General features: G+C 47.2%; 2 protein-coding genes across 5 annotated transcripts in view; both read left to right on the top strand.

Moving 5' to 3' along the window:
- Positions 1–11,415: 11,415 nt before the first annotated feature.
- On the top strand, positions 11,416–37,273 carry PM20D1 (peptidase M20 domain containing 1). The gene is given in 17 exon segments (XM_021677338.2): positions 11,416–11,536; positions 11,538–11,664; positions 13,613–13,699; positions 20,780–21,012; positions 21,443–21,528; positions 22,129–22,260; positions 22,561–22,601; positions 22,604–22,682; positions 24,117–24,192; positions 24,669–24,730; positions 24,993–25,071; positions 26,518–26,531; positions 26,533–26,584; positions 33,087–33,255; positions 34,968–34,998; positions 35,000–35,065; positions 37,150–37,273. Coding segments are annotated over 17 exon segments (1,500 nt in total). The 5' UTR covers positions 11,416–11,494.
- Positions 37,274–50,739: 13,466 nt separating this feature from the next.
- Positions 50,740–71,094, top strand: part of SLC41A1 (solute carrier family 41 member 1) — a 24,173-nt gene continuing 3,818 nt past the window's right edge. The window contains exons 1-10 of one of the 4 annotated variants that reach the window (XM_012459320.2): positions 50,740–50,802; positions 53,415–54,439; positions 63,203–63,310; positions 64,415–64,486; positions 65,126–65,270; positions 65,415–65,561; positions 66,160–66,307; positions 67,162–67,241; positions 68,672–68,806; positions 69,128–69,276. In XM_012459320.2, coding sequence (XP_012314743.1) covers positions 54,068–54,439; positions 63,203–63,310; positions 64,415–64,486; positions 65,126–65,270; positions 65,415–65,561; positions 66,160–66,307; positions 67,162–67,241; positions 68,672–68,806; positions 69,128–69,276 — 1,356 coding nt within the window. In that variant the 5' untranslated portion in view covers positions 50,740–50,802; positions 53,415–54,067. Of the gene's footprint in view, positions 50,803–51,299; positions 51,696–52,085; positions 52,255–52,936; positions 52,958–53,414; positions 54,440–63,202; positions 63,311–64,414; positions 64,487–65,125; positions 65,271–65,414; positions 65,562–66,159; positions 66,308–67,161; positions 67,242–68,671; positions 68,807–69,127; positions 69,277–71,094 lie in introns of those variants that run through there. The other 3 variants (XM_012459319.2, XM_012459321.3, XM_012459322.2) reach the window with 3 other exon arrangements.

Raw genomic sequence — 71,094 nt, 5'->3', positions numbered from 1 at the left:
TGAAAATGGAAACTCAACATACGAAAACCTGTGTGATACACCAAAAGCAGTGCTAGGAAGTTTATAGCAGTTAATGCCTACATCAAAAAAAAAAAAAAAAGGAGAAAGAGTTCAAATAAACAATCTAATGACGCTCCTCAAAGAACCAGAAAGACAAAAGCAAACCAAACCTCAAATTAGCAGAAGAAAAGAAATAATATAGATCAGAGCAGAATTAAACAAGAGACTTAAAAAAATACAAAATATTGACACAACGAAAAGCTGCTTCCTTGAAAAGATAAGCAAAATTGACAAAGTCCTAGCAAGACCAACCAAGAAAAGATGGTAGATGACCCAAACAAACAAAATAAAAAATGAAGGAGACATTGCAATTGATGCCACAGAAATACAAAAGATCATTAGAGACTATTATGAACAACCAAATGCTAACAAACTGGAAAATCTAGAGCAAATGGATAAATTTCTAGAAACATACAACCTATGTTTAAATCAGATTCAAACACTGAATCAAGAAGAAATAGAAAACATGAACAGACCAATAACAAGTAATGAGATTGACTCAGTAATGAAAAGTCTTCCAAAAAAGGAAAGTCCAGAACCAGATGGATTCACAGCCAAAATCTGCCGAATATATAAAGAAGAAATAACACCCATTCTCCTCAAACTATTCCAAAAAATTGAAGAGAGGGGAACTCTCCCTAACTCATTCTTTGAAAGCATTATAACCCAGATACCAAAACCAGACAAGGACAAACAGAAAAAGAAAACTACAGGCCAATATCCCTGATAAACATAGGTACAAAATACTCAACAAAATACTAGCAAATCGAATCCAACAGCACATCAAAAAGATAATACACCATGACCAAATGGGATTTATACCAGAGTTGCAAGGATGGTTCAATATACGCAAATCAATACATGAAATATGTCACATCAACAGAATGAAGGACAAAGACCACATTATCATCTCATCAGATGGAGAAAAAACTTTTGATAAAATTTAATATTCCTTTATCACAAAAACTCTCAACAAACTAGGAAAGGAAGTAACATACCTCAAAATAATAAAGGTCATATATGACAAACCCATAGCTAACATCGTACTGAATGCTTATGGATCAGAAGAATTATTGTAATTAAAGTGAACATACTGCCCAAAGCAATCTAAAGATTCTATGTAATCCCTATCAAAATGCCAATGTCATCTTTCACAGAATTAGAAAAACAGTCCCAAAATTTTAAAATCCAGAAAAGAGCCCGAATAATCAAGGCAATCCTGAACAAAAAGAATGAAGCTGGAGATATTACACTACCTAACTTCAAAATATATTACAAGGCTACAGTAACCAAAACAGCATTGGTATAAAAACAGACACATAGACCAATGGAACAGAATAGACAGTCCAGAAATAAATCCACACACTCACAGCCAACAGATTTTCAATAAAAGCTTCAAGAACATACACTGGGGGAAAGATATCCTCTTCAATAAATGGTGCTGGGGAAATTGGGTATCTGTATGCAGAAGAATGAAGCTGGACCCCTTTCTCTCCTCATACACAACAATCTACTAGAGATGGATTAAAACTGTAAACACAAGATCCAAAACTATAAAACTGCTAGAAAAAAAACATAGAGAAAATATTTTAAGACATGAGTCCAGGCAAAGATTTTATGGCTAAGACCTCAAAAGCACAGAAACTATGACAAAAATAGACAAATGGGACTATATTAAACTAAAGAGCTTCTGCACAGCAAAGGAAACAACGGAGTGAAGAGACAACCCACGGAATGGGAGAAAACATTTGCAAACTATTCATCTGACACGGGACTAATAGCCAGAATATACAGGGATGTCAAACAACTCAGCAATAATAAAAAAACAGTCCCATTAAAAAGTAGGGAAAAGACATGAATACATATTTCTCAAAAGAAGATACACAAGTGGGGCATGGTGGCTCACATCCTGTAATCCTAGCATTTTGGGACGCCAAGGCAGGAGGATCACTTGAGGTCACGAGTTTGAGATCAGTTTGAGAAATATAGCAAGACTCTGTCTTCACAAAAATAAACAAAAGTTAGCCAGGCATGGTGGTGTACACCTGTAGCCCCAGCTACTTGAGAGGCTGAGACAGGAGGATCACTTAACCCAGGAGTTCGAGGTTACAGTGAGCTATGATCCTGCCACTGCACTCCAGCCTCAGTTACAGAGACTCTGTCTCAAAATAATAAAATTAAATTAAAACATAAAAAGACATACAAATGACCAGCAGGTATATGAAAAAAAAAAAATTCTCAGCATCACTAAGCATCAGGGAAACGCAAATCAGAGCCACAATGAAATATCATCTTACCCCAGTGAGAATGGCTATTAATACAATTACAAGAAAATAACAGAAGCTGGTGAAGATGTGGAGAAAAGGGAAATCTTATATACTGTTAGTGGGAATGTAAGTTAGCACAACCACTATGGAAAACATTATCAGAATTTTTCAAAAATCTGAAAATAGAAGTACCCTATGATACAGCAATCCCACTACTGGATATTTGTCCAAAGGAAAAGTCTGTATATCGAAGGGATACCTGTGCTTGCACGTTTATGGCAGCACTATTCACAACAGCAAAGAGAGAATCAACCTGTGTCATCAATAGATGAATAGATATAGAAATGTGATATACATGTATGCATATATATAATACACACACACACATATACAAGTTGAATGTGATTTGGTCATAAGAAAGAATGAAATCATGTCATTTGCAGCAACATGGATGGAACTAGAGGTCATTATGTTAAATGAAGTAGCCCAGGCACAGAAAGACGGATACCTCATGTTCTTACTAATATATGGGAGCTTAAAAAAAATTGATCTCCTGGAGATAGAGAATAGAATGATAGATAACAGAGGCTAAGAAGAGTGTGTGGATAGGACGGAGGATAAACGGAGGTTTAATAACTGGTACAAACATATAGTTAGATAGAACAAATAAGCCCCAGTATTCTCTTGCACAGTAGAATGCCTATAGTTGGCAACAATGCATTGTACATTTCAAAGTAGCTAAAAGAGGATTTGAAACATTACCAATACATAGAAATGATAAATACTCAAAGTGATGGATACCCCAAATACCCTGACTTGATCATTACACATTCTATGCATGTAAAAAATACATGTGCACCAAAAATATGTAAAATATTTTGTATCAATAAAAAATAAAATAAAAACTTTTGAAAAGCAAAATTATGGCTAGATAAGAGGAATAAGCACCAGTATTCGATAGCAGGGGTCCCCAAACCCCAGGCCATGGACTGGTGGTACCTGGCCTGTTAGGAACCAGGCCACACAGCAGGAGGTGGGCAGCAGACTAGCAAGTATTACTGCCTGAGCTCAGCCTCCTGTCAGATCAGCAGGGTCATGAGATTCTCATAGGAATGCGAACCCTGTAATGAACTGATCGTGCAAGGGATCTAGGTTGCATGTTCCTTATGAGAATCTAACTGATGATCTAAGGTGGAACAGTTCCATCCCAAAACCATTCCCCCTCCCCCACCCACTTTTGTCTTCCGCCAAACTAGTCCCTGGTGCCAACAAGGTTGGAGACCACTGTTCTATACCACTGTAGGAAGACTATAGTTAACAATAACACATTATATAGTTTCAGATAGCTAGAAGGAGGATGTCGAATGTTCCCAACACAAAAAAATGACAAATGTTTGAGATGATGGATATGCTAATATCCCTGATCTGATCACTATACATTATATGTATCAAAACATCACTTATGTGACCAGGCACGGTGGCTCACGCCTGTAATCCCAGCACTTTGAGAGGCCAAGGCAGGCAGATCACTTGAGGTCAGGAGTTCAAGACCAGCCTGGGCAACATTGTGAAACCCTGTCTCTGCTGAAAATGAAAAATTAGCCAGGTGTGGTGGTGTGTGCCTGTAGTCCCAGCCACACTGGGAGAATGAGGCAGGAGAATAGCTTTAACCTGGGAGGCAGATGTTGCAGTGAGCTGAGATTGTGCCACTGCACTCCAGCCTGGGTGACAGAGGGAGACTCTGTCTCAAAAACAAACAAAAAACAAACAGAAAAGAATGATGGTCTCCAACTCCATCCAGGTTGCTGCTAATGCCATTATTTTGTTTCTTTTTATGACTAAGTAGTATTCCATGGTGTGTGTGTGTGTGTATGTATATATATATAATTTTCTTTATCCACTCATTGCTTGATGAGCATTTAGACTGGTTCCATATTTTTGCAGTTGCGAATTGTGCTGATATAAACGTGTGTGCAAGTGTCTTTTTCATGTAATGACTTATTTTCCTCTGGAGAGACACCTGGGAGTGGGATTGCTAGATCGAATAGTATATCTACTTTTCATTCTTTAAGGAATCTCCATACTGATTTCCATAGTGGTTGTACTAGTTTACATTCCCACCAGCAATGTAAAAGTGTTTCCTTTTCACCACATCCCTGCTGACATCTGTTTGTTTGTTTGTGCTTGGGAATGTCTGCAGAGAGTCCTGTGATGTGATCTATCTTCAGGTCTCTCAGCTGCAGATACTAGAGCCTGTTCTGGTGGAAGTCGCAAGGGAGTCAAGTGGACTCTGAGAGTCCTTGGTTGTAGATATGTTTAGTATGCTGGCTTTCTCAAATGCTGGTTATACTAGCAGAGAGGTTGTCACGTGGACAAACTCAGGGTCTCTGGTAAGCCAGGATATCACAGGCAGTGGAAGTAGCTGTTGTTTTCTCCTTCCTTGGAGCAGGGTTATTCTGTCGTTAGTTACTGTTAATGTTCTGAGCTGGCTGGCCTCCAAGCCAGGAGGTGGCGCTTTCAAGAGAGCACCAGAGCTTTTCACCTGTCTCATGGAATTTGTATCAGCAACTACTTCTTTCAAAGGATCTGTGAATTCTTTTGGTTTTCCTGGTACATTTCTGCAGTAGTTCTTGTAGCAAAAGTCCATGGTGGCAGAGTCTCCACATACTGTTCTGTCCATCCAAGTGGGAGCTGCACTTTAGCCCTGTCTCCTATCCACTATCTTCCCTCCGATCTGTCTATTATCCCCATTTTGTAGATAAGGAAACTAAAGCTCAGAGTTAAAGTTTCCCAACATCACTCAGCTTGTAAGTAAAGAAGCTAAGATTTTTAACTCAGGCAATCTTGCTCCAGGGGTTAAGCTCTTAACTATTATAAAGTTGAGAACTTAGTTGAAGTGAATAAATTGCTAATAAAATATAATTTATAAAAATGAAATAAAAAAATAATAGCCTGAAAAGTCCTATAACAATTAAGTGACATGAATTGCTTAAAATCTTCCCACAGAGAATATAAAATTAGATGACTTTCTTTAGAGTTACTAGAAAATATAGAGTAGCTTTTTGGTCCAGTTTTACACACGGTCTTCCGAAAAGTGCAAAAAAATGGTGGGGTGAGGAAGAGCACTCCTTTAGTGGTTTAAATTTGGTAGAAATTTCATCTCTCTCTCTCTCTCTCTCTCTCTCTCTCTCTCTCTCTCTCTCGCTCTCTCTTTCTCTCTCTCTCTTTCTCTCTCTCTCTCTCTCTGTTAAAGTAGCCCAGAGGCCAGGCACAGTGGCTAACACCTGTAATCCCAGCACTTTGGGAGGCCAAGGCAGGAGGATCACCTGAGGTCAGTAGTTCAAGACCAGCCTGGCCAACATGGTGAAACTCCATCTCTACTAAAAATACAAAAATTAGCTGGGCTTAGTGGCGGGCACCTGTATTCCCGGCTACCCAGGTTATTATCTCAAACCCTCAAAGTTCTTCCCTTTCTCTAAGCCAGTTCCCATCTGTAAGCTGGATTTATGGTATGGGGGCTGAGGTTTCAGGAACAGACCCTAGCAGATCCTTTGAGATGCATTTCATTGATCCCTCACTGCCTACACCTCCCCTTAAGCCTTCTTCCAAAACTTCTCACAATGAAACAATTGTTCCTTCTCCATTTAATGACAAGGCTAAGGTCGCTATTGTAGAAGTTAAAGACTTTAAAACAAACTAGCAATCAAGACAGGATATCAAGATGCAAATGCCTGGTTGGAATGGATCAAATATTCCATGTGCATGTTAAACAAAAGCAATTGTTATGGTGTATGCATGGCATCCTCTTTCCACTAGAATGGTCCTCCAGCTGACCAGGAATGGGCTGTAGGGTAGCTCTTTTCCAAGGCTCTACAGTCTGGGGTAACAAGTCATGCCAAGCTTTCTCTCTGCTATATCCTGAAGTTCAACACCCTGTGGGTCAGCCCCCAAAGACCATCCAGCTTCCATCTCCGGATATTAAGTTCACTTCGTGTCTCTCACAACAAGGAGGAAAGTTAGCATCCTGAAGGGATGCAGTGAGTTAAGACTTTTCAAGAGCTTACTAATTAATCAGCCCTTGTTCATCCCCAAGTGATATGCGGTGATATTGTGGCGGACTTTTACTGGACACTGTGCCAAGTAACTGGAGCAGCACTTGTGCTCCAGTCCAATTGGCTATCCCTTTTACCCTGGCATTTCATCAACCAGAGGAGGGAAAAATACAACATCATAAAGTAAGAGAAGCCCATTATGGGTCTTTCAACTCTCACATCTATTTAGATACAAGTGGAGTCCCTCAAGGAGTACCAGATAAATTTAAAACCCAAGATCAAATAGCTAGAGGATTTGAGTCAATATTTTAGTGGGTGACAATTAATAAAAACATAGATTGGATACCTTACGTTTATTACAATCAACAGCAGTTTATTAACTACACTGAAGATGCTGTTAAAGGAATAACAGCAATTAGGGGCTGCTAGCCAGATGGCTTGGGAAAACAGAATAGCCTTAGACATGATATTAGCAGAAAAAGGAGGAGTTTGCGTCATGATCAAAACTCAATGTTGTACCTCCATCCCAAATAATACGGCCCCTAATGGAAGTATAACAAGGGTACTGCGAGGTCTAACTGCTCTATCCAATGAGTTAGCCAACAACTCAGGGATAAACGACCTCTTCGCAGGGCAGCTATAAAAATGGTTCAGTAAAGAAAGGAATCATATCCTCAATTCTTACTTCTCTCGCAGCCGTAATGAGTGTACTCATCCTTGTCGGGTGTTGTATCATACCATGCATCCGTGGGTTGTGCGAGAGACTCATAGAATCAACACTTACCAAAACCTCCCTTAACTATCCTCCACCTTATTCAGAGAAGTTTCTTATTTTACCAAATCAAGCAGAACAATGAAACCAAGATGTGTTTAGGAAGTTTGAAGAGAAAGAGTTGTAAGGAAAATTCAAGAGGAGGGAATTGTTGGATACAAAGAGTTCTAAATTTCTCTTCAAAGAATCAGTATGTCAATATGTTCAGTTCTTTGTCCTCCATTTTGAAGTTTAACTTCCTTGTAGTTTCAGTTAACAACCTTCTCCACCAGTTCTAATTAGTAGTTCACATCTGTTCCCCCAGTCCCCTGCTCTGTCCTGACTCATCCCAGTCACCTGCTCCAGTCACTTGCCCCAGCCACCTGCTCCAGTCATCTGCTTTGACCTAGGTCACCCCGGCTACCTGCTCTGACCTGCACATAACCGTCCTTCCAGCCAAACTACCCACCCCGCCACTCTGGCTCATACCCCTGTTCTCTTTAAAATAGCAAATCAGAATTAGTCTAGACTATGCACTCTAACCCTAGCCAATAGGGGAATGACACAGCAGTAGGGGTGACCTCCATCAGGAATAAGTACCACTTCCCCTCCCTTGTCCAGGTGTGTGCTCACCATTGCCCCATTCATGAGGTGCACACTTCTATAGAAGTAAACTTCCTTGCTGAGAGGATTTATCTTTGAGTGCTATTTTTTTTTTTTTTTTTTTTTTTGCAGCGATGAAATTTTACGTACAACAGGAAGCCATGGCAAAAGAATCACTTAAGCCCAGTAGTTCAAGGTTGTAGTGACCTATGATGGTACCACTGCACTTCAGTGTGGGTGACAGAGAAAGACTATGTCTCTAAAAACTTTTTTAAATAAGAAAATAAAAATATAACATATAAAAATATATTTATGACCTTGGACTAAATTTATTAAAATTGATTAAGGAAGAAAACATCATTAATTATAAAAAAATAAATTCAACTATATTAAAATTAAGACTTCAGCTCATCAAAAGGCCATAAAAAAGTAAAAACACAAGACACAAATTGTAAGGTTTGTTCTTGCCGAGCTTAAAGGAAGAAACTGAGGCCAACACAAGAAGATCCAATATGAAGAGTTTATTCAGGCTCCCGGGTGAGGTTCTGCGGTCCGACAGGAGGGGCCGGAGAAGTCACACGGACTCCTCTCAGACGTGGAGTTTTATAGGGAGTGAAGGAGTTCGATTGGTTGTGGGAGAGCAGGACTACTATTGGGTAAGGTTACAAGCCTTTGTTTGCATACAGGACTTGGCTATTGGTTAGAATTACTCAGCTGCTATTGGCTAGAAAGACTTGGCTACTATTGGCTAGAATCACAAGACCCCGCTTGCATACTGGGTTCTTTAAGGGAAAGCCAGGCTGTGCGAGAAAGGGAGAAGGGAACATGCCCGAGTATGTCCGAGCTTTCAGAAAAAAGGCCGGGGGTGGGGGTGCGTCCAAGCTCCCGGCAAGGCAACTGGCCTTACACAAATGAAGAGAAATAATTGTAATTTAAATATAACTGGCAAAATATTAGTCTCCACAACATATAGAAACCCTTAAAATTCGATGAGAAGACAGCTCAAAACCAAAATGGGCAACAGATATGAATAGTCCTTTTACTAGAGAAATGTGAATGGCAAATGAGCATATTTAAAGATGTTTAGGCCTGGCATAGTGGTTCATGCCTGTCATCCCAGCACTTTGGGAGACCAAGACAGGAAGATCACTTGAGGCCAGGAGTTCAAGACCAGTCTGGAAAAAAATATAAAAATTAGCTGAAGCTAGTGGCGTGCACCTGTATTCTTAGCTACTCAGGAGGCTGAGGCAAGGGGATTGCTTGAGCTCAGGAGTTAAAGGCTGCAGTGAGCTATGCTCCTGTCACTGAACTCCAGCCTGGGTGAAAGAGCAAGACTCTATCTCAAATAAATAAATAAATAAAAATATGCTTAAACTTCATAACAAACTAGGAAATACAAAATAATATCACAATGACATATTTTCCAGCCACTAAATGGGCAAAATGAAGATGTTGGAAATGCCAAGAGCTAGTGAGAAAGTGAAGCAACAGGAACTTATATACTATGCACTGCTTGCTGATGGGAGTTTAAACTGTTCCAATCACTTTGGGAAATAATTCAGCCTTCTCTTGTAAAGTATAACATATAGTACCATACAGCATTATGTATATTCCAGAGAATCTCTTCTACCTGTGGCCCAGAAGACATGTACAATAAATTTGTATATATCCACAGAATGCAACTGTATGTGTAGTAAATGTGAATAGACTGTAGCAAGACGTAACAGCATGCATAAATCCCATCAAACAACGTTGGGTAAAAACAGCAAATTGCAGAAGACTACACACAACATGATATCATTTTTATAAAATATACACACACACTATACATATATGTGTATCATACATATGTGGTAGAACTATTTAACACACACAACACGGTCATACAATTACCTTGGGCAGGGAGTTGGAAAATAAAGGAAAAAGAACACATGTGCCTTCAATGCTATTGATAATTTAGAATGATTGGCTAGGTCTGGGAATAGTGTGGGAATTAGACAGATTGTAGGAATTGGAGCAGTGACGGGGAAAAAATGTGGTTTGGTAAGTTAGGTTCAAACTCCAAATCACGGGTGGTCATGTTACTATTTGCTTTACATGCACATTGTAGATACTCTTAGTTATCAAATATTATGTGATAATAGAATTTAAAGACTATTTAAGGAGCAGGAAGTGTTTATGACATAATGCTAAAGGAAAAGAGCAGAACATAGAACTTTGTATGTAGTATATTCATCTGTTTCATTTTAAAACAGGCACACATCTCATTTATGGGTATTTGTGTGCAGAGAAAAAAGATTGGATAACACCAAAATATTATGAGCAAATGTCTCTGGATATTGGGATAGCATGTGATTTTTTTTCTTTATACTTTTCTGAATGTTCCAAATATTTCACAAGGGCATAAGTATATGTTAATATTACAACCATAAAAATTGTGCTGTGTGTGGTGGCTCATGTCTGTAATCCTAGCACTTTGGGAGGCTTAAATGGGAGGGTTGCTTGAGTCCAGGAGTTCAAGAGCAGCCTGGGTGCTCTTTAAAAATTTTACAGTTTGATAGAGATTAAGCTACTTTTTACTAAAAATTTTGTCAATGTTCATGTTTAAATTTCAACTCTATTTTTAACATTCGAAATCTTAAACTAAGTGCTGCTTCCAGAACTGTTCATTGTTATTCTTTATACCCTTATATATATGTGACGTATTTAATGATATTGTTTTAAAGTTGCTATTAAAAGTAACTACATGGTTGGAGTTTTTTTTTTTTTTAAGCAAGATTAGTGGAATGGTTAGAGCAAAGCACTCTTTGTCTAAGCAAACACCAGGAGTGTGAATCTGTAGCTTTAGTCACAGGTAGCAATATGGCCTTACTGGCTGTATAGCACTTACTGAATTTTTCTTGACAATTCTAAAATTCGAGAGTGGTGCCAGATAAAATTGCATCAGGAAATCTGGAAGGAATGGTTTCTTCTGACTTCAAGAAAACTAATTTTATATTTCTGTGACATAAGACAGGTTTTCTTTTTTTCAAGAATTATCCTCCACTCTGAATAACTATAAAATTTCAGTTTGTCGAATATATCAAAATAGTACATCAAAATTCTCTTAAATATTTTATAGTCATCTTTCTAAAAATCCTTGTCTTACTGTACTTGCCTAGAGTGGCAAAAAATGTAGTGTTAGCATTAATATAAAAAGCACTTTCAACGAAATTTCTAAACAGGAGCCAATCCTCTGAGTTGATATTTCAAAGCAGTATCTATAAACAGAGTAATTTGTTCCAATTTCAAATGAAATCAAGCTGGGAACCTAGAGAAATGCCCCTCCAGGATCTGGAGAATGGTAGTCAGGTCCTAAGCTTCGGAAAAAACGAGGAGCGGAGTACCGTCTTACAAGCTTCGTGCATTTTATCTTGCTTTTCCCCCTTTATTTGATATGTTGTCATGTGGGAAGAGATTTATGGGTGTCTCACGAGAGATCAAGTGCGGACCAGACCCGACTCTAGCCTGGAGCCCGACCTCACCTCTGCTCTACAGCTGCTCGTCACAGCACGAAAAACCACAACCCCCGACAGGCCTTAGGGGGCTGGGGCGGGGCCATTCCGTCTATTGGTTGTTCCGCAGTCCCAGCGAAGCGATGACTGGCCAGATCTAAGGATGACGGCTAGAGGGGATCGAGCAGAGCCGGGGCCAAAAGGGCCAGTCGGGGGGTTTAGGTCAGAACTCCAGCGGCAGCCTGGCAGCAGGAGCTCGAGAGAAGCATGGCTCAGAAGCATGTTTGCGTGCTGGCCCTGGCGGCTGTGGCTGCTCCTACTTTTCGCCACAGACTGCAGATCGATGGGCCTGAGGAGCCAGGAGCATCAGAGGGCGTCGCGAATCCCTTCTCAGTTCAGCAAAGAGGAGCGCGTCGCGATGAAAGAGACACTGAAAGGTGAACCCGGCTCCCTTTCACCCACCTGTGCTCAGATGTGCGTCTCTCCCTCCCCAGGTCAACCCGTGACTCCCCGCTTCCACCTCAAAGGGTCGGCTACTGCGGCTGGAGCCCTGCCACGCACCCCAGCCCGGGCCCCAACACCCTTCCCAGCACATGTGCCCAGGCTTGGGGACGCCACACTTCCCCATACCTGGCTCCTGAAACTCTGGTGTGCCCTGCCTAACCTGGAAGCTCCAGTTTCACCCCTCTTAGCGTGACCACCGTCCACTCTCTCCCCTGCTTGCCTGGAGTATTACACCAGCTTTCATTTGTACAGCACTTTTAACTCGTGAAAGTTTGCATGCCTGTTCAATTACTGCGGTATGGTAAAATAAGACTAAATGATCTTATTCTTATCCACAGAGGCAAGAAATTGAGGCCTAGGTCAGCTAAATGACCTTCCCCAGGGCCCCACAGCAAAGAATGGGCACTGGGTGACAGCATCTAGTGCCTGTTGGACTCGCTGGGATCAGATGGCACTAAAGAAAGGGAGTGGAGTGTTCCTGGGGTGTGGGATCTTCCTAATTCTCAATCATAATTGAAGAACATGTCTCCTGCAGACCTCTAATCCAGACCAAAAACTCATTCCCCTTTTGAGTCGGCATTTTCCAGGAAAGTTTCTGTTGAGTGCTAGATCCTATGGGATGAAATCCTTCTTTACCATTCAGCTTAGCTCCAGTCTTTTGCCTTTCATTGAGTAATGGATTAAGAGAAACTGTCTGCATAAACACAGGCAGATGCTGGGACCAAAAGCTAACCTCAATGGTTGGTTATAGATTGTGCATGTGCTAGAGTGACAGGTCTGGGAGGCAGAGCAGGGCTTTCCCAAAGCATAGTATAAATAGTCCTCTAAAAGGCATTAGGCAGCCACTCAAAGTCTCCGCACAGAAGAGAACAAAAATTACGTAAGAACCTAGAATAGGGACCTCATAGCAACACAGCTTAGAACTCTGAGCAGGAGACAGAACACCTGAGCTCAGATTGTGGGTCTGCCCTTGAGTAGGCACTTGAATCTTTCTGAACCTCATCTTCCCCATCTATCTGGTGGCTGTGCTGTTGCAGGGTTGATCCTTAGCAAAACTGATGGCGTTTGCCTTTTAGAGACCCTTCCTGGATGTCAAGCTGCCTCAGGTGAATTTGTTCTCTCTGTGTTCTTCTTGGAGAGTGGTCTAATTCAATATTCTCATGACTCGTGCTTTCCCTCCCAGTGCTGTTTGTCCTTGATCATGGAACTCTTTAAAGCCTGAAAGACTCAAAGGGATGAGCCTAGAGAAGGTTCAGGATCTGAGACAACTGAGTAAGGAGGATGAGATTATTTTAGGACTGAGGAAGTTGTTTGGGGGCACTTGACTCTTTAAATCCACCCCTTCCCAGGCATTATATGCCCAAAAAGCTGGCCTTGATTGAGAGACTAGTGAGACTCTGCATGAGGAATAAGCCTTTACACACAAAAACACACAAGCCTCATTGATGTAGGGACCCAGGACAGTGGGTGCCTTGAGAATGATGAAGCTTGGATTCATCAGAAGAAGTGGTGATTTCAGAGGTAGAGTGAGGCCTTAAGAAGAAATTTATAGTAGCTTTCCCTCAAGACCAGGGTCCAAAATCCATTTCCCCCCAATCTTAGACCGTATTTGCCTTTAAGAACCACATCAGCCTAAACAAACCCTAAGACATAGGTTTAAATCTCTAGTCTATGTGTTGCTTGGGCAGCTCACCTAACCTCTCTAAGCTTTTTCCTTCATCTTTGAATTAGGGGAAAAAATAGTGCCTACCTCACATCAGTGTTTTGCCCTCTGCAATACGATAATGAATACAAAAGAAATTTTCATGCACAGAGGACTGTAGAAAAAAAAATGATTAATTTGTTTTTAATCTTTCATCTCTGATTATTTGACTCTGACAGGTGCCATCCAGATTCCACCAGTGTCTTTTGGCCCTGAGGAGTCCAATACTACAGCCCTGGCTGAGTTTGGAGGATACATTTATAAAGGTCAGCTGCAAATCAGGAGCAAGGGGCGGGCGGTAGAAATAGCAATAGAGATACAATTCTTTCACAAAGTAATAAAGAAGTTTATTTTGTGACTTCTCAGAGGTTAGTCTAATTTCCATGGGCAGCGTACAGACTGTAGATTTGGTCTTGGAAAAACTAAGCCACATATATAGGGCAAAGATCGAGAGTTCATCCAGCCATTGCGTTAGAGTACAAACTCTCTCAATCTTTTCCCTACATATGTGTCATTCAATAAATATTAAATCATCAAAAGGTAGAACTAGGGTTTCCTTCTACCTGTGCGACTGCGCAGACCTATGCTCCGTGTTCCTCCCACCCTTACCTCCTTACACACCCCCACACACCTGTACACATACACTCCACCTACTCAGGCCTACTCCAGATTCGTTACTAACACATTTCTCGGCCTCTGGGCAGTCAACAACTTTGAGCTATAACATCTGTCCCTTTCCCTCATCCCCACCACCTACAGAGTACAGAGCTATAGAAGGATGGGTCAGAGGAAAAAAGGATTCTTGGAACTCCTCCCTCCCCTTATTAAAATCGCATAAAGAGTAATGAGATTACGTTCCTAAATCTAATTAAAAACAACCCCTCCAAAGTTATCGGAGGTGGGAGAAGCTGGCCTAGGAGCAGCAAGTAACCCCCTCTCTAACACCCTGGGACAAATATCTCTGGGATTAGCCATGCATGGTGGCAAGCACCTGTAGTCCTACTTACAGGAGGCTGAGGTGGGAGAATCGCTTGAGTCCAGGAGTTCAAGGCTACAGGGAACTATGAATGTGCCACTGTGCTCGAGCATAAGTGAGAGAGCAAGTCTCTGTCTCTGAAAAAAGAGAAAGGAAGGCAAAAACAGAAATGAATGGCTCAGGGATTAGTGCCCAGTAGCCGAGCTAAGGCCAGCCTGAAAAGGCTGGAAGTCTTTATTAAATAGGAGATAAATATAGGAAAATACGCTGGGCATGGTGGCTCATGCCTGTAATCTCAGCCCTTTGGGAGGCCAAAGCAGGCAGATCACATGGTCAAGAGATCAAGACCTCCTGGCCAACATGATGAAACACCATCTCTACTAAAAATACAAAAATTAGCTGGGCATGGTGGTGCACACCTGTAGTCTCAGCTACTTGGGAGGCTGAGGCAGGAGAATCATGTGAACCCAGGTGGTGGAGGTTGCAGTGAGCTGAGATCACACCACTGCACTCCAGCCTGGTGACAGAGATAGACTCTACCTCAAAAAAAATCAAATAAAATAAAATAAATGTCTAGTGACAGTAAAGTAGATAAGCTAGGTAACAAGATAAAACCATATTCTTCTTCAGTTTTTGGGTAACCACAGAAGTATATGTGAATTCTTCCAACAAAGCCAGAGACAGATAAAATTTATTTCTCCTATGCAGCTAAAGTCACTTGAATAATTGACCCTAGGAACATCTACACCTGCACACAGAAGTATGACCTTGTGTTAAAAAGAATAATCTTTATGTTCACATAGCACATGCACTAGATGTATTATTTTTTAAGAAGAAAAATGTCTCTGAATTTTAAAATATAATTGTAAGGCTGGCTGCTTCCCGGAGAGTTCGGACACGCCTCCTCCCCTCACGGGGAGTTCAGACACACCCCCTCCCCTCGCGTGGAGTTTGGACACGCCTCCTCCCCTCGCGAGGAGTTCGGACACGCCCCCCTCCCCTCGCGGGGATTTCGGACATGCCTCCTCCCCTCGCGGGGAGTTCAGACACGCCCCCTCCCCTCGCGTGGAGTTTGGACACGCCTCCTCCCCTCACGAGGAGTTTGGATACGCCCCCCTCCCCTCACGGGGATTTCGGACACGCCTCCTCCCCTCGCCGGGAGTTCGGGCACGCCTCCTTCCCTTGCTGGGAGCTCGGACTCTCCTCCCCCACCTCCCCGGGAGCCCGGGAAAAAAAGCCCCATCAGGACCTACGTGATACATTTTGTCCCATCCAGGCTCCACTCCCTGCCTACTATTTTGTCCTATCTGGGCCCCACTCCCCTCCATCCGGGTCCCACTCACCTCCATTTTGTTTCATCTGGGCCCCACTCCCCTCCATTTTGTCCCACTCACCTTGGGCACAGCCAATCAGATGCCTCCACTCCCTATAAAACCCCGTGCCTGAGAGGAGTCGGCGCGACTTCTCCGGCCCGCAGAACCTCTTCCGGGAGCCTGAATAAATTCCCTTGCGTTGGATTATTTTCGTGCTGGCCTCAGTTTCTTCATTTTATCCTCGGTGAGAACAGACCTTACAGATGGTGCCGAAACCCGGGAAGGAGTTGTAAGACCCCCCTCCTGGGGGAAACTGGCTCCTCCACGCAGAGCCGGACCGGGAAGCTGCGGTTTGTTTCACCACAAGGTAAGACTTCTGTTACCCACTACCCCACCTGCTGCTTTCAGGGAGTCCCTGTCAGAAAACCGCTGTGCAGCGTCAGGGATTCCCACCGCCACGGGGTCCGTGAATCCCGGCTTCCCTGCTGCGGGGTCCGTGACCCCCCAGCTTCCCTCCCCACGGGTCCGTGACCCCGGCAGGCCTCCCGCCGCGAGTCTGTGGCTCCGGCTTCCCTCCCTTCCTTCCCCACGGGTCCGTGACCCTAGGAGGCCTCCCGCCGTGAGTCCGTGACTCCGGCTTCCTTCCCCACGAGTCCGTGACTCTAGTTTAGAACCTGAGTGTAAGAGGAGACGTCCCTACACTCTTGTTCTCTCCCCGTGAGGGGTATTTTAGGGTCAGGAATTTGAGGGAGACGTCCCCACTTTCCTGAAGCCTCACCAGCACCCGAGGTGTGGGTACTCAGAAGCCCTGTTTAAGCAGCCCTGCCTCATGGCAGAGCCAAACCCCCGGCTCATACCAAATTTGTTGTTGTGAATTAGCCCATTTGGCATAAAAGCCTCCCGTTTTTTAAAAACTGTATTTTTGGCTTCTTTCTTTTTCTGTCTCTCTTTCAGTTTTCTCTTTCTCCCTCTCAAAATGGTGGCTGTACTACGCCCTTAAGATGGCGGCCGCTTCTCGCTCTTAGCTTTCTCTTCCACCTAAGATGGCGGCGGCTTTCTATTAACTCTTTCTATTAATTCTTCTTTCTCCTGCTTTCTATTAACTCTACTTTTTCCTGCTTTCTATTTATTCTACTTTCTCCCGCTTTCTACTTTTAACTCTACCATCTCTCGCTTTCTATTTTAACTCTATTTTTCTCCTTTTCTTCCTAATTCCTGAGTGAGTGAGTGAATTGATGTGTAGTCCCACGGCCTAACAGCTATGGGGCTTGTGTGGGCCTCAACCCCGCAGTTCCACGGGGACGTGGTCGGGAAGGCATCAGACTGGTCTCCCATCTGGGGGGCACCCATCCTTTGTCTGTCAGTTTTCCATGTAATACTGTCCTAATTTTCAAATAGCGTCAGCCCTGTCTCTTTCCATTCTCTCTCTCTCTTAATACTCATTGCTGCCTAAAAATTCCCACAGCCACCTCCTTCAGGAAAGAATACTTCTACCTGTGGTGCCTGTGGTAAGTGTAATACCTGTTCCCATCCCTTCCTCGCCTCTGACTGCCCCATAAAAGCCAACTATGGGGAACCGGAACTCCCGCATAGACCCTAAGTCGCCATTAGGATGCGTGGTCCAAAACCTACCCAAACTAGGGCTTTCTATAAAAAAGAAAAGGCTGGTCTTCCTTTCCACTGTAGCCTGGCCACAGTATCCTCTAGAAAACGAGTCCAAGTGGCCTCCGGAGGGCACATTCAACTTTAACATCCTAACAGACTTGGATAATTATTGCAGAAACAACAGAAAATGGCCAGAAAGTCCATATGTGCTGGCTTTCTGGTATCTGGCGTGCCAAGCCAAAGCAACCTCCTCTTCGCCCTTAGCCCCTCCACCCTCCTCCTCTTCCTTTTCCGACCCCGATGCACCTGAGGAGCTTTGCTCTCCATCGGCCCAACCCAATAATCCTCCACTGCCTGATGACAGACCTCAACCCCCTTCAGCTCTTCCACCTCCTGGCCCGCCACCTCCTGATTCCAACCTAGCCTCTCCTGTTAGTGCACACACCCGCTCGTGCAGTGCTCCTAACGACGAGGCCTCCATCCTTTGCCCCCTCCACGAGGTGGCCGAAGCGGAGAGTATTGTCTGAGTGCATTTCCCTTCTTTCTCTCCAATCTATCCATCCTCACCCCCAAATGAGTGGGACCGGGTTTTTACAGCAGCCCGAGCTCTTGTAGCAGCCCTGAGGCCGGCAGCCCACCGAACATCTGGTGAGGGAGGTCCATCGAAACCCTTCCGAAACGTTTTAAGGGCCCCGCCCGGGCCCTGTTATAGATGTGGTCAAGAAGGACATTGGGCCCTGGAGTGCCCCTGTCCTCGACCACCCCCTGGACTTTGCCCAAATTGCAAACCAACTGGACACTGGAAGGTTGATTGCCCGTCCCGGACCAAAGGCCCACTCCCTGCACCTCTATGTGGGGAGCTGGCCGGTCTGCAGGAGGCAGTCCCTTCACCTGAATTTCTTGGCCTTCTGGATGACTGATGCAGCCCGGACTCGAGGACCCCCATCACCCTTGCCGAGCCCAGGGTAACGCTGCAGGTAGTGGGTAAGTCCATTTCCTTCTTAGTGGATACGGGGGCTACCTATTCTGTATTACCTTCCTACTCAGGGCCTAGCATACCTTCCCAGGTCTTGGTCATGGAAGTTGATGGAAGGCTTTCCTATCCCAATCAAACCCCTCCCCTAACCTTTCTCCTCGAGGGACACCCCTTCTCTCACTCCTTTTTCTACCTCCTAACCTTTGTAGATACCTTTTCAGGTTGGATTGAAGCCTTCCCTACCTCTCGTGAAACAGCAGACACAGTAGCCTCTATTCTTATTCAAGAGATCATCCCCCGCTTCGGCCTACCTGCCACCATCCAGTCAGACAATGGTCCAGCATTCATAGCCCAGGTAGTCCAGCTGGTCGTCAAGTCTCTCAACATCTCCTGGAAACTACACATCCTCTACCACCCTCAGTCATCGGGTAAGGTCGAACGGGCCCACGGCATCCTCAAAGACCATTTGGCCAAACTGACCATTGAGGTAAAACTTTCTTGGCCTACTCTCCTACCTCTTGCTCTAGCCCGGATCTGAGCCACCCCACGGGAACCAACAGGCCTTAGTCCCTTTGAGTTGCTGTATGGCCGACCCTTCCTGGTCTCCCATAATTTCCCAGTGCAACCACCTCCCCTAGCCACCTACCTTCCCTATCTGTCTCTCCTCCGCCACTTAGGGAGCATGCAGATCGTGCTCTCCCTGTTGTTCCAGGGCCTGGAGACTCGCACCCAGCAGCACCCCTTCAGCCAGGTGACAGTGTTCTCCTCCGGGACCTCCAGCCAGGATCTCTGCAGCCCAGGTGGTCAGGACCGCACATCGTTATCCTGACCACTCCCATGGCTGCCAAGCTCCTGGGTCACACCCAGTGGTATCATGTGTCCCGCCTTAAACCGGCACTGCAAAATAACCAGTGGAAATCCAAATCCCTGGGCCCCACTCGCCTTCGCCTCACCCGCTGCCCCTGCCCGTCAACTCCTAATCCTTCAAATTCTCCTCGTAACATTTCTTCTAATATCTCCCCTTAAAGCCAGCCCCTACTATGCCTGGCGATTCTACTTGCAGGAATCCTGGAAACAAGGCCCCACCACTAGAACCCAATACAGCGCTACCAGCTCGTATGCGAGAAGTTGGACATGTCCGACTCTTCAGTCGAGGTGCCAGCTGACTGACCTCTCCCCCTTACTTCGCCCCTATTCAGCAGGAAGTAGTCAGAAAGAGCGGCGCCCTCTATCTATCATCAAAAGGTCGGAATGTAAGGCTGGCTGCGTCGCGGAGAGTTTGGACACACCTCCTCCCCTCGCGGGGAGTTCAGACACACCCCCTCCCCTCGCAGGGAGTTCGGGCACGCCTCCTTCCCTTGCCAGGAGCTCGGACACACCCCCTCCCCACCCCCCCGGGAGCCCAGGAAAAAAAGCCCCATCAGGACCTACCTGATACATTTTGTCCTATCCAGGCTCCACTCCCTGCCTACTATTTTGTCCTATCCGGGCCCCACTCCCCTCCATTTTGTTTCATCCGGGTCCCACTCACCTCCATTTTGTCCCACTCACCTTGGGCACAGCCAATCAGACGCCTCCACTGCCTATAAAACCCCGTGCCTGAGAGGAGTCCACGTGACTTCTCCGGCCCCTCCTGTCAGACCGCAGAACCTCGTCCAGGAACCTGAATAAATTCCCTTGCATTGGATTATTTTCGTGCTGGCCTCAGTTTCTTCATTTTATCCTCGGCGAGAACAGACCTTAAAATAATATTTAAATATAATTTGGTTAACAAGGCCTACTAATTTAACATAATAATTTAATTTGGTTAATGAAGCCTACTATAGTTAAAATTTACTGCATACCTCATTTTCATAGCTCTTTAACACATTCTTGTGATAGTATGTTATAGGTCAGACCAAGCCTGAGCTTGAGATATCGACCATCTTAATAGTGAGTCTTTTTTTTTTTTTTGAGTTGGAGTTTCACTCTTGTCGCCCAGGCTGGAGTGCAATAGTACAATCTTGGCTCACTGCAACCTCTGCCTCCCGGGTTCAAGCGATTCTCCTGTCTCAGCCTCCCAAGTAGCTGGGATTACAGGTGTGTGCCACCACACCTGGCTAATTTGTATATTTTTAGGAGAGATGGGGTTTCGCTATGTTGGCCAGGTCAATCTCGAACTCCTGACCTCAGGTGATCCACCCATCTCAGCTTCCCAAAGTGCTGGGATTGCAGGCATTAGCCACCGCGCCTGGCCTTAATGGTGAGACTTGATTTGCATGTTATTATGTACTAATAGCACATTGAAATATAGGGAAGACAAATTTCAAAGATTGTCCAGGTAGATCAGGAATCAGACTAGCTTTGTCCTAGAAGGCTTCCTAAAGAAGGATGAATGTTTAAAAAAAAAAAAAAAAGGACAGGAAGCACAACATGGTAGCAAAACATAAGGAAACTGTTAATCCTGGTTTTCTCCCCCTGCCCTTTTCGCCTCTAGTCTTTCCTACAGTGCTCAGCACCAGCTTTAACCAGCATGAAGTCATGGGAGAGTATAGCCACCTGTTCACTGTCCAAGGCTCAGACCCCAGCTTACAGCCCTGCCTGCTGCTGGCTCACTTCGATGTGGTGCCTGCCCCTGCAGAAGGCTGGGAGGTGCCCCCGTACTCTGGGTTGGAGTGTGATGGCTTCGTCAATGGTTGGGGCACACTGGATGACAAGAACTCTGTGATGGTCTGAGATGCAACGTTCCCTCTGCCTTAGGGCCCTAAAGATCAATTCAGGATGGGGGTGCTTGGCTGACCCTGGGAGGTGGGAGATAATGGTAGAAAGAACCTTGGCTCCAGGAGACCTGGGTTCCAGCCATCAGTTTGTCACTTCCCTTCTCTGGGCCTTGATTTCTCAACTATAAATAGGGATTGGAGTAGATGGTCCCCAGGGACCCTTTCAGTCCTGACGCTGATATGTTTATGCTCTTCTCCCTGCGATAAGGTTGTTTCTCCACATTAGGCCTCCTGTACCATCTGAGTCTGTTCTCCTTCAAGAGAATCTATCAGATCCTCATTGCACCAGCCCTGATGCAGGCAACTAAATGTCACTGATATCCTGATACTCCCACCTAAATAATGTCTTTCTGCTCTTCCATTGTACTTCTGAACCCCAGGCATTCCTGCAGGACTTGGAGCTCCTGCTGATCAGGAATTACATCCTTTGAAGATCTTTCTTCATTTCCCTGGGCCATGATGAGGAGGTAGAGCCTCCTTACCCTATACTTATCTCTGTTCTCTGTTGGGGAGAGGGGAGTGGGTGCTTAACCCTAGTCCAGTTTGCCCACAGCTGCAGGGTCTCTGTAATATGGTAGTTTGCCAACTTCTCTGTGTGTCTGCATGCCAGGACTATCTAAGGACCTTGACCAAAATTCAGATTCCTGGGCCCTGTGCCATGCATCTGGATTTTCAACAAACTCTCATAATAGCTTCATAATATCTGAGGGAGGCAGAGGTCCATCACCCATGCCCTGAGAAACATAGGTGTGATGGAAAAAGAACTGACCAGGGAGAGCAAATGACTACGTTTTATTTCCAGTGATGCTATGTACTTAGACCCTGGGCAAGTCATTTCATTCTTTTGGCTCAAGTTTTTCATTTGTGATATAAGGGAGGGTGGGCTCTTCCAGCTCTGACATTCCAGGATTCTGTGAGGCAGGATTGCCTAGGACCCTGCCCCACAGGAAAGAGACTAGGTAGAAAGTTTCTGGGGCCCCTAGCTAGGCTGAATGGTTCCGCATTAGCTATGTCTGGAGGTCTGTCTCTGGCTGAGAAGGACTGCAGCTCTGGGTTCAATGTCTGCGTCTTCAGGGGTTGGGGCTCAGAAGATCTCAGCCCTGCTACAGTCAAGGGGCATCCAGCTAACCTTCATTGTGGATGAGGGGAGCTTCATCTTTGATGGTTTCATTCCCGACCTCAAGAATCCCTTTGCCATGTGAGTAAAGCACCCCATCCCTGACCTTGAAAGGAATTCTCTCCCCATTTGAGATGACCCCAGCCTGGTATCTGTGACCCCAGCTGAGACAGCTCTTTGTTTACACCTCTCGCGTTAATTGCCTGGATCTTTAACTTCTCCTAGGCTTCCCCTTCTGTTCTTCCTCTAGCATAAAATTTTTAAAGCAGCATGAAGCTACCTCCTTGCCCACTAGACTATTGCGTAGATGGACCTGTGGGCCTATGGGAGAATTCAGAGATGCCAGAAGTCAGGAGGGTGGTTTCTGATCTTCTTCTACAGGATTGCAAACTCAGAGAACGGTTCCATGAACCTCATGCTGCAATAAACATGACTCCAGGCCACTCTTCAGCTCTTCCAAAGGAGATGACAATTGGCGACATCCTCGCAGCTGCTGTCAGCCAGTAAGCAAGTCCTGGCCCTCCTCCTTACAGCAGGCCAGAAGCTGGACTTGAGATGGAAGACCTGGAACTTTCCCACTTTAAATCTGAGGACACTAAGCTTCCTGCCCTAAAGTTGGGTTGGGAAGCTATGCTTTTAAAAACACTAGAGGAAGAACAGAAGGGGAAACCTAGGACAGATTAAAGATGCAGGAGATTAACACGAGGTGTAAACAAAGAGTTATCTCAGCATGGCTCACAGATACCAGGCTGCAGGTCATCTCAAACGCAGTGAAAATTCCTTCCAAGGTGGGTGGGGATCGGGGGGAGACCACAGGAGAGACAGAGCCACCAGTAGCCTGCAAGGGCTGGAGTCAGAAGAGGATCTATCAGTATATCCATACGGAAAGCAAGGACCAACAGGCAGAAGCTACGTCAGGTGACTGGAGTAGTCCAGAGTGCAAACATTTACAAATCACAAGTTGGCACCGGGCGCAGTGGCTCACGCCTGTAATCCCAGCACATTGGGAGGCCGAGGCAGGTGTGGATCACCTGAGGTCAGGAGTTTGAGACCAGCCTGGCCAACATAGTGAAACCCCATCTCTATGTCTCTACTAAAAATACAAAATTAGCCGGACATAGTGGCACATGCCTGTAATCCCAGCTACTCAGGAGGCTGAGACAGGAGAATTGCTTGAACCCTGGAGGTGGAGATTGCAGTGAGCCCAGAGTGTGCCATTGCACTCCAGCCTGGGCAACAAGAGCAAAACTCCATCTCAAAAAAAAAATAAAAATAGAAAAATTAGCCAAGCATGGTGGCACTTGCCTATAGTCCCAGCTAGTCAGGAGGCTGAGGCAGAAGAATCGCTTGAACCTGGGAGGCAGAGGTTGCAGTGAGCCAAGACAGCGCCACTGCACTCCAGCCTGGGCAATAGAGTGAGACTCTGTCTCAAAAAAAAAAAAAAGAAAGAAAGAAAGAAAGAAATCAGAAGTTGGCAATGACTGGTAGAGCTGTTCATATTCTCTACCTGTCCTGGCAGGAGGACAAAAAAAAACAAGAGCTGCTGGCTATGCGTGAGGACAGCAGGATCTGCAACAGCAGAGCTCACCCCTGGCTGGTTTTCCTTAGCAAAGTGGGAAGGAGTGCTATATTCATTCAAATTGTCAGGAGACTGACAACTCTGTATGGGATGTGCTATGAGAGTGGACACACAAGATTCTGGAGAGCAGCAGAGGGAGGAAAGAGGGACCCTAATGCGGACTTAGTAGACAGGGAAAGCTCCTGCTCGTGTTTTGAGATCTTCAGAATGTTGAGTTGGTGGAGGTGGTAGGGAAGGGAATGGGAGACCGCTTGTCCAGGAGTGTTGAAAGTTCCTTCTATCTCCCTCCTCCTCCTCTTCAGACCACTGCTCTTTGGCTGGGGTTCACTAAGTCTTGGGGACTCTGTTTCTCTTCCAGACTGGAGCAAACACCACTGCCTAACATGTTTGGAAGCTGGACGTTGACGGTGACATTGGAGCAACTGGCATATGAGGTATGGGAAGAAGTATTACATACTCCTGGTCAGCTAGGAACAAAGAGTGACAGAAAAGTAACCCTCAGAGTAAGAAAAGGACCCCAGTACTGGCCAGTGCCCTGCCTGTTCTCACCTTTTCCCAGCCAGTGGCTGAGCCCACAGAGGAATCTGGCTAGTTCTCTAGGACTGTTAGTGTGTTTCTGAGACCCTAAGACCTGATACACCCTTTGGGAGCTGGTTCCCACTTATCCCTGAGGCTGCTGAGCAATTGTTCTAACCAATCAGATAAGCCTAGCCAGGCAGTAATTGCCTCCCCATTCCTGACCCTCTAGCAGGGATTGAGCTAACTGAACTTAGAAACCCTCCTGATCCCTAAGGGCCCCTGAGGCAATTCTGAAGTAGAGAGAGACCCAGGTCTCAGAGACTCAGGCTAAAGTAAGGTGACCCTGTGGTGCTGACCCCTCTGACATCTTGCTGACCTTGCTCTTTCCCAGCTTCCCTTCCCTGCCAATATAATCTTGAGCAACCTGTGGCTATTTAAACCCCTTGTAAGCAGGTAAAGTATTATCTTTCTTTCCTTCACATCCCTTACCTCAAACCTACCCACCCCCTAGTCCCCTCTCTTTGGCTTAACTGGGCCTTACTAATCATCCCTCAACCACCAGACACTGCATCTCTAAGTGTGTATATTTAAGACATCTCTAAGATGTCTCTCAGTCTTAAAGATCTCCAAGGTTCAGGAAAGTGGGTAATGTTTCTGCTCTTTCCTTCAGCCCATTTGTTCTTTCTAACATCTGACCTTGGTCCTTTTGTTTTAGGTATTTGGAGAGAAATTACATAACCAATGCAATGGTTGGGACTACCACGGCACTCTCCATGTTCAATGCAGGGGTCAAGGTAACATCCCTGGTTCTATCTAGTAGATAGTGGCTCTATCTACTGGCTCCTCCCTCCTTCTCTGTGTGTCAGCTGCATCCAAGCCTAGCCACGCCATGACATGGGCCTTTCTGAAATCTTGAAGGGAGTTAGACCATTCCTGTAACTTCCAGTACCACCAGCACAACTCCAGGGGGCACCATTCACCTAGAATACATTGTGATCTTGAAGTGCTCTGGTAATCTGGTATATAAGTGAATGATGCCTCTGAATTAATTCCTGGCATAACTTACTGGAGTGTCCAGCGTGTCAGCTGTAGTGTTCATCAGAATAATAGCACTGTGTCCTTACATTTGAATGGCGTTTTCATTCCCCCAGGATACTTTGTTACTGCATTTGAGCCTTCTAAGAGCCCTATGAGTATTGCCCCAATGACCAGTTGAGAAAACAGAGGCACAAAGAGGTTGCAACAGCTAATTTGCAACAGCCCAGTTCTCCTGTCTCTGACCTGGCGCTTTTTTGCACCATACAAGTTCAAAGAAAGCTATGCACTTAGGGAGTCTCCTGACCTCCAAAGAACAATCCCTCCATAGCCTAATTCTGTTCTCCAATTAGTCGGATTCCTCCTGGTCAGGCAAAAAAGTGAGATTTTACAACTGGACCTGGGAAATCACCAATCCCTGCTAGAGGGTCAAGAATGGGGAGGCAATTACTCCTGGCTGGGCTTATCTCATTGGTTAGAACAATTGCTCAGCAGCATCAAGGATAAGTGGGAACCAGCTCTCAAAGGTCTTAGGGTCCCAGAAATACACGAACAGCCCTAGAGAACAAGACAGATCCCTCTGTCTTGGCTCAGCCGCTGGCTGGGAATAGGTGAGAACAGACAGAGTGCTGGCCAGCACTAGGGTCTTTTCCCTACTCTGAAGGTTACTTTTCTGTCACTCTTTTGTTCCTATGTGACCAGGAGTATGTGAGGAGTATATGTTTGTCTCATCCCCCTCAAGGATCAAACCTGATGTGAGCTCCATGCTGCCACATGATGAGGCCAACAGAGCCTCTGGCTGCCCCGTCTTGAGTAAGCACTAACATTAACAGCTGCAGAAATGTCCTGGGTGTGCTGGGAAAGAAAGTGCACACAGAAGGCTTCTAATGGCACAGCATGGGGCCAAAGCAGAGATATCTGGGTGATCAGAGAAAGTAGTCTTGCTCTGAACTTCTCTGTGACCCCCTCCAGGACCAAGAAGCACGAAGGTCTCGCTTAAAGCAGAGACACCCCTTCAGCTCTGAATATCACTACATGTCACTTAGCTGAGAGAAGACAAGAGGCAGATTAGAAAAGCTAAGCCTTGGGTCCTTAAGTCAAATCAGCCAGCTCTGCCTGAGCTGAGGAAATTAGCATTTCCTGATCAGGGATCAGATGCAGATTCGAGGTTGCTTCAAGCCAGGGTTTTATGGTTCTCTCTCCAGGTGAACGTCATCCCCGCCACGGGCCACAATCAACTTCTGGATTCACCCTGCACAGACAGTCCGAGGGGTAGGTACCGTATATTCCAGACAACTCTTTCAGCATCAGAGAGTTGCAGCCCTCAGGGCCCAGGTTTAGCTGCAGTCCTAGGGCTGGTCCAGTGTCCTATTTGTTTAACCAACATTTTTCAAAGACACGGGTACTTCACTAGGACTGGAGATCTCTGATTTGGGAGAATGTGGGGTCTGAAGTGGAAGATGAATGCGAATAATGATAGCAATATCTGTAGTAAGACATTATATATATATGTAGTAGGCTTGCTATGTATTTGGCGCCTTTCTAAGGTACACAGGTTTTAATCTTCACAACCAACTACCCTAAATCTGCATTTAACTGGTGAAAATTGAGGTGCAGAGTACCAGAGCAATCAAATAGCATACCCAAGATTATACATCTAGCAGTCTAGCTCCAGAGTTTGTGCTTTTAGCCGCAACCCTAGACTATGATTATAAAAATTAGAGGTGAACAAATTGCCACAGGATCACTGCAAAGAAGGAAATTCATGCTACCTCTTAGGGTCAAAAAAGTCTTTTCTGTGGCTGGGCATGGTGGCTCACGCCTGTAATCCTAGCACTTGGGAGGCTGAGGCAGGCGGATTGCCTAAGCTCAGGAGTTCGAGACCACACAAGAGATGGTGAAATCCCGTCTCTACTAAAAATACAAAAAATTAGCCAGGCGTGGTGGTGCGCGCCTGTAATCCCAGCTACTCGAGAGGCTGAGACAGGAGAATCGCTTGAACCTGGGAGGTGGAGGTTGCAGTGAGCCGAGATCGCATTATTGAACTCCAGCCTGGGCAACAGAGTGTGACTTCATCTCAAAAAAAAAAAAAAAAAAAAAGTCTTTTCTGACTACTACAATTTTGAACTGGGCCTTAGAGGACAAACAGAACTTGGCTAGAAGCAAGACATTCATTGTGACTAAGGAGTAGGATACATTGGGGAAAGGCAATAGGAGATGAAAATTGATGGGAAATGGAGTTGTAGTTTAAGGATTTAGACCTTGTATGCCATGCTGAGGAGTTTGGGCCCTAATCTGTGAAATCTGTGACAGGCGAGAACTTCCAGAGGTTTTCAAACAAATACTGAGATTTGCTTTTAGAGAAGTAATGCTAGCAGCAATGCAGAAGGAGCTGGAGGAGGAGACAGGAAGCTATTGCAGCCTCTTAGGGAGTGCATATGAAGGTCTGAACTGAGGCCATTGCCATGGGGTGGAGAAGAGGGCTTCTCCCACCAGAGCTGGGAGAGAGGTGGGTTCAATAGGATGTGGTGTGTCTGTGGGTGTGGAGTGAGAGAAAAGCAGGCTGGCTCCAAGGTTGTTAACCTGGGTAGTTGATCAAGTAGTTAATGCCTTTGACTAAGCTGGGAATTCAGAAATAAGAACAAGTTCAAGAAGAAATAATAGTTTAGAAGTGTGAGAAGCTTATATGAAATAGGCAATTATAAATACCTCAGGTGTGGAGAGAGATGAACTAGAGATACAGGCTGGAGTGTCACTAACATAAGGGGAAGCTCTAGAGTCAATAAAAGCCCATGAGAAGGATGTGCAGAGAGTCAGGAGGGAGGGGAGTGGAGGCCAGAGCCTTGCAATGGTCTGCTACGAACATCAATGTACAAATGAATGTATCATTGCAAACCACGATGAGTGCTGTGACGAAGAGCAGCCTGGTGCTTGTTAGATAATATAACAAGATTATACATCTCGCAGTCTAGTTCCAGAGTTTGTGCTTTTAGCTACAACCCTAGTTTATGATTACAAGAATTAGCGGTGAAGCTGAAGGGTGAGTAGAAGTTACACAGAATGTCTGACATCCGCAGTAGATGTCAGCTTATTTAAACATCAGGCTGGGCTAAACGGAATTAAAAAGGTAAACCCGATGCTTTAAAAAAAACATCCAAAAGGCAACCCAGTGACTGTCAGATGAGTAAGACCTTCCAGAATACGGTTAGGGGCAGTTCTGTGGCACAGATCGTCGAGGGTCAATAGCACTTGGACTTCTGTGGTCCTTTCTCCTAAGTTCTTCCCCAGGGAGGACTTTATTTGTCCTCATGCAAGGTGAGAGGCACACTCCTCATTGTAGAGCAGGGAGCAGGTTGACATCCTGCCCAGAGCCACCCAGCACTGAGGGGGCCTAGGAGGGGGGCGAGTTAGGACCAATGTGAGCCCTGCATTCTCCTGCTTTTCATCAGGTGCCAACCTTTGTGCTCTCCCTGGGGGCTCATGAGGTCAGGAAATCACTGAATTCCCCTCATTGAGCTTCTTTCCACCAGTTTTTTTCCGCCTCATTCTGACTCCATGCCCTTTCCAAGGGCTGTTTTCCACCCAGCTGGGGCTTTCATCTCCCCAGGTCCTGGCACTCTTCCCTCCTCTCTATTCCCCTGCCACAGTGGCCTTCCTTCCGGTCTCTCTGATGAAACCCCGGGAACCCCTAGGCCCATCCTGCCCACATACCGCTGTGAGGAATGGAAAGCCTCCATATTCAAAAAGCTTGTAGGACTCATTTGTCCTGGTTACTCCTCTCCCTTGGGCCCCAGTTCCATGCATCCGGAACACTCCCCGCTGCACTCCCTGTGCACAGAGCCTCAGGCTGGATCCCACAGGAACACAGGCCGCCCCCAGAGTTCTCCTCCTCCATATTCAACTTCAGATGCAGATAGATCTCCAGCACCTATCTGTGAGGAATGAGAACCTTCAGAAATGGAAGAGGCTACCATGCTAAAGGAAGGTGTGTCCTGAATGGGCCTGAAGGAGTAGAAAGAAGGCCAGTGGGAGATGTTTAATGGAGTCTCCACTTGAGGGAAAGTTTTGGAATATGCTATCTTGGACTGTAATTGTGCTCCTCATCACTAAAAGGGCTCAATAAGAATGTTGAAGAGAAGGTTCTTTCCTTTCTTCCTTCATTTATTCATTCAAGCATCTGCTGGTAGCTACTGCGGACTAGATAGTCTCTTAAGCATTTGTGAGAATGGCGAATAAGACAGACAGGATTCCCATTCTGATGGTGCTTACAGTCTAGTGACGAGACAGAGTAAGCAAGGTGATTTTTTAAAGTGGTAAATACCACAAAGAAAATAATAGGATGCTGTGTCACAGAGTAATTGTGGGGTAGGGGTAAAGCAGCGAGCTCCTTTAAATGCGATGGTCAGTGAAGCCCTCTCTGAGGAGGAGCAAAGACCTGGCAATTGCATCCAGGCAGCAAGAGCACGAAGTAGGGAGCAGTACAGACGTCCTCTAACTTTGACAGGTAAGAATCTGCTGCGTGTTTGTGATGCATCTAGTACTATATTACTTCCTGTGGAGCTTATTCTATAATCTCAGTGCTTTGGGAGCCTGAAGCCAGAGGATTGCTTGAGGCCAGGAGTTCAAGACCAGCCTGGACAACACAGCAAGACCCTGTCTCTACAAATAAAAAGAAAAATTCACCAGGCACACTCCTGTACTCCCAGCTACTCACAGGAAGCTAAGCCAGGAGGATCTCTTGATTCCAGGAGTTGGAAGTCACAATGAGCTGTGATCACACAACTGCATTCAAGCCTGGGTGACAGAGCAAGTCCCTGTCTCAAAAAAGAAGGAGGTGGTTAGATATTACGCGACACCGTATCTGAGTTCATTATAAGGAAGGCATTTATAACGGAATTGCTCAAAAATTGAATGGTATATAGCATGCAGTGACGAGCTTTCTACCACTGGTAATATTCCAGCAGATGGGAAGACAACCTGTTGTGAGTTTTCTAGTAAGCAGCCTTACAGCAGGCCAGAAGCTGGACTTGCTAACTCTAAAGACCTTAACTGTTTTTAAGTATCCATTGTCCTTGCCTTTAGCAGGTGTACCATTCACTTACAGGAAAATATCTCTACACATGAAACAGAACCTAATGTTGTGGGAATGCACTGTAAGAACTATAGGAGATCAGAGAAGTGAGAGATTCATGTGCTCTGAAGTCACCTTTGAGGTCTCACCATTGACAAGTCCCTCTTCCTAGTCCCATTCTTGTACCTCTGATTCTTGCCCAAGAATTCTATTCTAAACAAGCAAATAACAGCTAACATTTTTTGAGCGCTTACCATGTACCAGGCACTGCCCTAAGCACATTACACATATTAACTCTAGTAAAGGTCACCACCACTTATGAGGTAGGTGCTGCCATCATCTAAATGTTAACAGATGGGCAGCCTGAGGCACAGAGAAGTTAAGGAGCTTGTCCAAAGTCACACAATGGTGAGTGACTGTCCAAGGCACAAAGTTGGTTGTCACATCTCAATTTTTGTGCCTGCCCCTCTCCTTGCCTCTTCTTTGTCAGTTTCATATCCTTCCTTGAAACTCAAGCTAAACATTCATACCACTAAGGAGTCCATCTCAGATGAACACCTCCTCTCACGTTCTAGTCCACACCACCTCAAACCGTATGTACTTAGGAAGCAGTAAAGCGTTGTTCCTGTAAAGTCAGACAGACACCCAACCTGACAATACTAACTGTATAACCCACGGTGCTTGTTAAACAAAGCAACGCCGATTCTTATTTTTATTGGTTCACATCTTTTGAATTTTATGTGTCCAAGATTTATTGCATGCCTTTTATGTGCTTGCTACTGGAAATGCGGAAATGAGATAGACATAGTCTGTGCCCTTGAGTCAGGGCCTGGCCGCGCAGCTAGTGGGAAACCTGAGCTCTTGCAGCCTCTTACTGAGGGGCTCCAATCTGCATGCCTTCTTCAATTTCTGGAGACAGGACCTCTAAGGAATTTGGGGTAGTGGGCACAGTCCCAACCCGCCTCATGGAGGCTGACTTCAGAAACTTGCCAACGGGCTGAGAATATGTCAAGACTGTGCATTAATTCTTGTATTAGAATATTTGTATTATAAGTGCTAGAGTGAAAACGTGCTCTGAGAAGTGAGAATACACTTTGATGAACCCCTTCGCCCATTCAACAGCAGGGTATTTGTTTTGATTCAAATGATGGTTTCTAACCCAGAAATGGGAACCTTCACTTCCTCTCCAGACTCAGCTCCTAACGTTCTTCTGGCATATAAGAGGTACCCTTGGGGCCGGACATGGTGACTCATGCCTGTAATCCTAGCATTTTGGGAGACTGAGGCTGGCAGATCACCTGAGGTCGGGAGTTTCAAGACCAGCCTGACTAACATGACAAAACCCCGTCTCTACTAAAAATACAAAAATTAGCCGCACATGGTGGCACATGTTTATAGTCCCGGCTACTTGGGAGGCTGAGGCAGGAGAATTGCTTAAACCCAGGAGGCAGAGATTGCAATGAGCCGAGATGGCACCACTGCACTCCAGCCTGGGCCACAGAGCGAGACTCTGTCTCCAAAAAAAATAAAAAAGGTACTCTTGGCCAGGCATGATGGCTTACGCCTAGAATCCCAACACTGGAAGGCCAAGGCAGGCAGATCACTTGAGGTCAGGAGTTTGAGACCAGCCTGACCAACATGGTGAAACCCCGTCTCTACTAAAAATACAAAAATTAGCCAGGCATGGTGGCACATGCCTGTAATCCCAGCTACTCAGGAGGCTGAGGCAGGAGAATCACTTGAACCTGGGAGGCAGAGGTTGCAGTGAGCTGAGATCACGCCATTGCACTCCAGCCTGGGCAACAGAGTAAGATCTTGTCTCAAAAAAAAAAAAAAAAAAAGTTATTCTTAAGATAATGTCCCTCATTCAGGTGATCTGCAGCTATGGGACAACCTTTTTCTAGAGCAGACGCAGTTTTAAAACAACTACTGAACAAATGGGTTGGGACTAGTGCTGAGGCTTTGGAGAAGGGGAGGTCCCTCTAAGCCAGTCTCCTGGTCCATTCCTACATGGCTGTATGTGACCTAATCCTCAGGGTTTGGTCTACTTCCTGACTGGGGCCAGGAATTTTTCTGTATTCACTCTAGTCATTTCAGACTTAATTTTCTAGAAGTTTCCTCAGGTGCCTTCCTGAGGAAAGGAGGCAAAGAGAGAAAACTTGAATACCAGTATCACAACTTCTTTTTGTCTGTGTTGAGCTCATCTTCCTGGCTCCAGTACAGTTGGTTACAATCAGGAAGCTGGAATGCCCAGAGAGGGGAAAGAAAAGTGTGTCACCCTTTTTTCACCTGTCTGAGACTCTCTGAAGAAATCAGGTCATCACATCTATCCCCCAGCCTCGAGATGATTGACATTCGGCTGTCTCTTCAACACTCATCCAGCCTGTGGCTCACTATCTAAGGGGAAAGATGCATAACTTCCTGATTTTCCAATTCCCCACCTGATTCATGACTGTAAGACGAGTCTCCCGATGCATTTAACGTAAATCTATCAAGCTGTAGATTGCTTTCCAGGAAGACCCAGCTTTTACATCACCTATAGCCAGTCAGCTGAAATTGAAGTCCCAGTGCTTAAAACAATGAGTCCTCTCTGTAAACCCCCGGGCTCTGCCTTGCTGGAGAGAAATCAGGATATTTAAGTTAATATTGTACTTGTATACCAAATCAATGAGAAATCAAACCCTCTTTGTTTCTACCCTGGAGGTCCTAGAACTCACCAAGAAGATCGTGGCTGATGACAGAGTCCAGTTCCATGTGTTGAGTGCCTTTGACCCCCTCCCTATCAGCCCTTATGATGACAAGGCCTTGGGCTACCAGCTGCTCCGCCAGACCATACAGTCTGTCTTCCCGGAATTCAATACTATCACCCCAGGTAATGACTTCATCAGCTGTGGCTGGAGGGAGGAGGGGGCTGGAACTGTTTCCTATCCAGTGTCTACTTCTCCACCCCCACCCCAGATGTTCAGCCTGGAAACAGCTGGCTGCTTCCCCTCCTGATGGGACTGGAACTGTATTTTCCCCTCAGAGTGGAAGTGAGAACGCAAACAGGAAAGATCAGAAACAATAAATTAGGTCAGTCAAGCCTGGGTCCTTGCTTAACCTAGGCCAGCCACTCTGGCATAGAGGGGAGGATTGGCTTAGACTACTGCCTCCTCTCTAGGGACCACAGAAGGGGCCCAGATCTTCCCAGTGTCTGGTTCTGATCCATTCTAGGATAACAATTCAGCAGCAGAGCTCAGAATCCTCAGCTCAGAAAAGCCTCCCAGCCCATACCCTTTGCCTTAACCTAATTTATGCCTCACAGACCAGACCAATCCCAGCACCACCCCTCTGTACCCCTTCTGCAGCCTTCTAGCACACCATCCAAATCTATGCTTTGCACACAGTGGTTCTCTAATCTAAGAAGCCTCCAGGGAACTATTAAAATACAGATTACCTGGACCCACAGCAAAGATTTGGGTTAACCAAATCTGCAAGGGACCCTGGAATTTGCCTTTTTCACAAATATTCTCAGGTGATTTTAACACAAGGTGATGACTGACCACAGTTTTGAGAATCTCTGGTAAATGATTGTTGCTCTAATATTAAGATATTGCTCAATAATAATGATATTGCTCAATTATTAATGCTCTAATATTAAGGCCTGTTTTCTTTTCTCTTGGTTTAATCAGAGATTCCTCCAAACGTCCAGGAACCCAGCCCTCACAGTCCCAGATTCTCCTCTCTTGGCCCTCAAAGGCTACCTACACTACTCTTTCTCTTCTGGAGCACTTACTGTAACCCACCAATGGGCCAGGCTTTTACAGAAAAAAGATAGGCAGAAATCAACCACAAAGCAAGGAACTGTGAAGGGCCTGGATGCCCATTCGAAACCAGGAGTGGAAAATGGAACAAACGACAAATCACCATCTCAAATAACCCCACAAACTGGAACTGATGCTCCAGGTGTCTTTTCCCAAAGAACACAGCTATGGGCACAAGTCCCAGCCCCTGCTAGGTCACCTGCTACCACCTCAGGAGGTGGGAAACTGGAAAGAGAGTATCCTGCCTCTTTCCAGACCTGAGGTTTGACTCTAGGAAGACAGAGTCACCCTTCAGAGAAAGAGAATAGCAGGATTTTTTTTTCCAATTCAAGAGGATTGCATTTTATAATAGTAAAGTTCTCCTGAGGGTATTTCTGACCGAGGGGATTTATTTAGAGTGATACAGAATAAAGGTCAAGTAATAAGGAAGTGCTATCTAGATTCTGGTTTCTTAAATAGCAAATGGTCATGGCCTTGGGTATGAAATGAACATATTGGCCTCCCTGCTCGCCATGGGGAGAGGACACTTCCAAGGGCATTGGTAAGCTATCCTTTGAATGGTCCACCCAAGGGATGACTCACCAATGCCCTTGGAGATTCCATGTTCCTGGCTGAAATAAATGGTGCTTTTCATAAGGATAGCTATAGGCTTTCAAGAGAGCCCGAGCCTTGCTCTGTAAAGACCCAGTAGTCCTAATTTTCCAGCCAGGCCACCAAGCTACCACTTGCTTGGTTTGGTTGCTCATGTAAAGCCCCTTTCCTGTTGATCTTCCCTCTCTAGGTACCTGTATCGGCAACACAGACAGCCGACACTACAAACCTCACCACTGGCATCTACAGGTTCAGTGCCATCCACCTGCAGTCTGAAGTCTTCCGAAGGTGAGTGGAACAGGTTTGAGCAGCAGGTGGGAAAGGAGAAATACACTTGACATGTCCCTTTCCCACCCCATGCTCCCGACAGTTCACAGGATCAGGGGAAAGCCGGGATTTGGCAAAGCAAAATGGAAACATTGTAGCACCTAATGCATCTACCATCCTCATCGCCAGAGTCTTGCCACCCCCTAGAATTTATGGAAATTGGCCCCTCTTTTACAAAGACGGAGATAATTGGGTGATTGGGGAGAACCTGGTGGAATCGGTACCCTTGGGTGCTAATCCCAGCTCTTCCTCTCTTTGGGAGAGGGCTTATGCTCTGGACCCCATTTTCTTCACTTACACGAGGTCAAAGGTGGGTGCGTGCTTTGACTTCTCAGAAGAAAGCACTGTGGAAATCCAAGACATGACCACCAATTTTAACTGCTCCGTGTGAATTACTATTTTTGTGGGTTCTTCAGCAAATTTTTAATCCTGGGGCATGGGAGGATGATTTCCATTTGCCTCTCTGCTGCTTACCACATCCAGACCTGATTTCCCCATCCTAAGTGCTCTGTAGACACAGCAAAACTGTTTGAATAGGAACTTAAGAACAGCTTTCATGATTTTGTTTTTAAGTGGGAGGTAGTAGGTACCCTGTGTTTCCTTTCATCTTTGAGATGACATGTATAGTTTGGTCCTTGTTTGTTTTGTTTCACTGTGGGGAGGCAGGTTGGTGGATGTGAGGTCTGATAGTAAAGTTCCCTAGGTGCCACAGAAAAATGGGTAGGTACCCTGGACAGTTGCCTTCTCTACCCTCTCTTAACCCTAGAAAGTGGGATAGTAGGGAACTGGCTTAGAGATAAGTCTAGCTAGGCACTCTGTCCTAAGAGAAAGAGAATTGGAAAGATAGTTCTTGGCCGAGTGTGGTGACCCACACATATAATCCCAATACTTTGGAAGGCCCAGGCAAGAGGATCGCTTGAGCTTAGAAGTTTGAGACCAGCCTGGGCAACATGACAAGACTCCATCTCTTCAAGAAAAAAAATTTAGAAATAAAAAAAAAAAAAATAGCCAGACACCTGTGGTCCCAGCTACTCAGGAGCTGAGTGGGGAGGAACAGTTGAACCAGAAGGTTGAGGCTGTGTGGGTAACACCCGCCATGGGCACCAAGGAAGGAGAGCTGTGCAGACCCCAGGCACAATTAGTGCCTGAAGTATAACTTACTGCTTACTTATATTTAACATATATATATATATATATAATCATACTTAGTTCCATATAATCTTTCTATATAATCATACAGGTATTGTAGTCGGAGCTGTACCAACACATTTAGTGCTGATTTATATAATCCTTCTATATAACCATATAGTAGTTAGTAGTAGAAGGAATGCCTAGAGCAGTCACAGAACAGAAGCAGTACATGGGAAAACAGCCAGACCAGGACAAGAACCAAAGACCCAGGCGGTGGCATCCCTGCCTGAAAGGGCTACGCTGTATGGCAGGCTTGGAGCAAGAGCCTCTCCTCCTGATAAAGGAGTTGTAGTACCTTGCATCCAGTTCCTGTGGAAAGTAGGCCTCAGGCCTGAGATCCTGGAAATAACCGAGGGAGAAGAACCCCTCTGGTGTCACTAATCACAGCAAGTATACACCCTGTCAGTCTTTTCTCGCTTCTGTGCTAGCTCAAATCATCCTCCCATAAATATCTTAAGAGAAGAGCACAAGTCTGTCAGCTCCCACTGCAAGGCTGCAGTGAGCTGTGATTGCACCACTGCACTCTAGCCTGGGCTACAGAGTGAGAACCTGTCTCAAGAAAAAAAGATAATTCTCCTGGAGGACGAATGATTGAATGGATTTCAGAGCAGGAGATGATTTTGGATTCCCCAGGAGTTTATTCCACACTGTTCTTTGTCACGACCATGGATGGACCCCTGAGAAATGACCAGCATGTCATATGAAACCTCAGATGGCCCCTCCCTTGCCTATTTCCTAGCCCTGGAGGGCGAGTAGCTTCCCGTCGGCGAGGGAAGTAAGGAAAGCGCTTTGCAGTAACACTTGTGCTGTGGCACTTGGCCCTTCCTTCCCCGAATGTGCCTTACTTTCCTCAGCATCCATGGAATCCACGAGAAAATCTCAGTCCAAGCCTATGAGAACCAAGTGAAATTCTTCTTTGAGTTGATCCAAAATGCTGACACAGACAAGGAGCCAGTTTCTCACCAGCACAAACTGTGAGGTCAAGGGGCCCACTGGGATAGGCATGCTCGACCCCGGGCCGGGACTAACCCAAGGGGGTAAACCCAGTGTTGATGAAACTTTTGATCAAAATCGCATTGTAAAACATTGCTCATCTGTCTTGCTCACTCTTAAACTCACCCAAGAGCAAGGCTGGGGGTAAGGTAAAGTCAGCAGAAATCGGGCTTCTCCCTTTCTCCCGACATCCGCATCCCTTGATCCACCAACGTTTGCTGCCCTCTCCTCTATTATCTGTCTTACGCTGCTTGTCTCACTGCTTCGCCCTCCAGGCTTGACTTAACAAATGTAGATTTGAAAAAATCTAACCAGGTGTTGCCTGATAGGAGTCTTTAATTTAGGGCACTCTTGCTGGGATGCTTTCTCCAGGGCTTGTATATTTCTTGCTAGAACTTTCTTTCCCCTTTTATCCTCCTCTCTTCTTGGACTCGTGAGCTGTCTCTTCATCTTTCCTCTCTCCCCTGCATCTCTCCCCCTACTCTCCAATTTATTCTACTTCTGGAGCTGGGCTGACCTAAACCGTGATACTACCATGATTGTCACCACAATTGGTCAAATAAAGTGATTTATGCCTCACCAGCTGATCACTGAGGGGTAGAACTGAGGTGGGGGCTTTGGAGGAACCCCAAACCTTCTGGTTCTGGAGGCCAGAGACTGGAAAAGAAAGCCTCTGTCCTTGGGCTCCTCCCAAGGGCTCCCTGGGCTTTGTTCCTTCCCTGCCCTGTTCCTGCCACCTGCTGCTACTGTCTCACCCCAGGAGGCACTAATCTGTGGAAACATTTCCCTGGCACATCCCATGGGCTGAGCTCCCAAGGGAAGGGCTCTCGGTGGGGCTCAGGACCAGCAGGGCCGTGGCCTTGGCATCATGTCCTGGTTCAGACAGATCAAGGGAAAGTGGAGGGCATTAGGGTGGAAGAGGAGGGGGAGGCTGGTTTGAAGGGCTCTGCCCTGTCTGGTGGGGTATGAGGAGGCACAAGCTAGCCTCCACTGGGGACAGCAGAATTCCTGTCTTTTTTCTCTAGGCTCCAACCCTGAGCATATTTGAATCTGCTCAGTAGCTGCCAGGTGGGGGGCATTGGAAGGCAGCATTTCTTGGCTCAAAGCTGCGAGCTGTGCTTTGTGGATCACAAGAGAGTCTGGCTCGCGGAGGAAACACAAGGGGAGCTGGGACTTGAGAGACACCCTCTTCTTTTCCTCACCAGGCAAGGACCTTCCATGTCCTCCCGGGCTTTGACAGCAGTGGGCCCCTTTTTCCTCTCCTCATAGCCCACTTCGTCCTCAACCCTCATTCTCTCACCTCCCTCCCTGGAGGTGTGCTATTCCCCGGAGCTCCGGCTTCATGAAAAGTGGGGATTATTCCAGCTTTTTCACTACTCCCCTAAGATTCACATTCCTTCCTTTGCCCTCCCTTTTTTGGCCAATTCAGTACTTATTCAGCCTTTGTTAGAGGGTGAGCTGAAGAACAAAAATAATCCTTCACATTTGTACAGAGCTGTACAGAATGCTTTCCTACGTCTTATCTCACCAGAGCCCCACAAGGACCCTGCGAAGAAGGCATTGTGACCCCTTCTTACACGGAAGGAATTGGTTCTCAGAGGTTATACATTCAGCTGCGGCAGTCAGCTCAAACCCACGTCACCTGGCTGCAAACTCACTGTTACTCTGCAATCCGACGTTACCAATAGAATCTACTTCCCATCAGTTATCTTATTTACTCCTAGCAACAACTCTAAGGTGTTATTGTTCATGTTACAGATGAGGCAACTGAGACTCAGGTTAAGTAACTTGCCAGGAGCAGAGTCTATCTGAATCCGAAGCCTGTGCTGAAAGTACTGAAGAGGAAACTGAGACTCAGAGAAGTCACTTGACAGAGTTCTTAAGGGGCAGCCCCAGCACTGAAACGCAGGTCAAAAATCCCCAAGTTGAGTGCTTCTTCAATTGTACTGCGCCGCCTGCCCCAAGAACCTGTGGTGTGTGGCTCACTCATTCTGATCCAGAGAGATGTCGACGACAAAGGCTATTCTACTGTTGGACTTGGTTCTTAGCTCTAGCTCTCTGTGTTCCTCTGGCTGACCTCCCCCTATTCACACCTCTCCTGCTGTCTGCAGCATTTCTTACCAGCCCCACCCCCAGCTTCTGGGTTCAGCTCTTTTCCCTTTTCTCTGAGTTTGGGAACAACCAGGTCTCTAATGATCATGGAGCAACTGGGGGAAGAGTGAACCGCAGACTCTGTCCCCATCTAGTCTCACGACCCTCTTCCAACTGCAGAAAAGAAGCCCCAGAGCGGGTAGGAAGCCCATGAGAGGGAGCTGCTACAAATCCTGGCTCCACAAACACAGATGTTACAGCCCAGTGGCCCCTGAGGGCTTCTGAAGAGAGCAGCTCAAAGTGCCTGGCCTGGCTGGAGCAACAGGAGCCTCCAGACCAGTTGAGGCTTGATGCAGTAGCTCTTGCCTGTGATCCCAGCACTTTGGAAGGTGGAGGCAGGAGGATCACTTGAGAACAGGAGTTTGAGACTAGCCTGGGCAATAGAGTGAGACCATCATCTCAAAAGACAAATAAAAAGACTCTGGGTGGGATGAGGCAACAAATCGGTGACTCCCACTTCGGGCCTCCCAAAGTGCTGGGATTACAGGTGTTAGCCACTGCACCTGGCCTAATTAAATATTTTTGTAAAAACAAACCTACTTGCAATTCTAGTATTCAGTGTCCATCTAAAGTCAATAAAAAGAATCAATATCATGTTTTACATGTTGTATCTGGAAGTACAAATATAAAAATTTAAGAATAATATAAATTATTTAATACTATAAAATGTTCCTTAGCAACCACATGTAATGTTGCAAACAGTACACTAATTCATGGGTACCTCCAGGACCAGAAATTAGAACTCAAAACAGAGCAAGAAAATGGACACTTAGCACTACTGGTAGATAATATGTCATGCAAGAATCTACTACCCAGCCGGGCGCAGTGGTTTAAGCCTATAATCCCAGCACTTTGGGAGGCCGAGGCAGGTGGATCACCTGAGGTCAGGAGTTCAAGACCAGCCTGGCCAAGATGGCGAAACCCCGTCTCTACCAAAAATACAAAAATTAGCTGGGCGTGGTGGCAGGCACCTGTAATCCCAGCTACTCGGGAGGCTGAGGCAGGAGAATCACTTGAACGGGTGATTTCAGTGAGCTGAGATGATGCCACTGCACTCCAGCCTGGGCAACAGAGCAAGACTCCGTCTCAAAAAAAGAGAGTCAACTACAACCATGCTATCTAAGAGAAAGGATTTGACAAGTTAATTTTCTTTTCTCTTAGCTAAGCACTTTGATGGCTCAATTCCTGCCTGTACTCCAAAACCATGGTGGCCTCTAAAGTTCACAGTGAGGCAACCCACAAACCTTCAGGGCATCCAGACACAGTTATCTTTTTTTCTAAAGACATAAAGTGTGTTTACTTAGGTAGCACATATACTAAAATTGGAACAATACAATTTTCCAATTAAAACAACACAATTGCACAAGGATAACACAAATGAAGCTCTCCATATTGTTAGTGTTTACATATTTCAAAACATCGTGTACATAATAAATACATACAGTGTTTATCTATCAACTTAAATAAATAAGACAGAGCAAGATATATAAAGAAGTGATCTCCTGGGTCCTGAGCTGTATTAGACTCAGGAGTGTGTGTTCAGTGTTACTGGTTGTTCTGTGCCAATGCTGATCACAGAGTCCCAAGGGACAGAAACAGCTCTGTGTTTTTAATGGATTTATTTCCTTTGTGGTTATACTATATGATGCCTTCTAAAGCATTAAGTCCAGGGCAGGGGGCTTTCTTGCCTGGGTCTGCAAGATAAGATGTTATTTTATAGACCACATGGTGCCTGGTCTGGAAAATCAAGAAGGCCTCTGTGGTGAAGAAGTCATGATTTAAGCTAAGACTTCAAGGTTGAGTAAGAGTTAGCTAGGCAAAGCACAGAAAGGGAAAAAATATTTGCCAACTTTACATCCAACAAAGGTCTAATATCCAGAGTCTATAAGGAGCTGAAACAATTAAATAAGCAAAAAACAAATAACCCCATTTAAAAATGGGCAAAATACATGAACAGGCACTTCTCAAAAGAAGACAAAGCAGTCAAAAAACTTATGGAAAAATGCTCCACATCACTAATCATCAGAGAAATGCAAATCAAACCACAATGTGATACCATCTCACACCAATCAGAATAGCAGTTATTAAAAAGTCAAAGAGAGAAAAAAAAACAGATGTTGGTGAGGCTGCAGAGAAGGGAACACTTACACACCATTGGTGGGAATGTAAATTAGTTCAGCCACTGTGGAAAGCAGTTTGGAGATTTCTCAAAGAACTTAGAACTACAGTTTGACCCAGCAATCCTATTACTGGATATACATCCAAAAGAAAACATCATTCTGCCAAAAAGACATATGCACTCACATGTTCATCAACAGCGCTATTCACAATAGCAAAGACATAGAATCAACCTAGGTGCCCATCAATGATGGTTTAGGTAAATAGAATGTACATATACACCATGTAACACTATGCAGCCATAAAAAAGAGCAAAATTGTGTCCTTTGCAGCAGTGTGGATGAGGCGGAGGCCATTATCCTAAGCAAATTAACGCAGGTACAGAAAACCAAATAGCACATGTTCTCACTCGTAAGTTTGGGTACTCATGGACATAAAGATGGCAACAGTAGACACAGGGGACTGTTAGAGGGGGAGCAAGGAAAGGGGAACAAGGTTGGAAAACTAACTGTTGAGTTCTACGCTCAGTACCTGGGTAACAGGACCATTTGTACCTGTTTTGTACCATTTGTACCATTTGATGTTCAAACTTCAGCATCACACAGTATACACAGGTAACAAAGCTGCACAGGTACCCCCTGAATCTAAAAAGTTGAAAAACAAAAAGAGATGAAAACGTATCTCCTAAAAAGACTTCCACACATTGCTTATAGAAGCCTTATTTCTAATAGCCCCAAACTGGAAACAACTGAAATGTCCACCAACAGGTGAACGAATAAACAAACAGGGGCATCCATATGATGGAACACTACTCCACAGCAGAAAGGAACAAACTGTTGATACACATAACATGGATGAATCTCAGAATAAGTATGCTGAATGAGAGAAATCAGACAAAAAAGATACATACTACCTGATTCCATTCATATGAAATTCTGGAAATGAAAAACATCTGTAGTGACAGTCAGCAGGTTGCCCAAGGCATGGGTTGAGAGAGAAGGATTAAAAGAAGCAGGAAGGAATGCGGGGGTATATGGATATACTCTTTATCTTGATTGTAGTGACGTTTCGCTAATGTATACGTATGTCAAAACATCAAATTGTACACCTTAAATCTGTGCTGTTTATTGCACATTATATCTCAAAAAAGCTCTTAAATTTAAAAAAATTGAGTTAGTTAGGCAAAGAGTTTGGGGGCAAGGGAGAGAATTGTGTCAAACAAGGGGAATAGAATAAGCAAAGACTACAAGAGCCTGAAATGAGAGCCTGAAACTTTCATGAAATGAAAGGAGTCCAGTTGGGGCCTTATAAATTAGGAGTGGAATTGTGGACTTTGACCTAGGACAATAAGAAAAGGAAGTATAGCTAAGAGGTCCTTCTTTCCTTCTGTTCTTTTGTTCCTTTTCTACTTTCTTTTGGGTTTGTTTGTTTGTTTGTTTGTTTGTTTGTTTTTGAGACGGAGTTTCACTCTTGTTGCCCAAGCTGAAGTGTAATGGTGCAATCTTGGCTCACTGCAACCTCTGCCTCCTGGGTTCAAGCGATTCTCCTGCCTCAGTCCCCCAAGTAGCTGGGATTACAGGCATGCACCACCATCCCTGGCTAATTTTTTGTATTTTTAATGGGGTTTCACCATGTTAGCCAGACTGGTCTCGAACTCCTGACCTCAGGTAATCCACCCACCTCAGCCTCCCAAAGTGCTGGGATTACAGATGTGAGCCACCACGGCCGGCCATTTCTTTTTTATACTTTTACATTATTTACTATATGCCAGGCACTGCTCTAAGTTATATGTGTATATATAATCATTTAATCCTAATAATTACCCTATGAGGTAGGCAAATTAGAATGTTACTTAGGTTAGTCATTTGGGAAACGCAAATCAACATCACAGTGCGATACCACTTCACATCCACTAGGTTGGCCATAATCAAAAAATGGAAAATAATAAATGTCAGTGAGGATGTGGAGGAACTGGAACCCTTGTACCTTGCTGCTGGGGATGTAAAATGTTGCAGCAGCTATGGAAAGCAGTTTAGTGTTTCTTCAAAAAGTTAAACATAGGCTGGGCACGGTGGCGTGTACCTGTCATCCCAGCTACTTGAGAGGCTGAGGCGGGAGGATGGCTTGAGCTCAAGAGTTCAAGTTTAGCCTAGCTTAAAAAAAAAGTTAAACATAGAATTACCATATTACCCGACAATGGTATATGGTCAAAAGAAATTTAAACAAAAGATATTAAAATGAAGCTTGTATATGAATGTTCACAGAGGACTGTTCACAATCAGAAAAAGTGAAAACAACCCATATGTCCATCTGTGGATGAATGGATAGACAAAATGTGTTGCATCCATACAATGGAATATTATTTATGCATAAAAAGGAATGAATTACTGATCTATGCTACAATGTGGATGAACCTTGAAAACATTTTGGTAGAAGAGTATTTGAGGGCAAAAAATAAAACAGCAACAGCAACAAAATTATGTTAAGAACCGATTCACAGAAAGTTATGTATTGTACGGTTCCATTTATATGACATATCTAAAGTAGGGAAATCTATAGAGACAAAAGCTGACTAGCAGTTGACTAGTCAGGGAGGGGAGGGAGGGGAGCAGAGGGGAGAGTGATTACTGACTGCTTAATGGATATAGGATTTCTTTTTGGGGTGTTGAAAATGCCTTAAAACTAGACAGAGGTGATGATTGTCCAACATTGTGAATATAATAAACACCAGTGAATTGTACATTTTAAAATGGTTAAATTTGTGTTATGTGAATTTTACCTCAATAAATAAATAAATCCAAAAAAATTATTTAGGAGGTAGAGTTGACGGATGGCAAGTGGTGATTGATGGGTGGTGGGCAAGGAGGCGGGGAAGTAGACGAAGGAGTCGAGAATGATTCCCAGGTGGCTGACGAACAAATGGGAGGGGAACCCCCTTTTCTGGGATGGAGAAGACATAATACAAAGCATGTATCTGGGAGATAACTTAGCTGCATTTTCGGCATCACAAGTTGGAAGTGCTGAGACATCCAAGTTCAGAGCTCAGAAGAGAAGTCTAAGACAAAGATATTTGGGCATCATCCACAGAGCATCATAAATGGGCACTGTGCAAGTGAATGAGACTCCATATGTAAGGGTCTGATAGAGAAAGAAGACCCAGGTGTGCCAATTACAAAGTCTCAGCAAGCATCACAGAAATTTTAAAATATAAGGCACTTAGAAATTAATATAATTTTTAATATATAAAGTCTCTGTGTTCACGGGCCTTGTTATCAAGCATAAAACAGTAAGTTAATGTCAGAGAAGCCTTCAGCTGTGTAACGTATCATCGAAGCTTACCACTTCATCTTTCACGTCACACATCTCTACACGCATCCAACTGGATGTTGAAGAATCTGCTGTTCCTTGAAAATGCCACATTCTCCCTTGCCTGCCTGCCATTTCACTCTGTTTTCTCTAACTGTAATAATTGTTTCCCTGTTTTCAATTCTTTTAGGCATATACTTAGAAGTGAAATCGCTCAGTGATACGGTAATTCTGCGTTTAGCCTTCTGAGGAAACACTAAACAGTTTCCTATAGCAGCTGCACCGTATTATATTCCCACCAGCAAATGGACAATGCTCCAATTTCTCCGCACCCTCACCAACACTTGTCATTTTCTGTTATTTTCTCTCTCTTTTTTTTTATAGTCAACCTACTGGATATGAAGTGGTATCCCATTGTGGTTTTGATTTGCAATTCTCCAACAACTAACCTAAATAACTTTTTAATCTATTTACCATTCTCCAACGCACTAACCTCATTTTCCACCTGATATATTGCAACAGCCTACCTCCTAGGATAATTATTAGGATTAAATGAGTTCACATATAAACCCACACAGTCAGATTCAATCAAAGCACCTCCATGTCTTTGAAGACCCTGAGCCTTGCCTTTCTGTGACAACATATACCTTTGTCACGGTGTTTCCTCCTGTGGCAAAGATATATTTTTGTTAAAGCTCCCAGGAGATTCTAATATGCAGCCAGGACTGAGAACCACCAGACTGGGGCAATGTTACCCAACCCGGTCAGATCATGGTAGTCACCCGGGGCACTTATTTAAAAGGGTAGGTTTCCTGGCCCAGCACCAGACATTTGGAAACAGAATTTCCAGGAAAGAGGCCTGGAAATCTATATTTCAAAAGAAGTTCCCAACAGGTGATTCCTATGACCAGGCCAATTTAGGAAACCCTGGTCTAGAGGATAATCACAGGGCAGCGGGCAGTAAGCACAGAGGGTAGTTTGAAACTAGATAATCTGGTTGGCAAGATACAGTCTTTTTGCATCCTGGCTCTTGCAAGATAAATTTGCTCATCTTTGGCTTGTGACCCACTGTGGGGATGCTGCCCCTGTTAGCTCCCACCTGCATCTATGTGAGAGACTGTCCATCATTAACCCTTTCCAGGTAGGTATGCCGTCACACTCTGGGAAGTCTAAAATTCCATGTGGGGCCCAGAGAGAGCCTGAGCTGCCCCTTCCAAATGCCTAATCCCTGTTTATGGCTCTTTCTCTTCAGTAAAATCTTAAGAGTCCTACTGTGTGCAGGGAATGTTCCAAATGCTATAGTATCCTAATCCTCTCATCCTCTGCGAAGGCTAATGCAACTCCATCTTGGATGCTAATCCACCATGTTGGCTTCTGATTAACTCCAGTTCTGAGAATGCCTCTACGATTTCTAATCCTTGGTAAGAGCATGTACTTACCATAAATCCTGCTCTTAGGTAAAAACAATTGACCATAAATCCTGCACTTAGGGAGATTCACAATTGTCCTACACTTTCCTTCCCTATAAGGTGTAAGTATGCCTTCCTTATAAGGTATATAAGCCCTGGTCTCACCACTGCCCAAGATATCGACAGCGCTTCTGTTCGCAAGTCCCTATTAAATGCTTCTTTCTAAGAAACTAGATTTGTCAGCATCTTTCTTTGGCCTCTCAGCTTTCTCAGACTTTAGGGGTAGGTTTGCATAGAACTTCTCACCATGAAACGTATGTCGCAGAAAGGGAATTATGTCTCCATTTGGTAGACATAGCCCAAGGTCACATACCTAATAAATGGCTGAGACTTTCATAGATTCAAATCCATGTGATTACAAAGCTGTGGCGTATTCCACTCTGCAGCACTGCCTCTCAAAGATTACTTTTCTATATCCAGTTATAGTTCATCAGACCATTTTGTTTGCTGTCAAGTCTTCCCAGCTATACTCAGTAATCTCAGAGCTGCAGCTCCAAAATACCTAGAACCATTGCCTAAGGGAATCGCAGGGTGGGTATCCAGGGGGCTTTGGGGAAGGGAGCTCAGTTACAGAGAGGCAAAGGGAATGATGACAGTGCTGAGCACAGATGGCCACACTTCCTTATCCCACCCCCATCACTACATCCTCCTAAAACAGAATGAAGCCGGAAGGGGATGTCACCTCAGCTCTGGGCAGCAGGAAAGAAGTTGACCTCTGGGAGGGAGGGAGCGGCGGAGGGGTCACAGTACCGGAGGGGGGGAAAAATGGGAGGGGGCACCCTCCCCCACAGAACAAAAGACAGAAAAGTTTCCAGCCATGTCAGGCTAGTGTTATGACTATGCCATGCTGGTTAGGGGGTCCAGGATCTATGGGGCGCTGGAATTTTATGATGCCTCAAGATGAGTACTCAGGTAGTCTATGGAGAAGCCACTGGTAGACAGTACTTGGCCCAGAAGGAAGGCCATGGGGCTAAGAGGACCTCAGGATAGAGGCTAAATTCACCATATATTAGGACAAGTGCCAAGCAAGACGGAAGAAGGCCGCCCCACAGAGGATCTTCCCACACAGGCCACAGGTCCCTGCCAGTAATCAACAATTCCTTTTGCCACAACCCTCTTTCCCACCCCACACCCAACATATACTCATATTCTAAGTGAAAACACTATGCCTGCTATACAAACGCGATTTCATGACAAGTCACCCAGCCTCTCTCCAACTAGATGGCTGCCCAAGCTCAGTTTACATAAAAATTTAGGGTGCTGCTACCAGCTTCTGGGTAAATGCCACATTATGTTCTGAAGGACATGAGGAGGGGACACTGTGAGTTTGTTAGGGTGCTGCAGGGGAAAATTCTTTCTCCTAAAGTAATAGGAATCAGTGAGAGACTCTTGACCACATCTGGTCAAGGACGCTGGAGAGAAAGACAGCAAGAGAAAAACACTGTAGAATGCAACAGGCCCATAAAAACAGTACATGGAGAAGAGGCTGACTCGGTGGTTTTCCATATTCAGGATGAACATTACAGGCCACAAGGAAGTTGAAGCTGATTTTTTTTTTTTTTTTAAAAAAAGAGTTGCCCAATGGGGGATAGGAATAAGACCCTGCAACCAAAGTTTCAGGGGACCCACTTTGGAGAAAGAAATATGTTTCTAGGTGTGGAAGAGCTCTCTTGGCCAACAAGCTCTAAGACTGGACATGTCTTGAGGCAAGAGAAGGTCCACATGACCTTTAGAGGTTCTTGTCATACAAAGGTGCACAGTGATGTTCAGAGACCCTCACTATCTTTTTGACACCCCCAACTGAGCGTCTTCTTCCAAAGTATCTGGCTGGCCTGCTACTTACTGCTAATTCCTGTCTTTTCATCTGTAACCTCTGTTCCCCACATCTGTGCTCCTCATTTCAAGACTGTAGCTATTTCTGCTCTTTTAGTAGAGAAGGGCCAGGATGTCTTCCTCTTCCCAAGGTCACAGCTGGCTAAGCCAAAGGAAGTCTGCTTCCCCCAGGTCCTCTTGGTGTTTGACTGTAGGGATCAGCACAACATAGAGCTAAGTACCTACATTAGTCTCATCCACCTCATCCATCATTTATTCAACATATTTATTGAGAGTACCCACTAGGTGCCAGGAGCTGGATTTACACTAGTGATCCAAATAGATATAGAGATTATATTCTTGTTTCAGTGGCCCTGATGCTTCAAAAGACACCAAAACCAAGGGCTTTTGTACTTATTTACTCATAGAAATATTTGTAATACCTATAAGCAACAAAGGACTCATATCTGATATTTATAAAGAAATCCTACAAAGTAATATGACAGGGCTCTGCTCAGGGGCTCACACCTGTAATCCCAGCACTTTGTGAGGCCGAGGCAAGCAGATCACTTGAGGTCAGGAGTTAGTGACCAGCCTGGCCAACATGGTGAAACCCTGTCTCCAGGAAAAATTAAAAAATAAAATTTAATTAAAAAAATAAAAAACAAAAGTAATAAGACAGAAGACCTAATAGAAAATGGACACAATACTTGAACAAACATCCAAAGGTCAAGTAATTGTATGGAAAGGTGGTCAACCTCATTGGCTATCAGAACAAAACAAATTTAAACTATAATACCATTATACACCCACCAGAATGGCTAAAATTTTTAATCTTTCTAGAGTGACAATATTGTGTTAATGAGAATATAGAGCAACTGGAACTCGTAAGATGCTGCTGGCAGGAATGTAAATTAATATGAGCACTTTGAAAAATTGTTTAGTTGCACTGACTAAAGCTAAAAATATGCCTATCCTATGACCCAGTAATTCTATTCCCAGGTATATATCTAATATAAATATGAGCATAAGTGTACCAAAGGGCATGAACAAAAGTGTTATCGCAGCCTTTTATTCATAATAACCCCAAAGTAGGAACAACCCAAATGTCCATCAACAGAATAACATAAATTGTGGTATGTTTATTTAATGGCACACCGTACGGCAATGAAAACAAATGAGCTACTGCTACCACAATGTTATGGATGAGTTTCACATAGCATTGAGTGAGAGAAGCCAGACACAAACTAATACCTACTGAATGGTTCCATTTATGTAAAGTTCAAAAGTAAGCAAAACTAACCTGTAGTGTTAGATAAACATTTCTTTTGAGAAGGAGTGTGGTGTAGTCACCAGGATTGGATAGGAGCGAATCTGGGGTGTCAATAATGATCTTATTCTAGATCTGGATGGTGGTCATATGGGGATGTTCGCTGTGTCATCATTTGTTGACCTGTACACTTAGGTTTTGTATTCCTTTCCTAAATGTCTGGTATATTTCAATTAAAAAATAGACACAGGAGAGGGGAACTGTTTTCAAGTAAGAAAAAACGTGGAAGGTAGAAAGGAAATCAAGGTCTCTAAGGTAGCTAAGCTGGTAGCTAAGCTTCGGCAAGATTAAATTGGGCTGTTGGAGGGGCAGGAACTGTTGAATAGAACTGGGCAGAAGTTGACTCCAGCCCAACCGAAGTTTCTCCAGATACATCAGCCTTAATTCCCCATCCAACCCCACACCCTGTATTCACAGACCTCACCTTTCTGGACAAGGCCCAAGGTTTCCCAATCTAGCAGCTACTTCTCCGGGCAGAGAAACCCAGTATTTGAAGCCAAAACTGGGGTCCGAGACCCCGATGTTTTGCTCTACTAGGCCCTGTGAGTCTGCAGGCCCTTGATGCAAATCCCCCAGAGCTGAGCTGGAATTATCCTGGTTTGGGGTGGGTGAGAAGAACAGGGTTGGGTATATGTATTTGCCATCCTTATCAAAAGGAATGACCTGCTCAGCTTGCTGTGTGTGTTCTTGTGTGCATGTGCCCAAAGCTTCATACACAGCACTGCGTTCTCCTTTCCCCAGGCACATCTCTGCTCCAAACCCTATTCAGGGGTCTAGAGCGATGTTCGAATGCCACTTGAGCCACTTTCCGGGAGGAAAAGGACAGGAAGGAACCGTTGGTCACGCGTTCCACTGACAAGAGGGGAAAACTTGGGGGTGGGGGTTCCTTTATGGGTGAGGTCACACCCCCTGCACAAAAACATCCCAAAGAGAACTGGCATTGAGCTTGTGTTGGAAAGGTGGAGATACCCCAGGGAGGAAGTGGCGAAAGGCGAGCATGGGAACACCCCTCTTTGATCCCAAAAGGTGCGTCAGGGAAAGTTGAATTTCGTTTAGCCCGAGATGGAGACATCTCTCCCCACGCTGCCACCAAGCTCAGTGGTTCAAAGGAAGTGAGGCTCCCCTCCGCCCCGACCTCAGGCGAGGCGTGTGCGACCCCAGCCGTGAGCATGACCTCCTTTCCCTCCCGCCCGCCCCCACCCCTTTCAAGGCTGGGACTTTTTTAAGGCCGGATTCGTCAGGGGTGAGCCATTTGCTAAAGGAACGCAGAATCTGTAGGGAGCGGAAGGTGATGAGCCCGCGGGAGAGGAGCTGTGTCCAAGAGCAAGGTAGGGACTGTTCTGTCCGGGTACCCAGAGCGAGGAGGGAGCGAGCACGGGATGGCTGCTTGAGCCGGGGGTCAGAGCTGTCAGGCAGGCTGGCTCCACGGGGGCGTTTGCCGGTCTTTCCGAAGGCCAGAGGCTCCAAGGAAACATCCAGAGGCAGGAGAGGAGGCGCACTTGGCGCACACGCCTATCAAAGGCTGCAGAGGCTCCGGCGCGGCGCAGCGGGCCCCCGGGGGGCAGCACCACGCAGTGAGCCCGTGGCAGCGGGCACCTCGAACCCCGGTCGATGGGCGCTGGGACCCGCGCGCTCCAGGCGCGTAGAGCCAGCTCCCGGTTCCCGTCAGTCCTCACACTGCGTTTCCCCGGCGCCCCGCCTCCTGGGCAAGAAGTGAAGGAAAGGGGCCGGGCCGAGGTTGAGCCCTCCCCCTCCCTAGTCCCTCATTGGCTGCTGCTGTTGTCCATCCGAGAATCTATTTTTTGATGGAGGGGGGGTGCCACCCAGTCTGCCCCAGATCACGTTTGCCACCGGCAGCCAACCAGTTGGGCCCAAGTCCGCGGGCAAGAAGTGATTGGGGGCGAGTGAGCTCGGCCGCCCCCCGGTTCCCCGTCCGGGTGCCCCCCCGCTGGGCCCGAAGCGGTATATCCTGCCCTCCCCGGCCACCTCCCCCGCGTGGAAGCGGAGCGGCGGCCTCGTTGTAAAGCAGAAGGGAAATGTAGCCAGCCGGGTGTCGCGGCTGGACGCTCGCCTTGGCTGGGGGTGTGGGGGGGGGCACGCCGGGGGCCGAGGAGGACTGCCGAGGAGGAGTGATGAGAAGAGGGGGTACCCTGCACCCCCCGAGAGCACAGGCCCCGCTGCCAGTTGCCACGCGCCCCCCTTCCTCCCAAGCGAGGGGCAGGTCAGTCCTGTGGGGTCCTGGGGCTGGGAGGGGGTGGTGGAGGGCGGGAGACCTGGCGCGCTGCGCATTTGCTGAATCTGAGTGGTGGAGAGACGGAGGAGGCCACCCAGTTACTTTCTCTCCCTCCTCGGGGTTGGGGATACTAAAATGGGTCTTTTTTGTCCCCGCCTGGGAGGAGGGGATAGGGCGTCCTGGTTCACTTTTGCTTCTTTCGTCCCAGGGCCTTAGGCCCATCTGAAGTCTCTTTACTGGGGGAGTGGTGAGGGAGGACTGGCTTCCCCTCCTGCCTGCGAGCCCCCTTTCAGGTTCAGTGGCCTGCCAGGAACACAGGAGGGAGGTGGGGGTGTCAGCATTTAGCAGACTCAGAAACTTTTCTGGCATAGGGGCAGTGGACTCAGAGGTTTCCTTCTGGATCTCTGGGGAGGGACTTTGAAAGAACCACAGTACTGTGTGCTTAAGGAGATTGGAAAAGGGAGTCCTGGTGGTTGACTGAATTGACAGAGGAAACAATTCTCCTGGGCCAGTTCCTGGGCTTTGATGCTGCCTTTCCTAACTGAAGGTGACTAATTGTGTGTGTTTGGAATACTTAAGGACCTGTTCCTCTTACCTGGTGGAACTCTCTTTAAATTTATTTTTTACTAATAAGAGCTCTTCTGGTGAAATGAAAAAAGATGGAAGTCCATGAGGAATAAGGAATCTTCGGGATTCCTTTAGGCAAAGAGAAGTGGAGCCATTACAGCTAAAGAGATGCATTTGGAGCAGCTGCATATTGGCTTATGGTGCTTTGGTTTTTGTTTTTGTTTTTTTTTTTATTGCTACTTTTGTTTTTTTGTTTTTGTTTCTAAGAATTCCACTATATTTAATTCTCAGTAACCCTGGGGAACAGGAGGAGCTTAATTAACTGAAATGTGTGGGTAATAAGCAATCGTTTTATACTCTGTCCCTTCTAACTGAGATAAGTCCCTTGTCCTATCTGACAAGCTCACAGGGCCAAGAGCAGGAGGAGAGGGGGAGAGACAGAGGCCTGGATCCCAGTCAGCTGTCTGAGCTCTTTGTAACACTGTTGACTCTCAAGGGCAGGAGTGGGTAGGCCTTTGGCTCTTGGCCTTGGTCAGGCAGGCTTGCCCTACTGCCCAGAGAGTCCTCCTAGCTTTGTTTTGTTTTCTCAGAAGCTGGATTCAGGGGTCTGGGGGACTTCACTCAGCAATCAGTTTCTCCCTGTTTCTTTGCCCTGTGTGGCTTTCTGTTGCTGTCTTGTGATGGTAAGCAGTCACTTTATACAGGGGTGGCTGTGTGGCAGGGAGTTTGTGGCTGAATTTGTAACTGAACCCCACTTAAAATAATCCAGGGGTTTTAATGGGCATTGAAGAAGAGGCTCGCTGAGGACATACCTACCCACCCCCAGTTGCTGAGGAAACAACGCTGAGGGCTCCTGCAGAGCATCTTCCCAGTCCCAGGCTGGTCACATCTCAATGCTGGTGACCAAGGTGGTGATCACCCAGGAGGGTTGCTGGTGAGCAGGATGGCGGAGATAGCTCCCGCTGAGCCTCCAGATGGAGCAGTGCAGGACTGAGTAATTTATGCAGAAAAAGGGAGGCAAATAGCAAACTATAACTATATGACGAACTCCTAACTGCCTTGGTGGGGGGATGTTCTCCCAGTACCAGCCGTCCTTTGCTTTAGCATAACGTTCTTTTTTTCTTTCTCCTTCCCACATAGGTGTTCCACACTGATTCTCGTGACTTTAAGGACCAGGGATTTGTAGAGGTATTAGCTCTTCCCAGGAAGGAAGGAAGTTTCTGGAAGAGAGAGGAAAGACAGCAGACGCTGCGCTGGGACCAGCAGAGCCTGAGGAACTGTGGGAAACTGACCGAGCCCAGCCTAAGGAGCGGGAAGGAGCCGCAGCCTCAGGCTGGCACTGTGTTCCGAAAGATTTGAACTCAAGCTGCTTTTCGTGGAAGAGGGCCACTTCAGAGGGCACCCCAGACTCTGGTTGAGCGCTTCTACTCTGGATGCCCCCTGCTCTGAGGAGCCTGCCGCTGAGAACCAAAGAAGATAAGAGGACACACACATTTCCCTCAAGCACAGAGCTGGTGGGTTGGAGTCAGGCATCTGCACCCCTAGTGGCTGGTTGCTGAGTCTGGTGAGGAGTTTCTTGTTTCTCCCCAGCTTGCGGCTTCAGTACTTGATGGGGCTGCCTGTTGGTGGATCAGTTTTTGCAGTGCCTGGTAGGAGCGGAGAGCCGTGGGAAGAGGTCCCGCGGCGCCCAAGCCTGGGTTTACCCCAAGACTAAGTTCTTTCCCAAGTTAGAGAGGGAGAGAGAAAGCAAAAGAAGAGAGAAAAGTCCTCCCTTCCCCTCCTCCCTGCCTGTCATGTCCTCTAAGCCAGAGCCGAAGGACGTCCACCAACTGAACGGGGCTGGCCCGACTGCCTCTCCCTGCTCTTCAGATGGCCCCGGGAGAGAGCCCTTGGCCGGGACCTCAGAGTTCCTGGGGCCTGATGGGGCTGGGGTAGAGGTTGTGATTGAGTCTCGGGCCAACGCCAAGGGGGTTCGGGAGGAGGACGCCCTGCTGGAGAACGGGAGTCAGAGCAACGAAAGTGACGACGTCAGCACAGACCGTGGCCCTGCGCCACCCTCCCCGCTCAAGGAGACCTCCTTTTCCATCGGGCTGCAAGTGCTGTTTCCGTTCCTCCTGGCAGGCTTTGGGACCGTGGCTGCCGGCATGGTGTTGGACATTGTGCAGGTAGGACCTGAGGAGGGCAGCTCTTAACTGGGAGCCCAGGGCCACCTTTGCCCACTGGGAAACTTGGAACTTCCTCTCTACTCCCTGTCAGAAGTGGCTGCTGCTTCCTAGAATACTGTTTCCCTTTGGATCGTGTCCTCGGTTTCTTCTTGGTCTAGTTCCTTTCTAAAGAAGCGTCAAGGAAGCAGAGTGGCCCCGGGGAGGTGGTCAGGGCAGTTTTGCTAAATAGAAACAGAATTGGCTCCACAGCTCAGGCTTGGGAGAGGAGAGGTGGAACGGGGTGGTTGCCTGCCATCTCTCCCAAGCATTCCTGCCGAGCCCAGCTCTGTGGGAGACATTTACAAGGGTGTCCTCTTTATGCCTTTCCCCCCTGCATTTGGGGTTTCAAGGATACCCATAGTAGAAAGCTCAGTTTCAAGCCTCTCCTCCATCCCCCTACTGGGCAGGAATTTGTTCGGCTGCCAAGAGGGTCTCAAATTAAGTGGGAAAGCTCTTAAAGGCATTTGTGTTGCTTATCTTCCTGTAACCTTGGCATAATCCCCTTGGGGGATGGGGTGGACACTTGCCGTCTGATGCATGATTTGAAGATTTGGTGTAACCAGACTCATTACCTGCTGTAAATGGGGACAAAATGAAACTCGGCCTGGGCAGAACTGTCTCTCCTCTTTGCTCTTTACCTGTCATTCTGAACCTGCCCTGGGCAAAAAGGGCTCTTCATGAGGCCATTGGATAAAAGGAAGGATGAGAGTCAGCAGGACCTGGAAGCTAAGAGCCAGAGACATGCTATGTTAGTTTATTGTGAGTCAGGACTTATGAAGAAGGTCCGAGAGATAAAGTTTTGATTCTAGATAAAAGTTTTTGAGGCACAATGTGGCACACCAAACTTTTTGAAGGTGCTGGGTTTATCTAAGTAAATCAGCAGTGTGTGTCAAATTCCTGCTGAGTGCTGTCCTCTGTCCTAGGTACTCAGAGAAATATTAATACAAAGGCAGGAAGAGATCTGGCCTTTGCTTTTTGGGACCCCCAGTGTTCCCTGCCTATGATATCTCCCAGAAGGACACGAAGCTTAGCATCACCTTCCCTGTGCCAAGCAAACCCTACAGACCATAGTGATGTAGGGTCCTGCTGGTAGGTCTCACCATGCCTGTGTCCCGGGAGACTGAAGGTGGTTGGTTCTTGATAGCGTGCACACATGGAGCACTTTGACTTGAGCCCTTCAGGGGAACCCTGCACCTTTGGTTGCTCATGAGCATGGTGTTAAGTCGTGCCAAAGTGCCTTGCACTGCCTCCCCTTTCCCCAAAGCTGTTATCTTGAAGATTGTTCCTACATGGAGGTTGGGAAGCCAGGCTGGAGCTTTGGGTTCCTCCTCCTAGTGGCTGCTCCTCCTTCTAGGGCAGTGACTGGGACAGGAGGAGAAAGAGACCGGGGTAACATTTTTCTCCACCTCTTCTCTTCCTTTCCCGTGGCCTGGGTTCTCATTCTTGGAGTTTTTGTGTTCTGGTTTGATACCTACAAAGGGTGCAGAGCCAGGGTCTAGAGGTGAATTGAAGAGGGTTGTCTTATTTTCTGGATAACAATAATGGTAGTGGGAAAGCATTTTGGGAGTTCTTCTGTAGGCCCATGAGGTAGGATCCATAATCATCTCCATTGTGTAGGCAGGGAACTGTAGCTTAGAGGGATTAGGTAACTTGTCCCTGGTCATCTGACCCCAGAGCCCACACCACTAACCCTTGTGGCCTTCACATGGCCGTGGTTCGCCAATAGGTTAAAAACTCTGAGAGGGGGCCGGGCTTGGTGGCTAATGCCTGTAATCCCAGCACTTTGGGAGGCCGAGGCGGGTGGATCACTTGAGGTCGGGAGTTCAAGACCAGCCTGGCCAACATTGCGGAACCCTGTCTCTACTAAAAATTTTTTTAAAATAGCTCAGCGTGGTGACTGGCACCTATAGTCCCAGCTACTTGGAAGCTGAGGCAGGAGAATCATTTGAGCCCAAGAGACAGAGGCTACAGCATGCCAAGATCGCACCACTGCACTCCAACATGGGTGACAGAGCAAGACTCCCTCTAAAAAAAAAAAAAACTCTGGCTGGGCATGGTGACTTATGCCTGTAATATCAGCACTTTTGGAGGCTGAGACAGGAGGATCACTTGAAGTCATGAGTTCAAGACCAGCCTGGGCAACAAAGTAAGACCTTGTCTCTAAAATAAAATAAAAAAATACCCTGGCATGGTGGCATTCTCTTGTAATTCCAGCACTTTGAGAGCCTGAGATAAGAATAATCACTTGATCCCGGGAACTTGAAGTCGCAATGAGCTACCACTGCACTCCAGCCTCAGTGACAGAGCCAAACCCTGTCCCCCCACCAAAAAAAAGAAAGAAAAAAAAAGACTCTAGGAGGAGCCTATTCTCTTTGTCTTTCCCTGAAGAATAGGGTGAACTGGATCTGGATGAATTAGAGTTATCTTCTGAAGTGAGCAAGAACAAAAGTTCTTAGAGGGGACAGGGAGGGACCCCACACACAACACATCCCTATGCATCCCACACACTCAGATTCCAAAGCTTCTGATACGTTGCCCCACCCCCACTCCAGCCCCATGAGCTGGATACATTGAGAGGACTTGGTAGGGAACCTTTGGAGCTGCCTTCAGTGTGGCACCTAGGCTCACCCCAGAGCTAGGGTCCACTTGGTGTGGATGACAATGGCGGGTTTGTCCTCGTCCTCCCTCCCCCAGCCTTGCTGCTGCAGCTGGGCTGGAGCAGGCCCTGCAGATGGCTATAGGGAGATGGCAGGAGTGGGTGAGTGCAGAGGGACCAAGACATGGGACCACAGGGAGATTCTTATTCCACATGCATGGGAGCGAAAGGGGGACTGGCAACTTCAGATTCAGGAAGAGCAGGATGGTTTCTAAGGATTCACACCTATATTCCCCCATCACAAGCTAAGATGGCCTTCAGTGAGACAGAGTCTGAAAGTGCCTAAGAGCCTGGGGCCATCTGGAGAAGTTGGCTACGGATTGTCCCTGGCATCTTGGAGCAACTGAGCAGGAGTCCGTGTTGGCCCTGGTTCCAGTGTCTCCTTGGTCCGGGGCCCCATCTTTCCTTGCTGCTGCAGAAAACTTGGTTTCTCTTTTACCAACATGATACAAAAAAATTAAATTTTGTTTTTGTTTTTGTTTGAGACAGAGTCTCTCTCTATTGCCCAGGCTGGAGTGCAGTGGCACCATCTTGGCTCAGTGCAACCTCTGCCTTCTGAGTTCAAGTGATTCTTCTGCCTCAGCCTCCTGAGTGGCTGGGACTACAGGTGCACACCACCATGCCCAGCTAATTTTTGTATTTTTAGTAGAGACGGGGTTTCACCATATTAGCCAGGCTGGTCTGGAACTCCTGACCTTGTGACTCGCCCACCTTGGCCTCCCAAAGTGCTGGGATTTAGGCGTGAGCCACTGCGCCCGGCCCTAAATTTGAATTTGATTTTAAAAAAAGAAAAAGAAAACCCACTCGCTTCCTAGAAGGCTCATTTCTGCCTCCTCTTATCTGTGCTCCCCTAAATGTGCAGAGCAGTATCTGCAGTGAAATAAGGGGCTGGTGTACTGGCCCAAAGAAGGAAATGGATAAATGGACCGCGATCTGCTCTAACTTCCCAACCATGGCTGAAAGTTCCTGCGGCATCTGGAAAGGAAGGCTGGAGCCTGGTGTTGGCTTCTGAAGGGGATTTGGGATATGGGAGCCTCCTCACTGTAGGGGCCTTGTGCCCATCCCCCCGTTTGGTCCTAGGCTGCTGTGGACACCTCACTCCCCTTTTCTGTCAGCCTTTCTGAGGGATGGGGTGGCAGGAGGTAGTGTGCCCGTCTGCACTTTAATTCCCAGCTAGGTTAAGACGGGTGACTCTCAGGTCCTTACTTTAACTCACTGCACACCTGCTAAGGATCTCAAAGAAAGTAGACCCTGCTGTGTATACAGAAGTCTACAGCAATGAAAGTGGATGGCAAGCGTGGCCTTGGGGCAGTAGAGTGGGAAGGAAGTATTCCTCCTGTGCGTGGCCTGCTCCTGTTGCCACAGCATCCCTGGGCAGGACACTCATCTCTGCTTCACTTGACCACCCCTTCTGCTTTTCCCATCTCTGTCCCCTGCCTGCTGTCAGGGACCCGTTTGCTTTGCATTGTGTCACATTGTATATCCAGGTGTTGCCCTAAAGCCCTTTCCTGGACACCTAGAGGATGCCTCTGGGAAAAGCCTGAGACAAGTGAAGCCTGGGGTTGCTGTAATCTCACCTGACCCAGTCTTTACCCTAAAAGGTCAGCTCCAGCACAACTTCTCCCGCAGCCTGGAGCCTAGAGCTTGTATCTGCGAATTTAAGTCTGCTTAATGTCTTGATTCTGTCTCTTCCTGGCTCTGACTTTCTTCCTTGCTGCTGCCTTTCTGAGGTGGCTCAGGCTAGAACCCTTGAAGGCAGGTGGGGGTCAGTGTATGACCTTGGAGGAGGATTGGAAGAGGTGCATTGGAAGGGCAAGGAAGAGGTACTGGCAGGACCACTGAGGATGGAGACTGAAGGTGATCGCTGTGCCTCAGGATTCGTTTTGACTATGGGTGAAGCAGTCTCTTCCCTTACCTCCAGAATACCAGGGATCTGTGAGCCCCTCACCCCAAGGTTAGAGAAGGAAAGGGATGAGGGGCTGCATTTCTAAGAAGCAGTTAAAATCTGGCTGCTCCCCTCACCCCCAAGCAGGGCAGCACTTCCTGGAACATGCCCTTTTTCATCCCCATCAGAGCAGGAAGGCGTGGGTGGCTGCTTGGCGGACGGGTGTGACTTCAGGGGCAGATACTCCCAGCCTGGATGAACAGGACAGTGCTGAATTTGGCCACAGGAAGAAGAAGAGCTATTCACTGTCTGCCCCTGCCACATCCTGCCTACTCCTAACCTCAGGGCCACCCTGATTCCTGGGCTGGTTTCACATCTCCAGTCTCCAGCATCTCTTCCCAGAGTCCTTTGCGTGCCCATGTGTCAGACGCTTTCTGCCTGAGCTGCAGCTTTGAGAGTGTTTGTGGGTGAAGAAAGTATGTGTGTAGGAATTGGCTTCTCTGACCCAAGTGCCAACTCAGGGCTTTGCTAGCCGGGGGTCAGGTAGTGTGAGGTTCCAGGCTATGTTCCGTAAGAGTCAGGAAGACATTTGCATAGGGGCTGTTACTGTGACTCTCCCTCTCCTTGCCTGTCTGTCTCTCATCCCATCACTCCTAAAATCCCGTACTTCCTAGGTCCTCCTGTAGCTATAAGAAGAGTGTGCATTGTGCTGGAAGGTGGAGAGATTTGGGGGTGCTTATGGTAGCAGCCAGAGGAACTTAGCTGAGCTTTATTCATTTTTTCTTAAATAATAATAAAAGCAGGCAATATCCCTTACAGACAGTTCAGAAGACGTTGCTTGCATACACGTAGGGTCTTTCCTTCTGGGCTTTTTCTTTCTACAAGTACATATACGTTACATATACCTACCTGGAGAAGTGAGATTTTCATGGCGCTGGCAGCTTGGAAGGAGGGTGGAGCCGGTGAAGATGAGATGTGAGGCTGTGCTCTGAGAGGAGCTTTGAAAGCCCACAAGAGAGGGGAGAAGAGGAGGATTGTTCCCGTCTCTGGGGCTGGTTTGGGAGGAAGGAGGTGAAGCAGAGCAAGGCTGGACTGCAGGGAGCTGGAGCCTCGTGCTATTTACCGGTCGTGTCCAAGAGTAACAGTCCCCGAGTTGCTCCAGGGCAGATGGGGCTCACTGGGGCTGCCCTCTCTCTGCGGGGTCTGAGGGTGGGAAGGGATTCACCTCCTTTCAGTATCTGAAGGGGACTGGCTCATCCTGCGGCTGCCTGGAAGCCCAGAAACTGTTGTTGAGATGGGAAGCCGTCTCTTCCCCTTCGTTAGTCCTCACAGAGGGGCTTCCCTGAGGAGAGTCCCAGGTCTTGGCCAGACCAGGAGCTCAGGCAAGCGTATGCTCCAGCCCTGATGAAATGAGCCCTTCCCCAGGGTCCTGCGAGGCCGCCCACCCCTTCCACACAGGGAGCTCTGACAAGAAGAGAGGTTCTCGCCTTATAGAGCCACCCAGCACCCAGTCTCTCCTGGTCTCAAGCCCTAGCCCCACCCCCTCTGATAGCCTTGCTTATCTTTTTTGTTATTGTGGTAAAAAAAAAAAGTAACATAAAATTTTCCATCTTAGCCCTTTTAAGTATGCTGTTCAATAGTACTAAATATATTCACCTCATGTGCAGCAGATCTCCAGAACGTCTCATCTCCCCAGCTGAAACTCTGCACCTGTTCAACACTCACTCTTTTCCCTGTTCCCTCAGGCCCTTGTTTCCACCATTCTTCCTTCTGCCTCTATGAATTTGACTACTTAGTCTGGGCACAGTACCTCATACCTGTAGTCCCAGCACTTTGGGAGGTCAAGGCAGAGGATCCTTTGAGCTCAGGAGTTTGAGACCAGCCTGGGCAATATAGTGAAACACCTGTCTCTACAAAAAATACAAAGATTAGCCAGGTGTAGTGGTACATGCCAGTAGTCCCAACTACCCAAGAGGCTGAGATGGGAGGATGGCTGCAGCCCGAAGCCATGATTGCACCACTGCACTCCAGCCTGGGCCACAGAGTGAGACTGTGTCTCAAAAAAAAAAAGAACTTGACTACTTTGGATACCTCAGATAAGTAGAATCATGCAGTGTTTTTTATGACTGGATTAGTAGTATAATGTCCTCAAGTTTCATCCACATTATAGCATCTGACAGGATTTCCTTCCTTTCTAAGGCTGAGAAATATTCCATGGTGTGTATGTACCACACTTTGCACATGCAGTTTGTCCATTCATTCCTTGATGGACATTTGGGTTGTCTCCACGTCTTGGTTATTGCTCATAGTGCTACTGTGAACATGGGCAGACAAATATGTCTTCAAGACCTTGCTTTCTATTCTTTTGGAAAAATATCCAGTAGGATTGCTGGATCATGTGGTAGTTTTACTTTCAATTTTTTGAAAAACCAGTGTACTGTTTTTCATAGCATCCCACCAAGAGCGCACAAGGGTTCCAATCTCCACATCCTTTTTTTCTTTCTTGTGACGGAGTCTTGCTCTGTCACCCAGGCTGGAGCGCAGTGGCACTGTCTCAGCTCACTGCAGCCTCCGCCTCCCACGTTCAAGTGATTCTCCTGCCTCAGCCCCCCAAGTCAGTAGCTGGGATTACAGGTGTGCACCACCACTCCCGGCTAATTTTTGTATTTTTAGTAGAGACAGGGTTTCACCATGTTTTGGCCAGGCTGGTCTCGAACTCCTGACCTCAAGTGATCCACCTGCCTTGGCCTCCCAAAGTGCCAGGATTACAAGCCTGAGCCACCGTGCCCAGCCCAATCTCCACATCTTTGCTAACATTGATTATTTTCTGTGTTTTTAAATAGTAGCCATCCTAATGAGGATGAGGGGATCTCTTACTTATCTGCAGTACTGCTCATCTTAACGATAGAGTGTGGGTGCTGGAATTGCCTTGAGAGACCATCTGATATCGTCCCTGAGTTGAATATTCTTCAAAAGCTTGAGGTCCTTGTGACTTGTCTAAGGTGTCCAGCCGGTCTACGTGAGGAGGCATATTGGGGAGATAAGCAGGAGGCCCATCCCCGCTGTCTCCTGTAGGAGACCCCCGGCTCTCTGTCCAGTGTCCTTGCCCAATATAGTGCTTGGCCTCCCAGCCATGATACCCAAACCAACCCATATACACCCACCTGGCCGCCTGCCTCCTCTTCCCTCCCCAAACCTGGAGGCTTTCCATTCTTAAAGGGAACCACGTACCCTGTCAGGGCTAGGGAGAGAGACACAATCCTCACCTTTTTCCAAGTCCTCAGTTTCAATTGCAAGTAAAGTAGCTTTCAAATAGCCAGTCCTGGCTCCTACAGACCTCTTAGCACTGACTAGTAGAATACTCTCTGAACCTCAGTTTCCTCATTCGCAAAATGAGGATAAAAATAACCCCCGCCGGCTGGGCACAGTGGCTCATGCCTGTAATCCCAGCACTTTGGGAGGCTGAGGTGGGCAGATCACAAGGTCAGGAGTTCGAGACCAGCCTGACCAAGCAAGGAATACACTTGCTTCTCCTAGCTGAGAGGTTGAGGAGGGTGTGTGGGGTGAGGGACTGCACGGAGGAATGAAAAGCCTCTTGTAGGCCAGCAGTCAGAGGTTTGGAGGCCACAGTCTCAATTCAGAGCCTGTTCAGAAGGAGAGTTGCTGTGGCTGAGGCCCAAAGCCCTCAGAGATAGAAACCAAACAAACTCTCTAATCTCCCCAGCCTCGGCCCCAGCCCCGTGGAGCCCAACTTTCCACAGCTGAGACAACAGAGAAACTGGACCGAAGGCAAAGGGGCCAGGGATTGCAATTTGAGGGGGGATTGGAAAGGAGTTCTGGGGTGTCAGGCAGCCCAAGGCAGCTCAGCTGTGTGGGTCCCCATTACGCTTCCCCACCCAGCTCCAGGAAAGCAGACAGAGGAGGTAGAGCCAGGCTGAGAGTCTCCCAACTGGCAGAGACCCTCCCCATCTCCCTGGTTCTGGGTGGCAGGAAGGGGGGCTGTGTTGTTTGAAGAATCATGGGCTTGGTTTGGTTCCAGGGTTCTTGGACGAAAGGTGGCTGGCGTGCTCACTCCCTGCTGATTCTATTTCCTCCTCGAGCCCCTGATCTCAGACTCTCTGTTCAACCTCAATGCCCGCCCTTTGGGGCACTGAAATTCCTGGGTTCTGTTTTCACCTTGTAGCACTGGGAAGTCTTCCAGAAGGTGACAGAGGTCTTCATCCTAGTGCCCGCGCTGCTGGGGCTCAAAGGGAACCTGGAAATGACCCTGGCATCAAGGCTCTCCACTGCAGTGAGTGTCCTGGCTGGGAGGAGCGGGGCACAGAGAGGACTCTGGGCAGCACAGAGCCAGAGACTGGGAGAGGGCCGCGGGCCTTTCTCCACTGCCCAGTCCTGGAGTGTGGGGCTGGGGTGGGAAGGGAGGGCCTAGCTGGGCAGGTGTAGGGAGATCCCAGATCTGCTTCTGGGCAGGAGCTCCCTGCCCAAAGTGGTTCCCAGGCTTGGTTTCTGGATGTCCCAGCCGTCCCTGGACTCCTGCCCCACCCCCTACCTCTCAACCACCTCGTGACTGTTTGTGCAGCTTTGACAGGCAGGCATCATGCTGGTTCCTCCACCCGCACAGATGGGGGTCTCCTCTGATCTCCAGCCCTGCCTTGCAGCTGGGCAGGAGCAGAGCCAGGCCCTCCCAGCACCCCTAGCCCCCCAGCCATCCATCCTTTTCCCCGTGGCAGCTTGTTCTTCTTTAAGAGAACAGAGAGGAGCTGCTCGTCACTCCTACCTCCCGCAATCATCTGATATGATGATTCAGGGCCTGAACAGATAGACAGTCCTCGGTTGGAGGTGGGAGATGATAAAACTCAGGAGCCCAAGGATGTCCCTGCATAGCCTAGAGTCTAGAGAAGGTGACAGAGAGAAGTGGCATCCAACTTAACCCACCCTGACTTGCCCTACCCGACTTCTGGCCCATGCCACCCACTCCTTCCCAAATACTCTTGGAGTCTCAGTCCTGCAGCTGACCTTTCCTTCCCTGGAATAGCAGGCTGGCTTCAGAGTCAGGGACTGGGTTGTTCTGATCCATGCAGCAATGGACTGCCCAGATAAGCAAGGCAAAGGATGGAATTTGCCTCTGCTCAGCTGATGTCCTGAGAGGAAGAGAAGAGACTGCTTCTAGGGGACCCCCTTTCCCAACTCCCACCCAGCTGCAGGAGCTCAGCTTTAGCTCCTTCCCTCTCACCTCACTTTCCCTGATCCTGCTTCACCTTGCCAGGACTTTCAGGTCCTGCCGTCAGAGTCTTAGGCCACATGTACTGTCTCGTGATCTAGGCAGGAGCCTAATGGATGGAGCTGTAGGCTTTTTCCAGCCTGGAGCTCTAGCCCCTTGCCCTCCCTTTCCCAGGCCAACATTGGACACATGGACACACCCAAGGAGCTCTGGCGGATGATCACTGGGAACATGGCCCTCATCCAGGTAAGGAGGCAGGGACCAGAGAGGGTGGGCTAAGCTTCCCCCTTAGGAATCTCTGAAAGGCTTAGGTCAGCCCCAGCTGGCTCCTGAGCAAATCTCCAGTGTCCCACTGAGCTGGCTTCCCCCAGAGTAACTCTAGGAGGTAACTAGGTTATCTAGGAAAATGCCCAAGATGAGGAGGGTCCCTGCATCACCCATTCCAGTTCTCAGTTCCCAGTGGTGTAGGTGCCTTCGAGTCCCAGCAGATCGTGGCAATATGAGCAAACTCAGGAGTGCCGAGATGTCCTGTGCCACTGCTGTCCCGTCTCGCCATGAGACTACACAGGTTCAGACTGGGAGCCTTCAGGCCTTGACTCTGGGCAGAAGGCTCCAGCTCTGTTGAACCTCACTCCCGTCCCCAGAGGCACACTCATTCAGCCAGTAACATGTTCTGGGCTCCTGCAGAGTGCACTGCACAGTACTAGTGTCTGGTGTGAACCTAAATAAATAAAGACATCCTTCCAGCCTGGGAGGACTGGACAGTACAGTCCAGCCTGCCTCATGGGGCTACAGCCAGGAAGAGGTCTGCCCAGATGCTCAGTGACCTCAGTTTAGGAACCCCACTGCTCTCAGGGCTTTCCAAGTTACCACTCCTCTCCCCAGGTGCAGGCCACAGTGGTGGGCTTCCTGGCGTCCATTGCAGCCGTCGTCTTCGGCTGGATCCCTGATGGCCACTTCAGTATTCCGCACGCCTTCCTGCTCTGTGCTAGCAGCGTGGCCACAGCCTTCATTGCCTCCCTGGTACTGGGTAAGGAAGGGAGGGCGTAGAAGAGTAAGGGGTGCTGCCCCAGAGGTGTTGACTGCACCTGGCACTTCCACACTCTCTTTTTGTTTGTTGAGATCCCTTTATCTCTTCTCCCCCTCCCTGCCCCTCCCCCCACTTCCTCACCAGGTATGATCATGATTGGAGTCATCATTGGCTCTCGCAAGATTGGGATCAACCCAGACAACGTGGCCACACCCATTGCTGCCAGCCTGGGCGACCTCATCACCTTGGCGCTGCTCTCAGGCATCAGCTGGGGACTCTACCTGGAACTGAGTGAGCCACCAAGAGTGTGGTGGGGGTGGACTCCGGGGTGGGATTGGGACAGATGATAGCAGTTTGCAAATGTGCTAGAGTTTCTTCTGTGTTCTTAAACTATTTGGTTTGAACACAGGCTGTAGTAATTCCTGATCTTAGAGATATGAAGCTAAGTACTGATCTCAAATCCAAGCAGATATCAGGGGCAGGGGAAAAGTGTCAGAAGTATATTTCTGTTTGGTCCTGCAGATTCTTGCTTCTCTTGGAGGGATGAGGGGGAAAGCATAAAGGAACCAGAGGCTGGGATCTGCTTACAAATTGAAGAAGGGGGTGGGAGATGGTGATTTCTGGGATCCAGTCAAGAGACCTAGAGTCTGGTCTCTATCCCAGTTCAGTGCCTGGGTAGCTTTCCACCTTGGTTTCCTCATCCATAAAATGGAAAAGGCTGGTCCCATTACCTCCTGAGCTGCCAGTGAACATCAAATGGGGTAATGTGTTTACTGGCATTTAGTGTAGTCCTGCTATTGACCTGTTGGGACATTTTCAGGCTGAGCCAGGGAGAAACTGGGAGTAGGAAACCACAGTGCTTATCTCCCTCTGATCTCTGCCTTCTCAGATCACTGGCGATACATCTACCCACTGGTGTGTGCTTTCTTTGTGGCCCTGCTGCCTGTCTGGGTGGTGCTGGCCCGACGAAGCCCAGCCACGAGGGAGGTGTTGTACTCCGGCTGGGAGCCTGTTATTATTGCCATGGCCATCAGCAGGTAGGCTGGGGCCCTTAGTATCTACTGCACCCCACTGCCGCCCTGCCACAGGCTTCCTTTTAAACCCTGGAGAGATGAGGTGGGGGTCAGACCCTAGAAGTGTATCAGTCACATGTCCTTCTGTTGAAAATGACAGAACCATCTAAACTGGGTTGCATTCCAAGGCAGAATGTACTGGCCTGGAGAACCAAAGGGGCACAGCTGAATTCAGGGACAGACCTAAGATCAGGGCTCTGAGCTCCACCCTTCTCTGTCATGGCCTGCAGTCCAGATTTATGCTTTTCTTACTCCTACCAATTCCAGTGGAGAGAGAGATTCTTTCCCCCAACAGTTCCACAAAGTTCCAGGATAGAGTTGCCCTGCTTCTCATCTGGTGACACAACTATCTCCAAACCAGTCAGTGTGGCCTTGGGGCTGCGATACTCTGATTGGATGGACCTGGAGCCTGGCCATCATTGAGGCAGTGTCACCGGAGCCACAGTCACTGAGCCTGAGAGGAGAAGCCCAGTGCTAGTACCAGAAAGGGAAGCAAATGCTGAGTGGGCAGAACAGCAGAGGTCGTCACAGGCAGGTAGTCCTGCAGGCTGCTCCTCCAGCCAAGTTAGAGGGCAGGTACAGGAGGTGGTTGCCTGACCCGGCACCACCAGTTTGTTCTGGAGTCACTGTGCCCAGTGGGAATGTTATGAGCAGCACCTAATCCTGTCAAGGGCGGCAAGGACTGGATAATGAGGAACTTCTGAGAGCCATGGTGCTTCCCTTCATCTCCAAGGCTAGGTGGGCCCGACCTCTCTTCCCAGAGACTACAGCCGAACCCTTAGTGGTCTTTGTGTCATTTTGTCTTAATGTCTCCATAGTGTGGGAGGCCTCATCTTGGACAAGACTGTCTCAGACCCCAACTTTGCAGGGATGGCTGTCTTCACACCTGTGATTAATGGTGAGGTCTGGGCATCAGCTGTTGGAGGGCAGGGCTGGGGGAAGGAAAGGGACAGGAGAAGAGGACTTAAGGGGCTGGCTTCTGTATCAGTCAGGGTTCCAGCAAGCAAGAGAATCTAGCTCAGATGATTCAAGACCTTAATGAAGGAACTGCTTACAGAGGTGGGAGCAGAGTAAAAGGATGGATAAGGGGTGTTGAGGCACCCAGAGATTAGCAACAATAGGAAGCCTCTAGTCCTAAAGGGTCAAGGGGTGTATCTTAGTCCATTGTCTGTTGCCAGAACAGAATACTTGGAACTGGCTAATTTATAAAGAAAAGAGGTTTATTTAGCTCACAGTTCTGGGGGCTGGAAAGTTCAAGATTGGGCAGCTGCTTCTAGTGAGGGCCTCATGCTTCATCCAAACATCCAAATGGAGAAACAGGAGGAAAACTGGGCGTGTGCAAAATGAGCAATACAGGAGAGGCAAACCTCGCTTTATGACAACCCACTCTCATGGGAACTATACCTTTCCCAAGAAAGACATTAATCCATCTTAATGACCTATTTACTCTTAAAGGCACCATCTCCCAATACCACCACATTGGGGACCAAGCCTCAACATGAGTTTTGATGGGGACAAACTATATTCAAACCGTAATCGGGAGGGAATAGCATTATGGGAGCCCAGTGAAAGCTCTGCCCTTGCTTCCAACAGGGAAGCCACTGCCAAAAAGCAGGGAGGGATTGCAAAAGAAATACCCGGTTTCTCTCTCCACCTGCCCTCTGGTCGCCTGCTCTTGCCTCCCACTGAACAAACACAGTGGAAGCAGCCAGCAAGGAAGACTGGGTGATCCAGTCTGTGGAGACTGGTCCCCCAGCGCTCAGAGCAAGGCTGAGAAGAGCAGGGACCAGGCTGGGATGTGAGGGCAACAGAGAAATCAGCACAGGTTCTGGCAGAGATACCAGGTGCCAGGAGTTTGGAGCTCAGACCTGATCCTTGAAACTGGTTACCAGAACCAGCACATGAGCATAGGGTGCCTGGGTCTGCTCGGCGCATTGGAGAGCGGGTGGGGTAAGGCAGGGCTTTGTCACCTCAGCATAGGAAGGCAGGTGCACACACCGTCCTGGTGGAGAAGTCAGGCTCTCTGAGTCTGCAGATCTGCACATATCCTTTCCAGTACTGTCGCAGCTATGCCAGGAGAACATGGAACTGCTGCGTCTCCATAGAGGGAAGGATGAGGGAGGCTGGAAGATGCCCTGGAAGCAGGGGTCTTTGTCTTCCTTCTTAGTGCCTGGTGAATGGGTGATGCCCACATAGACCCCCCTGTGTGGGGGCCTATAAAGGCAGGACAGTGCCTCTGTAGATACAAGACAAAGAGCGAGAAGATCATTTCTTTCCCACTCCTCCCCCGATCCTCATCTGTATCTAAGCCCGTCTGTGTCTCTGCAGGTGTTGGGGGCAATCTGGTGGCAGTGCAGGCCAGCCGCATCTCCACCTTCCTGCACATGAATGGAATGCCAGGAGAGAACTCTGAGCAAGCTCCTCGCCGCTGCCCCAGTCCTTGTACCACCTTCTTCAGTCCTGGTAATGCCAGATTCCCAGCCTCCTAGCCCCGCGGGGAGTGGGCCTACTGTCAGTGAGCTTCACTTAAGAGACAGCTGGGGCCCAGAACCACAGGTTCTCCTTCTCTGCTGGGCTGTGCCAGCTGTTCTGAAGGGCAGAGCCCAGACAGGAGGGCTGTGTTTTCCTGGGGCACCCTAGGGGTTGGAGACCATAGGATGGAGAAGTAGAGACGTTCATCTGTCTGTTGCCCTGGGGCATGGTGCAGTCCCTCCTGACTTTGAAAGGCCTTCTGGGGCCAGGTCTCCTCACCTCCTCTTTACACCCTCTTTTCCCCAATTCCAGATGTGAATTCTCGCTCAGCCCGGGTCCTCTTCCTCCTCGTGGTCCCAGGACACCTGGTGTTCCTCTACACCATCAGCTGTATGCAGGGTGGGCACACCACCCTCACACTCATCTTCATCATCTTCTATATGACAGCTGCACTCCTCCAGGTACTAAGCGGCAGGAGCAGGGGCATGGGCATGGGAAGGGGCCAAGATGCCCTGCAGGGATGGGAGAGGAGGCCAGAGTTGGCCACTTGGACACTCAACGTACCTTTTTCTCTGCATCAGGGCAGCTGATAAACACTGGACAAGGGTGCAGGAGAACAGATGGCGGTTCCAGTAGAGTCACTAACATGCTGTGTGACTTTGACCCTGTTCTTTTACCTCTCTGATCCTCAGTGATACATTTGTAAATTGAGAGGAATGGACCAGTGGTGGCAGTTTTCATGCAGGTGGTTGTAGGATGCTGACCACATGGGCTTTGCGTGCCACCTGCACTGGCCACAGAGCTCCAAGTGGCTCTGTTTTGCATGCTGGGCTTTCTCAAGAAATTCATTTGCATAAAGGGTCCGATAGCTTGAAAAGCTGTCAAAACCACCGCACTAGATAATCTATCTGTCGGATCCTGCCTAGCATTGCCATTCCATAATACCATGACACTTTCTCCCTTCTTGTATTATTACGTTTTTAAAGCTTTTTATTTTGAAAAGCTTCAGATTTGTAAGAAGTTCTCAAAAAAAGGTTCAGAAATCACATATACCATTACCCAATTTCCCTCCATGGGAAAGTAACATCTTGCATAACTATAGGACACTATCAAAATCAGGAAATTAGCATTGATACAATCCACAGTGCTTATTCAGATTGTGCCAGTTTTACCTGCACTTGTGTGTGTGTGTGTGTGTGTGTATTCTATGCAGTTTTCATCACAAGTGTAGATTTGTGTGATCACCGCTATAACTAAAATACAGAAAACTGTTTGATCACACGAGGCTCCCTCATGCTACCCCTTTACAGCCAGATCCACCCTTATTATTATATTTTAAATTTTTATAGGTTTGATTTTTGAACAGTCACATAGTTCAAAAATGTTTTAAGTTCATAGTGAAACCTCAGAGAAAAGTCTTCTTTTCTGTCCTCTTCTTCGCAGCCATCCATTTTTCTCCTTCGCAGACCATCAGTATCACCCCTTTCTTGTGAACCCTTCAAACATATTCTTATTTATAAAAGTGACCATATATTTTATCTCCTCCTCTTTATTACACACACGTGGTAAACTGCACACACTGTCCGTGCCCTGCATTTTTCACTTCGGTTTATCTTAAAGATCATTCCGTATCAATACATAAAGAAAACAACACCCTGATTTTCTTAGGGCTGCATTTTATTCTATGATACACAGACTCTAATTTTATTTCGCCAGTCCCGTATTGATTAACACCTATCCCTCGAGCCCCTTCACCCCAGCTTTAGAAAGGTTGTGTTCCGACATCTTGGCAGGGGCAGGCTGAGAATCAGCCATATGCCGTTGCCCTGCAGCAGTTAGCCAGGCCGCCGTGTTTCACTGCTGGTGGGTTCCAGTGCAGCACGTGGTGGGAAGGTGGGGGTGGATATGCCGAGGGTCTTTGGAGGAGGGTCTTTGGTGGAGGTTTTCAGCTCATCCCTTAGCCTACATTGGAAAGGATGAGCCTCGGTGCCATCACCCGTGATGAATACCCTGGGAGACACTCTTGGCTCTGCTCTCCTCTCTAGATCTGTGAAGGGCCAGAGCGTGACACTTGATCCCCTGTAAAGGCTATTATTGATCCCTTTGCTACCTCCTCCCAGCCATGTGTTCTGGGGCCTGCTCAGGAGGCTGGAATATGAGGACAGCTGCTACCATTCCCTTCCTAGGGCATGTCCCAAAGGCCTCCTGCCCATGCTCTTTATTTGAGACCCTTCTGCAGCTGCTACAAAGGGTGTGAAGTTATGGAGGGTGAGGGAGCC

The sequence above is a fragment of the Aotus nancymaae genome, unplaced genomic scaffold (assembly GCF_030222135.1).
Source record: "Aotus nancymaae isolate 86718 unplaced genomic scaffold, 86718_ANA_hifiasm-v0.15.2.pri h1tg000039l, whole genome shotgun sequence".
NCBI classification, from domain to species: Eukaryota; Metazoa; Chordata; class Mammalia; order Primates; family Aotidae; genus Aotus; species Aotus nancymaae.
This window is presented reverse-complemented; position numbering and strand designations above follow the sequence as displayed.